Source organism: Pongo pygmaeus, chromosome 13 (assembly GCF_028885625.2).
Source record: "Pongo pygmaeus isolate AG05252 chromosome 13, NHGRI_mPonPyg2-v2.0_pri, whole genome shotgun sequence".
Taxonomy (NCBI): domain Eukaryota; kingdom Metazoa; phylum Chordata; class Mammalia; order Primates; family Hominidae; genus Pongo; species Pongo pygmaeus.
The window spans coordinates 105,405,044-105,477,132 of NC_072386.2; the positions used below are offsets into that span (position 1 = coordinate 105,405,044).

Sequence of the window (72,089 nt, forward strand, 5' to 3'; positions counted from 1 at the left end):
GGAGGTATACCTAATGCTAAATGACAAGTTAATGGGTGCAGCACACCAACATGGCACATGTATACATATGTAACAAACCTGCACATTGTGCACATGTACCCTAAAACTTAAAGTATTAAAAAAAAAAAAGACACAGACTGGCAAATTGGATAAAGAGTCAAGACCCATCAGTGTGCTGTGTTCAGGAGATCCATCTCACATGCAAAGACACACATAGGCTCAAAATAAAGGGATGGAGGAATATTTACCAAGCAAATAGAAAGCAAAAAAAAAAGCAGGAGTTGCAATCCTAATTTCTGATAAAACAGATTTTAAACCAACAAAGATCAAAGAGACAAAGAAGGCCATTACATAATGGTAAGGGGATCAATGCAACAAGAAGACCTAACTATCCTAAGTATATATGCACCCAATACAGGAGCACCCAGATTCATAAAGCAAGTTCTTAGAGACCTACAAAGAGACTTAGACTCCCACACATTAATAATGGGAGACTTTAACACTCCACTGTCAATATTAGATCAACGAGACAGAAAATTAACAAGGATATTCAGGTCTTGAACTCAGCTGTTGACCAAGCAGACCTAATAGACATCTACAGAACTCTCCACCCCAAATCAACAGAGTATACATTCTTCTCAGCACCTCATTGCACTTATACTAAAATTGACCACATAATTGGAAGTAAGGCACTCCTCAGCAAATGCAAAAGAAAGAAAAACATAACAGTCTCTCAGACCACAGTGCAATCAAATTAGAACTGAGGATTAAGAAACTCACTCAAAACTGCACAACTACATGGAAACTGAACAACCTGCTCCTGAATGACTACTGAGTAAATAACAAAATGAAGGCAGAAATACAGATGTTCTTTGAAACCAATGAGAACAAAGACACAATGTATCAGAATTTCTGGGACACATTTAAAGCAATGTGTAGAGAGAAATTTGTGGCACTACATGCCCACAAGAGAAAGCAGAAAAGATGTAAAATTGATTCCCGAACATCAAAATTAAAAGAACTAGAGAACAAGAGCAAACAAAATCAAAACCTAGCAGAAGACAAGAAATAACTAAGATCGGAGCAGAACTGAAGGAGCTAGAGACACAAAAAACACTTCAAAAAATCAGTGAATCCAGGAGCTGTTTTTTTGAAAAGATCAACAGAATAGACCACTAGCCAGACTAATAAAGAAGAAAGGAGAGAAGAATCAAATAGATGCAATAAAAAATGATAAAGGGGATATCACCACTGATCCCACAGAAATACAAACTACCTTCAGAGAATACTATAAGCACCTCTACACAAATTAACTGGAAAATCTAGAAGAAATGGATAAATTCCTGGACACATACACTCTCTCAAGTCTAAACCAGGAAGAAGTCGAATCCCTGAATAGACTAATAACAAGTTCTGAAGTTGAGGGTGTAACTAATAGCCTACCAACCAAAATAAGTCCAGGACCAGACGGATTCACAGCTGAATTCTACCAGAGGTACAAAGAGGAGCTGGTACCATTCCTTCTGAAACTATTCCAAACCATAGAAAAGGAACTCATTTTGTGAGGCCAGCATCATCCTGATACCAAAACCTGGCAGAGACAAAACAAAAAAAAGAAAATTTCAGGCCAATATCCCTGATGAACATTGATGCAAAAATCCTCAATAAAATACTGGCAAACTGAATCCAGCAGCACATCAAAAAGCTTATCCACCACAATCAAGTCAGCTTCATCCTTGGGATGCAAGACTGGTTCAACATATGCAAATCAATAAACATAATCCATTATATAAACAGAACCAATGACAAAAACCACACTATTACCTCAATAGATGCAGAAAATGCCTTTGACAAAATTCAACACTTCTTCATACTAAAAACTCTCTGTTAAACTAGGTATTGATGGAACATATCTCAGAATAACAGAAATAAAGATACTAAACCTAAGTAAACTAAAGTCTACCCAAGAAATCAGAAAAACAAAAAGTATATTATTCTCAGAGGTCTTATAGTCAAGTTTAGGAAAGTAGTCTCCAGTATAAAATGGATTCCCTACTGTCTCAGTACCAAGCATCCACTGTGAGCCAAGCAGCAGGATTACCCTTATTATCATTAATCCTTCAAAATAAAATAAAAAGTTGCACATTATTGCCTACTTACTCCCATTTTGCAGATGGGAAAACAGACACAGCAAGGTTAAGTGACTTGTTCAAGACCTTAAAACAAAATAAAGATGTGTGATTAGAATTTTAGCTCTCATGCTCATGGGGTTTCCAATTCATCACACTGGTGCCATAAAATATTCAGCCATAGGACTGAGAGTCCATGGGTTATAGAATAGGAATGAAAGAATGGAAAAGCCTAAACAATTACATTTGACTTGATTTGATTGGCATCACTTGGCTTAGTTTTAGGAATGCTAGTCCCCTTTTTTATAAGACAAGGGAACAACAATAGGTGATTGTTTAAGACCCTTTTTGGAAAGTAACATTGAGAGGTGCTTTGGACAGGTTAGCTTTCCTGGTGTATGACAGTTGTTACTTGTTTCTGGTAGAAAAGGCTTCCTCCCATCATGGTACGGTTGCACTAATGTGCATAGGGCACTCTGGGCACATGTCCCATTAAGAGATCTCTGGAGTTTGGGTTGTTTATCCAAGTAATACTCTGTATTAGTCCATTCTCATGCTGCTATAAAGAACTACCCAAGACTGGGTAATTTATAAAGGAAAGAGGTTTAATTGACTCATAGTTCTGCAGGGCTGGGGTGGTCTCAGAAAACTTACAATCATGGTGGAAGGGGAAGCAAACATGTCCATATTCACATGGCAGCAGGATAGAAAAGTGAGTGCCCAGTGAAGGGGGAAGTGCCTTATAAAACTATTAGATCTTGTGAGAACTCACTCACTGTCATGAGAACAGAATGGGGGAAACGACCCCAATGATTCAATTATTTCTACCTGGTACCTCCCACGACATGTAGGAATGATGGAAACTATAATTCAAGATGAGATTTGGGTGGGGACACAGCCAAACTATATCATTCTACCTCTGACTCCTCCCAAATCCCATGTCCTCACAATTAAAAACACAATCATGCTCTTCCATCAGTCCCCCAAAGTCTTAACTCATTCTGGCATTAACTGAAAAGTCCAAGTCCAAAGTCTCATCTGAGACAATGCAAGTCCCTTCCACCTATGAGCCTGTAAAATCAAAAGCAAGTTAGTTACTTCCCAGATACAATGGGGATACAGGCATTGAGTAAATACACACATTCCAAATGGGAGAAATTGGCCAAAAATGGGAGCCACAGGCCCTATACAAGTCCAAAATCCAAAAGGGCCATCACTAAACCTTAAAGTTCCAAAATGATCTCCTTTGACTTCATGTCTCACATCAAGGTTACGCTGATGCAAGAGGTAAGCTCCCATGGCCTTGGACAGCTCCACCCCTGTGTCTTTGCAGGGTACAGCCCCCATCTCAGCTGCTTTCATAGGCTAGCATTGAGTGTCTGTGGCTTTTCTAGGTACACGTTGCAAGCTATCAGTGGATCTACCATTCTGGGGTCTTGAGGATGGTGGCCCTCTTCTTATAACTCCACCAAGCAGTGCCCCAGTGGGGACTCTGTGTAGGGGCTCTGACCCCATATTTCCCTTTACACTGCCTAGCAGAAGTTCTCCATGAGGGCTCTGCCCCTGCATCAAACTTCTGTCTGGACATCCAAGTACTTCCATACATCCTCTGAAATCTAGGTGGAGGTTCCAAAAATCTCAATTCTTGACTTCTGTGCACCTGCAGGATCAACACCACATAGAAGCAGCCAAGGCTTGGGGCTTGCACCCTTTGAAGCCATGGTCTGAGCTGTACTGTGGCTCCTTTTGACTATGGCTGTAGCGGCTAGGACACAGGGCACCATGTCCCTAGGCTGCACATAGGAGTGGGGCCCTGGGCCTGGCCCACGGAACCATTTTTTCCTCCTAGACCTCTGGGTCTGTGAATGGTAGGGGTTGCCGTGAAGGCCTCTGACATGGCCAGGAGACATTTTCCCCATTGTCTTGGTGATTAAAATTCGGCTCCTTGTTACTTATGTAAATTTATGCAGCAGGCTTGAATTTATCCCCAGAAAATGGGGTTTACTTTTCTATTGCATTGTCAGGCTGCAAATTTTCCAAACTTTTATGCTCTGCTTCCTCTTGAATGCTTTGCTGCTTAAAACTTTCTTCTGCTAGATACCTGAAGTCATTTATCTCAAGATCAAAGTTTCACAGATTTTTTTAGGGCAGTGGCAAAATGCCAGCAGTCTCTTTGTATAGCAAGAGTGACATTTACTCCAGTTCCCAACAAGTTCCTTATCTCTCTATGAGACCACCTCAGCCTGGACTTTATTGTCTATATCATTATCAGCATTTTGGTCAAAGCCACTCAACAAGTCTCTAGGAAGTCCCAAACTTTCCCACATCTTCCTGTCTTCTGAGCCCTCCAAGTCTCTAGGAAGTTCCAAACTTTCTCACATTTTCCTGTCTTCTTCTGAGCCCTCCAAACTGTTCCACCCTCTGCCTGGTACCCAGTTCCAAAGTCGCTTCCACATTTTTGGGTATCTTTACAGCAGTGCTCCATTACCCAGTACCAATTTACTGTATTAGTTCATTCCTCATGCTGCTATAAGGAGCTACCCAAGACTGGGTAATGTATAAAGGAAAGAGATTTAATTGACTTACAGTTCTACAAGGCTAGGGAGACCTCAGGAAACTTACAATCATTGTGGAAGGGAAAGCAAACCAGTCCTTCTTCACATGGCAGCAGGAGAGAAAAGTGAGTGCCCAGAGAAGGGGGAAGCCCTGTATAAGACCATCAGATCTTTTGAGAAGTAACTATCATGAGAACAGGATGAGGAAAACTGCCCCCATGATTCAGTAATCTCTATCTGGTCTCTCCCAGAGACATGGGGATGATGGGAACTACAATTCAAGATCAGATTTGGGTGGGGACACAGCCAAACCATATCATATTCTAATACTGTCTTCACACCTGGACACATTGCAGCTAAAGCTTCATTAGCCGTGAAATGGACTTCACTAGAATTGATTCTCTTTTTCTGCTAAAAGAAAGGGGAAAGCCATAAAAAGTCCAGAAAAATTTCAATTCATCGGAGAGTTCTGATCTGTTGAATTCATTTCAACACACATTTTTCATGTTCCTAGTGTGTGCCAGCGCCAGAAACAGAGCTATGATGAACAAGACAGAATACCAGCCCTGGGAGGGATCATACAGACTCCTAATCTGTCATTTTTCCAGTTGTAAGAATAGAGACCCTCCCAGTCAACTCAGGAGATAATCAACATTAGAGTGTTGTTTGGGTAGACAACTGATATACCAAGGAACTCAGAAGATCCTTCAGCCTGCTGTAAAGATAAACATAGCAATAAGGAGGAATAGAATCTCAAACAAATATACCTCAAAACACCAGATCATATGGGGGCACTGGAAGCTTCAAGGCCTTTCCAGAACACTACATGAGTACTGCAACTGTCTCAGCTACCAGCAACAATTTCTCTTTAAGGCTCAGATACTATGTCAAACTTTTCAATTCTAATAATTTTCTCTATTTTTCATATTGTGTACTCCTCCTTGGCTGTTATTTTAGCTTTCTTTACTCATGTGCATTGGTTTCTGGCTCTCTTACTGATTTCTTAGCCCTTTGTTTCTGGATTTTAAATGATCATAGGATACCCTAATTTGTCCACTTCATTGATTCATTTAACTAATATTTTAAAGTCCTCCTCTTAAGTGTCAATGTTGAGCTAGGTTCTGGGGATTCCAGATATAGTGAGACAGTTGTGGGTCCTAGAGTATGTAAGAGAGAATAGAGAAGAGAGGAGAAGAGAGAGAGGGAGAGAGAGTGAGACCAACCAATAAACCAACATAATCCAGTTTTTTGTTTTAAGAAGATTCTTCTTGGAGTGTGAAAAATACAACAGGGGTGAGGGAGGAGGCAGCAAGAAAGAGATGAGAACAGGTAGGAGCCTATTCCCGCAATGCAGGTGAGAATGATGGTGTGGATTACAGTGTTAGCAGTAGACATGATTCAAGAGAGGAAAAATGAGAGAGCATATTAGGTAGTACAAGCCACTTAACTGGTTGCTTAGATGCTGGATATTAGTGAAAGAGAGATTTCTGGTTTGATCAACTGAATCGATGGTGATAAAAGTTACTGCAGAAACCCAGAAGAAGTGAGGTAAGTGGGGGAAGATGTTAAAATAATGAGTTTTGGGCATTTAAAATTGGCAATATCAGAAAAAAATGTTAAATAGTTTATTTTTGACAGAGTCTTGCTCTGTTGCCCAGGCTGGAGTGCAGCGGTGCAAACTTGGCTCACTGCAACCTCTGCCTCCTGGGTTCAAGCAATCCTCATGACTTTGCCTCCTGAGTAACTGGGACTACAGGTGCACACCAACATACCTGGCTAATTTTTGTATTTTTAGTAGAGACAGGGTTTCACTATGTTGGCTAGGCTGGTCTCGAACTCCTCACCATAAGTGGTCCTCCCACCTCAGCCTCCCAAAGTGCTGGGATTACAGGCATAAGCCACTGTGCCCTGCCAGAAAGTGTTAAATAGTTGAATTAGGAAGATTGGAGCTCAGAGGAGTTATCTGGACTGGAGATGTAAGTTTGGCAGTTGATATGGTTAGGCTATGTGTCCCTTCCCAAATCTCATCTTGAATTGTAGTTCCCATAGTCCCTACATGTCATGGGAGGGACCTGGTGGGAGCTAATTGAATCATGGGGGTGTTTACCCCCACACTGCTGTTCTCATGATAGTGTGTGAGTTCTCACCAGACTTGGTGATTTTATAAGGGGCTTCCCCCCTTTTGCTCATTCTTCTCTTCCCACCGCCATGTGAAGAAAGATGTGTTTGCTTTCCTTTCCACCATGGTTGTAAGTTTCATGAGGCCTCCCCAGCCATGCTGAACTGCGAGTCAATCAAATGTCTGTCCTTTATAAATCACCCAGTCACAGATATGTCTTTATTAGCAGTGTGATAATGGACTAATGAAGCAGTTATAGCCGATAGATGGCACTGGAAGCCATGATCATAGAAGAGATAATGGAAGAAAAAATCCTCCCAAGAACGCTAAGTTCAGGTAGATGAGGAGGAAATGGCCAGGTGATTGAGAAAGGTGTCCCAGTGAGGTGGTATATGGAAGCCCAGAGAAAAGCATGTGCTAGGCACTGTGACAGACACTGGGAGGCTGAGTAAAACAAAGACCAAGTGATGTCCATTGGATCTGAAAACATGAGGTTTGTTGATGGATGATTGTAATAAGATCAGTTTCCACTGGGTGTGGAGGTGGAAGGCAGAGCAGAGAGCATCATTGAGAATAAAAGGATGATGCTGAAGTTCTCTTCTGTGTCATGCTTCTAGTTTTATTCTGTCATGCTTCTAGTTTTATTCTGCTGTGCCTACCATAGTGGCAACCTCTGTTGTGCATTTTGTGTGTCTTTTTAAAATTTATCAAAAAATACACAAATATCCAATTCCTTCTCTATTTTTTAATTTTCTAGAATAACATAGTAAGTAAAAGAGGAATAAGGTGAAGTGAGAATTTACACATGTTGTGTAGATATATTTCTTGGTGAGTTTGGCTGTGAGTAAGGGATAGAGAGATGGTACAGAAACTGGAGGGGTGAAGATTTGCCTTTTCAAAGAGGTAGGCAGTAGAGCATGTTTGCTTGCTGATGGGAGTGGTTTCATAGGGAGAAAGGAAGGACTGACTCTATTCCAGGAGAGAACATAACTAAGGAGGTACAGTCTTTTAGAAGGCAGGGATGAATTCATGGGATGGAATTCAGAGCCCAAGAGGAGAGTTGGCCTTCATTAGGCCTGGGGACACTTCCTCCACCATAACAGGTTAAAAAGAAGAGAAGGTGAGTACAGATATTGTAAGCTTGAGCATGGGTGGTGAGAAGCTCAGAGTTTGCTTCTGGTGACTTCTGTTTTTTCCTAAGTATGAGGAAAGAAATGATATATGTAGGAGGAGGTGTGGGAGAGAGGTTATTCACTTTGGGGAGTGGGAAGGTGAGCCTGTCAGAGAAAGATGATCAGCTCTCTGGGCAGTGGTAAAGCCCTACTAATTCTTGGGATCACCACATCAACAAGAAACCCATCATCTCAGTTGTGCAATTGTTTCCTCTAGCAACATACAGCTTCTTGGGGACAGCCTCAAGGAGGAAGATGTCTAGTGTTTGCAGGAAAGTATGATGGAGGAGGATATGAGTGAATGAGTTGGTAGGATTTGCCAGGAAGTAACTGAAACGATTATTCATGAAATCTAGGACGGATAAGAGGGAAGGGAAGTCAGGAGAGCCATGAGAAAATTGTGGGGATGGGAGGATAACGTCAAAGACTTGTGGTGGGAGTGGTGGGGCTCTTCTGGAGCATGTGATCTGGACTGATGGAAGGTGGTGGTCAGGGAGTGGGATGTTTAAACTGACATTTCACAGGTGATATTGTTTCTGCTGATGAGAAGATTCAAGGTGTGACTGTCGGAGTGGGCAGATGAGATAGAGTGGAGGAAAAGGTGGAGTGGGAATGGCAACACCAGGGTGTTGGATGTTGAGACCAGTGATGATAATGACAGGAGTTGGGGTGGACAGAAAACTGAGCCAAGAGTTCAGGTTGTCAGGATTAGGGGTTGTGGTCGGGAGGTCAGTAGTTTATAGCAACAAGGAGAGGCTGTGAGTTTGCAAGAGCTTGAGTGTTTTATAAGAGCAAGGGGGAGAGATAGTATATATGGAAGAAGAAATGGAGAGCACAGACAGCTACCCCATCTCAAGACTATGAGGTTGTGAGTTATGAGAGAACAAACCACCTTCCTTTTGAGAGGGCTACAGGAGAAATGCTGTCTCAGAGAACAGCCAGATTTCAACTAAGGCAAAATATGTAAAAAGAACTTACTAAGAAAAGGTTGGAAATTTAGGGTGTTTGCTGATCCCAGAGCAGGCATCCAGAGGGTTACAGTGAAACGATTTGTGGGGCAGGAATTGGGTTAGGTTAGAGTTAGGTTAGAGGATGTTACAAAGCACCATGAAGATGTGAGTCCACTTACTCATTGTTTTCACTGTGGAACCAAGCTTACAAACTAGACTAACTCATGGGTAACTGGCCATTCTGTAGGATTGGTTAGGAGTAATCTGTTTCTGGTCAAATTCTCTAAAAGCCAGGCAGTGATGATGTGAATATAGAGTGTGGTTTTCTATGTTTAGGAAGTTACCCAGAACTATTTCCCTCAGCAAGCGTTGTGGACAGGGCAGGTACTCCTACAGCAAATGAATTCCTGTGCAAAATGTAACCAGTTCCAACCCCTTTTAAAAGCAGAAGTTTTCTCTATAGCATGGTCAGTATCTTGTGTTTAAACATATTTAATTAATGTAACATTTTTAGTAGAGTCTAGTTCATATTGGTGTTGGCAATTATCAGCATAAATGTATTATTATGTTATCTTAAAAAGGCCATATAAAATGTCAATAAAACACCATTTCTCCCTTTAGATTAGCAAAAGTAATAAAGATTGGTAGTATCCATTGCTGGTGAAGGTGTGGGAAATGGATTCCACTATATACTACTGGATGGGTAGTGAATTATTTCAAAATTGTGGAGAATAATTTGTGACATCTGTTACAATTTCAAATGCCCATATCCATTGACACTGAATTCCACTTTCAGAAATCTAATCTACAAAAAATTCTCATTGTATTTTAGGTGCATAAAGCTATATTTTGGGGAATGCTGATTGTAGTACTGTCGAAATAGCAAAAAATTGAGAATAGCCTGCTTGTCTATCAATGGAGGAATGGTTTTAGAATTATGTCTTTACCAAGAAATGCTAGACAGCCAAGAATTTGATGCACAACAATTACGGTAAAAAAACATTTGCTTGTTCTACAGAAGATCATTAATGTTTTGTGACCATATAAGCTGTAACAGTGGATTGTTTTTATGTGTAGGTATTATTGTTAAATACAGGGACTGTTTCCAGGTACAGAATATGAATCATAAGTTTGGATGGGCCAGGCATGGTGGCTCACTCCTGTAATCCCAGCACTTTGGGAGGCCGAGGCGGGTGTATCACGAGGTCAGGAGATCGAGACTATCCTGGCTAAACATGGTGAAACCTCATCTCTATTAAAAATATGAAAAAATTAGCCAGGCATAGTGGTGGGCACCTGTAGTCCCAGCTACTCAGGAGGCTGAGGCAGGAGAATGGCATGAACCTGGGAGATGGAGCTTGCAGTAAGCCGAGATGGCGCCACTGCACTCCAGCCTGGGAGACAGAGCAAGACTCTCTCTCAAAAAAAAAAAAAAAAAAAAAAAAAAAAAATTTAGGATGGACATTAGATGTGATTATGATGAAGGTCTGCAGTCCTAGAGCTACATATGCGTGGTAAGAAATTAGAACAAACTGGAGATGGGCCATGGACTCTGCCTAGGAGTGTTAGGAAAATACTTTGACTCCAAGCCTTAAAATACTCACATGGAGTTGGCGCTCACCTCATTCACACAATCATAGAGCTCCCTGGACACTGAACCTCTAAAGGGAAAAGGTCTACCTTGGAGCAGGAGCATCAGGGTTTGCTTGGGAGCATGAGAGTCGAGCTCAGGGCTAGGCCTGGGCCAGGCCCCGGCAGCATTGCTACTTGGGAGGAGCCACTTCACCTTTGTATTAGTTATTAAAAATAGAATTTAGGCCTGGCGCGGTGGCTCACACGTGTAATCCCCGCACTTTGGGAGTCTGAGGCGGGCGGATCACTTGAGGTCAGGAGTTTGAGACCACCCTGACTTGGCCAATATGGTGAAACCCCATCTCTACTAAAAATACAACAAAATTAGCCGGGCCTGGTGGCAGGTGCCTGTAATCCCAGCTACTTGCGAGGCTGAGGCAGGAGAATAGCTTGAACCTGGGAGGCGGAAGTTGCTGTGAGCCCAGATCACGCCACTGCACCCCAGCCTGGGCAGCAGGATGAGACTCTGTCTCAAAAAAACAAAAACAGAAACAAAAACAAAAAACATAGAATTTGGATCCTTCAGTCAGGTTCTCCGAAATTCTTTTGAGCTGTCCATGGTCAACTGCTTCAGCTTTGTTTTGGTAACTCCCTGTCCGAAGTTGCATATGGGCTGTTCTTCACCTTGTTTCCAAGGCTGAGGAAGAGAAAGTAGCCTCTGTTTTGAGGAGGTGGAAGTTAAGTATACATTTATTTTTTACTGTGACTTGTTCAGGACCACATTTTACAAAATGCCTTGTTTCCTTTATTGTTTTTGCAAAGGAAAGTTCTATTAATATTGTTTTACTTTGAATATAGAATAGTCTTTTAAATTAGGGCTTATTTTGAAAAATTCTGACTTTAATTCAAATATATGCCAATACCTTCCAAAGTAAGGTAATATTCAGAGACAGTTGTTTTGCTCAGAAGCTACAAATATTCTTTTACCCATCTTTTTTGTTGACATGTGACCTCACTTCTACAAATATGCCTTGGAGTAGCATGGTTGGATCATAAGGCAAGCATATGTTTAGCTTTAGTAGGTATTGCCAAACAGGTTTCCAAAATGATTGCAACACTTTCACTTCCTCCAGCAATATATGAGGTTTCCAGTTGCTTCACTTCCTCACCAACATTTGATATTGTCAGTCATCTCAATTTTAGTAACTTGGTGGGTGTGTAGTAGTTTTAATTTGGTGGTTATATGGCTTTAATTTGCATTTCCCTGATGACTAATGATACCATCAGGGAATCATTAGCTACTGCACATATGGATAGTGTGTTTTTTGAAGTCCTATTCAATTGTTTTGCTCATTTTAAAATTAGGTTGATTTGCCTTTTTAATTGATTTATAGGAATTTTTATACATAGTATTGTGAATATGACTCCTTTGTCACAGGGCAAAGTTTTTTCCAATCTGTGGCTTTTCTACTCACTTTCATAATGGTGTCCTTTGATGAGCAGAAGGTCTTAATTGTAGTGAATAGCAATTCATTACTTCTATGGTTTGTGTCTTTCATATTCTGTATAAAATATTTTATTTATTGCAATATTATGAAAGTACTCTCCTATACTTTATCTCAGAAGCTTTATTGTCATGCCATTTGCATTTATGTCTGTAATCTATCTCAAATAAATTTTTATGTATGGTGTAAGGTGGGGGAGTCAAAGTTGATTTGTTTTACAGATACAATTATTCCAGCAGCATTTATTAAAAAGGGCATTGTTTCTACACTGAGACTTTTGTCACAATTCAGATAATAATACCTGTGTTGATTTATTCCATTGACTATATTTTCTATTCTTATGCTAACAACCACAGTACTTTGATTACCTTTGCTATATAGTTAAGTTGACATCTGATAGTAATGTTACTGGCAGTGAACCCATGTAGGTCTATAGCATCCTCAATTCTTGCCTCCTCAGAAGAAAGAATTCAACTGAGGAGCACAAGGCAGGAGAGACTGAGGCAAGTTTTAGAGCAAGAGTAAAAGTTTATTAAGAAACTTCAGAGCAGGAATGAAAGGAAGGAAAGAAAGTACACTTGGAAGGGGACCAAGCGGGCGACTTGAAAGACAAGCGCGCGGTTTGACCTTTTGACGTTGTTTTACTTTGGCATACTTTGGTTTTATGTTTCACTTTGGCTTTATATGTTGACATACTTCCGGGGTCTTGCATCACTTCTCCTTTGATTCTTCCCTTGGGTTGGACTGTCTGCATGCACATGCTTGAGTCCACTTTCCCACCTCCAGGAAGCTGCTGATCACTGGTTTCAGGTGTTTTCTATGTAGCAGGAGATGGCCTTTCCCTGGCACCAGCTGTGACCAATTATTATTTTAGAGAGACAGTTAACAACGGCCTGACCATTACTGACCATTACCTGATTGTCACCTGACATTCCTGATGTGTGTGGCAGGAGGTGGGGGGGAGTGTGAAGTCGGGGAGAGCCCTCTTCTACCCTGCTCATGCCCGATGAGCTACCTACTATAACAGTAAGACTTGCAATTTGCTCATTTTCTTCAAACCTATTTTGGCTATCCTAGGTTCTTTGTATTTCCAAATAGATTTTACAAACATTTTGTCATTTTCCATACAAAAAAACCTGTAGTGGTTTTAACTGTGATAACATTGATTCCATGGATCAATTTGGGGAGGATTTACATTATTTTATATTTAATCTTCCAACTCATGTGTGTGCTATCTCTCTCCACTAGGTCTCTACTTTCTCTCAGCAATATTGTATAATTTTCAATGTAGAGGGTTTTACATTTTTCATCACATATATTCCTAGGTATGTGATATTTTTGAGTGCTATTGTAAATGGTATATTTTTCTAAATTTTATTTTCTAGTTGTTTGTTGATAGTATAAGAAATAGAATTAAGCAAATAACGCAGGAGCAGAAAACCAAATACCACAAATTTTCACTTATAAGTGGGAGCTAAACATTGAATCCACATTGACACAAAAAAGGGAACAACGGGCACTGGGGCCTACTTGAGGGTGGAGGGTGGGAGGAGAGTAAGGATCTGAAAACTACCTTTGCCTATTACCTGGATGATAAAACGATCTTTGCACCAAACCCTCATGACATGCAATTTACCTACATAAAAAACCTGCACATATACCTCTGAAACTAAAATAAAAGTGAAAAAAGAAACAGAATTGATTTTTGTATATTTACTTCATACCTAGCAACTTTGCTAAATTCATTTGTTTATAAATCTTTTGTATTATAATTTTTTAACTATAATATTTGTATCATCTGTTAATATACAAGTGTCACTTCTTTTATCTTTATATAATTTATTTCTTTTTCTTTATTTCTCTGGCTAGGACCTCCAGTTCAATGGTGAATAGGATTGATGCTAACAGACATTTTTGTCTTGTTCCTAACCAGAGGGAAAACGTTCTCTATTTCACCACTCAGTATGATTTTAGTGTAAGTTTTTAACAAATATGGTTCTTTCGTTTCTTAGTATAAAATATTTAAAGAGGGATGGCTGTTGATGAGAAATACTTCTTTTGTTTTCTAGCAGTTTCTTTCACATGAAGGAAACTCAGTTAGTTTAACTCCATGTCTTTCTTTGCTTTTGTTCACTCTGTTACAGGGATGGTGGAATGACTTATCCGCTTCATAAATCTGGGAGGAAAAGAGCAGGCATGTTCCTTTCAACTGCTCTCTTTATCTTCCTCTTAGGAATCCCCTGTACTTGCCCAGGATTCAGTGATGCTATGACAGGCAAGCCTATCTAGATCTGAGATTCAGCTAGCGGAGCTGGTCTTTCTGGCTCTGAAGCTAAGCTGCATCCTCCAACTTAACCTTTCGTAGTCATGAAGTTGATATTTTAATTTCCTATCTGCCTTAATATTTGTTTTACTCTTCAGTTTGTTCAAGAGTCTGAATGCAGAAAGAGGTAGCTGTCACCACTTCTGAAACTTTAATAGCAGTATTAAGAGATAGTTTTACCTTTATTAGTTACATTATATTCAGTATTTTAAAATAAAACAAATTTTAAATAAACTAGCCACAAATAATTTTTAATATCTGTCAAGGAAATATATTTTTAAAGTATGATCTTCATGGGCCATTTAAGCCTCCTTCCTCTTCTGCTTATCCAGCTCTCTTTCCATTACCCTTTCCTTCTCCATGTTCTTCCTGCTGTACCTTAGCCAAGCTTCATCCCTGACAGAAAGCTACACAGTACCCTTCCCTCTTTGAAGTCCTAGACTTTTTTCTCAGCACCATCAGATCTGCACAGCTAATTTCTCCCATACATCTTTCTTCCTTGGCTGGCCAAGGGTGAAGCCCTCCAAAGCCAAACCCCACAGGATTGCTCCCTGGATTTACCACAGGAGTTCTACCACTTCGACATTCCCATAACATTCCTTGAATTAAATTAACCCCTCAGGTCCTCTTTATCTTATCTTTGCATTGGGAATAATAATAGGATCAATCTCATAGAATACCTGTGAATATTGAAAGAGTTATTTGAATGTAAAAGCACTTAGACCAGTGCCTGGATCTCAGTAAACTCCTACTACATGTTAGCTATTCTTATTAGCTTGTATTATTGCATTTATTGGGCTTTTAAATATGTTATTTTATACTTTTATCAGGATGTTTTGTGATAAAATGTGACTTATTTTCCAACTTAGTTTTTAAGCTTCATTAAAAACACATCTGGGTCTTGTGCTTTTCTTGAATTTCCTTTGTGCTAGTTGAATTTGCTATCTGCAATACCACAGCAAAACAATAATATTGAAATTTCAGTGTTTTTTTAACCTGTGTTTCTGAAATACTATTAGTCTGATGCTTTTTGAAGTGCTGATTTTCTAGATATAATAGATCTATCTTTATCATACAGAGATTTTACTTCTTTGAGTATTTGGAGAAAGATAAAGCTTCCCTCAAAAAAATAGAATGTAACAATTTGGTCTCTGAAAATCTGGGTTAGTGTCCTTTTTACTGCATTTATTTATCAAGTGGGTGATTTTCATTTCTGATTCTGTTTCCCTACATCAATGAAATGGAAACAATAATGCCTCATTTTTAATGCAGTATTTAGTTTTCTCCTGCATTTCAATATTCAGATTAAAAATACCAAAACAATTGTATTTACTTAATAAAAATACTATTTAAAAATAGTCAAATCACTATTATACTATAAATTGACTTTGTAATCACTGGTGTGTGTGTGCTTGTATATGTGTGCGTATATGACATTGTTGAGTTAGTAACTGCACAACAGAGTGTGGACCAAAAGAAGGTTCTCTATAGATAGTAATAGGTGCTGCTGGGTGGAATAGGGGTTACAAATAGACAGAAACTTGCAAAACTGGTCAATATTTACAGAGTGGTAATCAGTTGCATCACATGGGACACAACTTGCATATTTACGGACAAGAATTATTTGCATTACTATCAATTTTCTGCAACTTTCAGGGCTGTAAAACAAATCCCAGAGCCAACAAAAGCATAAAATAACCAAAATTAATGAGCTAGTCAGTACTCTCACGAAATTTCAAAGTCTCACAATTTTTCCCTATACTACATGTTTACTCAAATAGAACACTATTCTTATTAATCCTTTATTTAAAAGAGGGCTTGAGTTAATTATTTAAAAATATATGCCTATGTAGCTCATTTAAGGAGTATTTGGGTACAGTATTTTTGCTTGGAAAAGAGCTTGAACCAAGAGGACAAAATTTCAGACAGAAATTTTTTTAAAGCTAATTGCAGCTTCTATTCAAATCAAGGGATGTGGAGCAATATGGCAGAATAGGAGGCTCCACTGATTGTCCTCCCCACAAGGACGCCAATTTAACAACTATCTACACACCAAAAAATACCTTTGTTAGAACCAAAAATCAGGTGAGCACTCACAGTACCTGGTTCTAACTTCAAATTGCTGAAAGAGGCACTCAGGAGATAGAAAAAACAGCTCTGAATTGCTGATGTCACCCCTCCCCCACCCTCCAGCAGCCGTGGTGTGGAGAGTTTCTCTGGGTGCTGGGGGAGGGAGAGCACAGCAATTGTGAGGCAATTGAACTCAGTGCTGTCTTGTTAGAGCAGAAAGGAAAATTGTACAAAACTCAGCTGATGCCCACCCACCAAGGAAGCATTTAAACCAGCCCTAGCCAGAGTGGAATCATGAATCCCAGCAGTCCAAACTTGAGTTCCTGCAAACCTCACCACTGAGGGCTACAGTGCTCTGTGTCTCCAAGTAAACTTGAAAGGCAGTCTAGGCCATAAGGACCGCAACTCTTAGGTGAGTCCTAGTGTCAAACTGGGGCCAGAGACAGCGGACTGGGTGGCATGTGACATAGAGACACCAGCTGCATCAGCCAAGGGAGCGCTGGCATCACCCTTCCCCTAGACCCAGGCTGCAGAGCTCCTGGCTCCAGAAGAGACCCCTTCCTTCTGCTTGAGGAGAGGAGAGGAAAGAATAAGAAGCACTTTGTCTTGCATATTGGATAGCAGCTTAGCCACAGCAGGAGAGGGCACCAGACAGAGTTGTGAGGTCCTTGTCCCAGGCCCTAGCTCTCAGATGACATTTATAGGCATACCCTGGGCCAGAAGGGAACCCAGTGCCTTGAAGGAAAGGACACAGTCCTGGCAGAATTCATCATCTGCTAACTGAAGAGCTCTTGGGCCCTGAATAAACATCAGTGATGTCCAGGTACTACTTTGAGGGCCTAGGGTAAGCCTCTGGGACTTGCTGGGTTCAGGTGAGACTCAGCACATTACCAGCTGAGGCGGATATGGGGCAAAACTCCTTCTGCTTGAGAAAAGCAGAGGGAAAAGTAAAGGGGACTTTGTCTTGCACCTTACATACCAGCAGTTGGGTAGAGCACCAAGTGGGCTCCTGGGGTTCCCGATTCCAGGACTTGATTCTTGGATGGTGTTTATGGACCTGCCCTGGGTCAGAGGAGAGCCCACTGCCCTGATGAGTGAGTCCCAGGCCAGGCAGCATGCACCACAAGCTGACTTAAGAAAACTTTGGCAGTAGTCTGGCAGTACTCCTCGTGGCCTGAGGTGGTGGCGGCTACTGGGTGGGGCTCCCCTATCTTTGGAAAGGGGAGGGAAGCATCGAAAGTACTGTGTCTTGTGGTTTGAGTGTCAGGTCAGCCACAGTACAAGAGAACACCGACAGACATCTATGGTTTTTGACTCTGATTCCTGGATGGCACCTCTGCACTCATCTGGGGCATGGGGGACCTCACCACCCTGAAGGGAAGGATGCAGGCCTGGCTGGCTTTGCCACCAGCTGCTTGTAGAGCTTCAAGGCCTTGAGCAAACGTAGGCAGTAACCAGGGAATGGTTTCAGCAGGCCTTGGGCAAGACGCAGTGCTGTGCTGGCTTCAGGTCTGACCCAGCGTAGTCATAGTGGTGGTGGCCTCAGGGGTGCTTGTGTCACTCCAGACCCAGCTTTAGGTGTCTCAGAACAGAGAGACCCATTTATTTGGGAAAAAGTAAAGGAAGAGAACAAGAGTCTCTGCCTGGTAATCTAGAGAATTCTCCTGGATCTTGTCTAAGACCATCAAGGCAGTACCTTTAGGAGTATGGAAGAACCACAGTGTTACTGGGCTTGGGGTGCCCCCTAAAGCAGATATGGCTTAGATTATAACACCCAAGTCCTTTCAAATATCTGAAAAACCTTCCCAAGAAGATATGTACAAATAAGCACAGACAGTGAAGACTACAATAAATACCTAACTCTTCAGTGCCCAGACACTAAAGAATATCTGCTAGCATCAACACCATCTAGGAAAACATGACCTCACCAAATGAACTAATAAGTCACCAGGGACCAATCCTGGAGAAACAGAGATATGTAACCTTTCAGACAGAGAATTCAAAATAGCTGTGAGGAGGAAATTCAAAGAGATTCAAAATAATGCAAAGAAGGAATTCCGAATTCTATCAGATAAATTTAACAAAAAGATTAAAATAATTAAAAAGAATCAAGCAGAAATTCTGGAGCTGAAAAAATGCAATTGGCATACTGAAGAATGCATCAGAGTCCCTTAATAGCAGATCTTATCAAGAAGAAGAAAGAATTAGCAAGCTTGAAGATAGGCTATTGGAAAATATAATACACAGATGAGACAAAAGAAAAAAGAATAAAAAACAATGACACATGCCTACAAGATCTAGAAAGTAGCCTCAAAAGAGCAAATCTAAGAGTTATTGGCCTTAAAGAGGAGTTAGAGAAAGAGATACGGGTAGAAAGTTTATTAAAAGTGATAATAACAGAGGAAGTCAAACTATTGCTATTTGCTGATGACGTGATTTTGTACCTAGAAAACCATAAAGACTCATCCAAAAAGCTCCTAGAGTTGGTAAATGAATTCAGCAAAGTTTCAGGATACACAATTAATTAATGTACACAAATCAGTAGTCCTGCTATACAACAACAATGACAAAACTGAGAATCAAATCAAGAAATCAACCACTTTTATAATAGCTGCAAAAAACAAAAACAAAAACAAAACGACAACCTAGGAATATACGTCACCAAGGAAGTGAAAGACCTCTACACGGAAAACTACAAAACACTGCAGAAAGAAATCATAGACACAGCACTGTTTACAATATCTAAGATTTGAAAGCAACTTAAGTGTCCATCAACAGATGAATGGATAAAGAAAATGTGGTATATATACACAATGGAGTACTATTCAGCAATAAAAAGAACGAGATTCTGTCATTTGTAACAACATAGATGGAACTGAAGATCATTATGTTAAATGAAATAAGACAGGCACAGAAAGACACACATCACATGTTATCACTTATTTGTGGGGTCTAAAAATCAAGACAATTGAACTCACAGACATAGAGAGTAGAAGGATGGTTACCAGTGGCTGGGAAGGGTAGTGAGGGGCTGAAAGGGAGGTGGGGAATAGTTAATGAGTAAAAAAAAGAAAAAATAGAAAGAATGAATAAGAACTACTATTTGATAGTACAACAGGGTGACTTTAGTCAGTAATAACTTACCTGTACATTTAAAAATAACTTAAATAGTATAATTGAATTGTTTGTAACTCAAAGGGTATACGCTTGAGGGGATGGTTACCCCGTTTCCTATGATAAGCTTATTTCACATTGCATGCCTGTATCAAAACTTCTCATGTACTTCATAAATACATACACCTACTATGTACCCACAACAACTAAAAATTTTAAAAAGAGAAAATAAATATATAAACAAAATCTACTGTTAAAAAGTAAATATTTTATAAGTATCTACCATGTTAGATGAATAATAATGATACCTTGCCTTTATCAGGCACATCCCATACATATCCCACAGTGTTGTGGTTTGGCCCTATGTTTGAGCAGGGAGCAAACTCATAGGATACCTGTGAATATTAAAATTATGTCTGATAGTATATTTTCAGAAGTCTGGGTAATTCAGTCTAGAGAATAGCTGTATATGAGGTTTTGTGATTCATTAGAATCCACTTAATTCCCTTTTTTCATATCCTTCTTTTTTTATTTTTATTTGTTATTTTAGATGGAGTTTCACTCTTGTTGTCTGGGCTGGAGTGCAATGGTGCAATCTTGCCTCACTTCACTGCAACCTCCGCCTCCTGGGTTCAAGTGACTCTCCTGCCTCAGCCTCCCAAGTAGCTGGGATTACAGGCGTGCGCCACCATGCTCTGCTAATTTTGGATTTTTTTTTTTTTTAGTAGAGATGGGGTTTCACCATGTTGGTCAGGCTGGTCTCAAACTTCTGACCTCAAGTGATCCACCTGCCTCGGCCTCCTAAAGTGCTGGGATTACAGATGTGAGCCACCGTGTCCGGCCTCATATCCTTTTAAGGCACCATCTGGTCTCTTCTAAACTCCCTTGAGTGGTTGATTGAAGAAAAACATCTAAGAACAAATAATTTTCTTGGAACAGTACATTCTAAATCTATATTTTAGAAAGAGACATTTTGATTAAAATTATTTTCATTATTATGAAGACATTCAAATCCTCACATGTCTCTGGTTTACTGGTTGTAAAGAAAAAAATCCTCACATCTCTAACCTCCTTATTTTAAAACATGATCTTTTTGGTAGCTATTCCTTTCTCACTGCTTTTGGTGGACTTGCCTCTGAGGCCTTTTCTTTTTTAAGTTTAGTATTCTTCATATTTTTAGGATAGATATTATCAAGTCCATGGTCAAAAATCATGCATTAGCCTATGGAATCTCTTAGCACTCAGAGGCATGTTCTATACATGATTCCAACAAAGTTGGTACTCCCCTCTCACAGCTGACAATATTGAAAAGTTCAGATAGACAGTGATCATATGGTTCTCTTTGTGGGAGAATTTATGATGTATGCGTGTGTGTGTGTGTGTGTGTGTGTGTTGTAAGTGTGTATATCTAAACATACCTGGAGTCACCAGCAATATATAGCAGGTCCATCGGACATTTTCTGTAAACAGCTCCTGGATTCTGGGGCAGCTACTCAACTCTGCCATCACAGCATAAAACCAGTCATAGACTGTACAGAAATGAACAAATGTGGCTGTGTTCCAATAAAACTTTATTTACAAAAGTAGGCAGAGTCCCCTGAGGTTGTAGTTTAGTGATCTCAGAATATATATAGTTCTAGACAAGAAATCAGAATACCAGGGGCTCCCACTCTCAGTTCTGCTTCTTCCCAGTTGAGTACACAGCTTAGTTCTCTCTTATACTATTTGAAAGAATGGTGGTGTAAACTTTAAAGCACTATGCAGACATCTAAGATGGTATTCATTTAATCTTTCATTTAATCAAGAAATATATATCAAATGCCTGCTGTGTCAAAAACTTTCCTAGAACAACAAAGTGATTGTAGATAAGAATGAGTCACCCAAATGTTGGAAAAGGTACCAATAATGGGCTGTTGCATGATTGTCAGGTTGGGGTCATAGGGTAAGATGACAGCCTGAGAGGTGGGAGTGGGGTTTTCCCCTGAAGGGAATTGATGTTCACACAGTCATACATTTTGGGAAGTGATTAATTCTGGGAAGGAAATGAGTTGGCACTTTGAGTAGGGGGTGGTCAGACTTTTTTCTCTCTCTGGGGCCAGGAAGTGTTGGGCCACGATTCCAAATCATGGACAGGACTAGACGATTCTGTTTGTGGGGAGTGAACCGTTTCCTGGCTATGTCGGTTTAGGCCCAGAGTGACTGGTACCATCAAGTTCATGACTTTCCACTTAGCAGTGACAGTGACCCAGGGTAGAAGCAGTTCTTGTCTGCAGCAACCAGCATCAAGGTTCAGGTTCGTAGAGTCTCAAGGCAGCAGTGTCCCTTCCCACAGTCCAGGGTAGAGTGTGAATGGTGGAGGATCATGCCACAATAATCTGGAAGAAAGAATAACTTTACTTTGTAGATACCGGCAGGAGAGATGTGATACATTTTGACATTGTTGTTACTCAGAAGCCCACAGTTTAGCAGGGAGGCAAATGTACAATCATGCTGTCATAGTCAGTGTAGTAAGTTTTTAGACAGAAGTGACAATATCAAGGTCCAGGTTGGATGTCTAATTTAGCTTGGGAATCGTTCTTGAGCAATAATATCTGAGTTGAAATTTTATGAATGAGGTCAAATTAACAAGATGTGAATGAAGGGCAAGGACCTTGTGGACAAAGGAATCAGCAGGCACCGTGTCAAGTAGCCTCAGGGTAGTGCAGTGTAGTGTGGTTAGAAATATAGCTCTGGAGCCAAACTGCAGTGGTTACATCTTAGCTCTTCAGCTCATGAGCTGCTGAAACTTAGACATAGTTAAGCATTTCTTCGAGCCTCTGTTTCCTCATCTGCAACATGGGAATGGTCATCTCTATCTCATAAGAGTGAGATGCAGTAGACTACAGTATTTGAAGGCTTCCATGTGGCGCCTGAAACCTAGCAAGCAAGCATTCAGTAAGTGTTAGTAATTATATCTATTTACGTAACATAAAGTGGTTTAAGTAAACACATCAAAGCAATGAATGAGGAGGATGAAAAGACCAGATGCAATTGAGGACTGTGTGAGTGTATGAATGTAATGGTGGTGGTAGAAATGAAGCCTCCTTCAGTGTTTTCTTGCTGTTTACTCATCCCATTGTATTGATCCTGTGATGGATTGTGACCTTTCTTCCCTTGAGTAGTACTGTGCCATATGCTGACTGCATCAGGCCAGCTGGTAAAATGAGACTCATTGTGAGAACGGAAGGCATAGTCAGAATGTCAAGGAGGTTAGGTCATCTGCGTCCCTAGCAATGGAAAGGAAATGATGAAATACTTCAGCTGGCTTTTGCTTGGAGCCTCCTGGTTGTAAAGGAGGATCAGCCTTCAAATCAGCTTGTTCCTGACTAGTTTAGCTGATATCCCTGCCTGGTAATTCCCTCTTCCTGTTGCAAGTGAAATCTAAACATTTCCTGAGTGCTGACTTTGTGTAGGACACTGATTTGGGTGCTGGGATTTGGAGATGGATTCTTCTTGTCTTCTAAATGCTAATTTCTAAGTGAGAAAAGTGTTCATTTCCAGTGCAATCAGTGCTGCTTCTAGAGAGGCACAGGGAGAGGACCTTGATACTGCATCTCCCAAACAGTCAGTTGGTTATCTAGTCCAGTTTTCCCTGCAGGATGAAACCATCCTTTGAGAGTTGGCCTGACAGAGACCTTTGTTGATCCAATGGCTGGCTTTTCTGAATGCAGATGGGAATAGGCTTCAGTGGATTTGAGGAACTTTCACTTTTCTCAAACTTGCATTGATTCATTTTTTCCTACTCCTCTCCCCAAGGTCTAACTCCTTCACAGATACTGAATATGATAAAATACCCCAAGAGTTGTACACTTTCCAAGCTTATTCTATGTGTTTGTTCTCCCAACAGCTTCCCATTGTACAGCTGAGAAAATTTAAGTTTAGAAAGTCCCTGTGACTTGCCAAGCTCACAGAGTTAGTAATTGCTTCAGCTCAGATTCAGACTGGCTTCCAATTGCCAAGGCCACTGTTCTTTCCCATCTGCCACCCTCAGACTTGTTTTTTTCTCTTTCCTTGGCTATAGGGAAAGTACAGCCCCCATAGAAGTTTCTAAACTGCACCCAAAGCTTTCAACATGTTGTCCAGATTATTCCTAGTGCTTGCCCAATATTCCCAAGGGAGACAGTTGGACCAAAAGCAGTTGTTAAAAATTCAGTGGTGATCATTACAAATGAATACCATCATGCTGACTTGATGGTTTTGTAGTGTTTAGACCCTCACATTTGCATAAGCAGCAGACAAGGAAGACAAAGTCAATTCATGAAAGTCCACTTAGGGGAAACAGAGAAACATAACGGATTACCAGCAATCTTCTCCACTTACCAGAAAAAGTCATCCAACTAGTGTTCTTCAGATTGTAAGGTGCACCTGAGTCTCTTGGATCATATTAAAATGCAGATTCTATTCCAGTTTTTAGGTATGTATGAGATGCCTGCATTTTTAACAAGCTCTCTGGTGATACCAGGCACCAGGACATAACTTGGACAGCAAAGATTTAAACCACTGACTCTTAATACTTGGCTTAAATTTGGGAGCTTAAAATAATCCTGATGCCTGGGTTCTAAATCCAGAGATTCTAATTTAATTGCCCTAGGACGTGGCCTGGGATTTTAGGATTCTAAGGTATACCAAGGTTTGATTTAAACTTTCTAGTGTATTTCAAAATATCTAGAAGAGAGGATTTTGAATGTTCTCACCTCAAAGAAATAACTGTTTAAAGTAAGGGATATGTAAAAAAGTAAGGGATATGTTCACTATTGCACAATGTATACATGTATTGAAATATCACATTGTGCTACCTAAATATGTACACTATTTTTGTGTCAATCAAAAATAAAACTTAAAAAACTTTCTAAGGTTAATCTCACTATTTCTAATCACAAAATGACTAGAATAGCATATAGATATCTCAGAGATAGGAAGGGCGATGGATTCTACAGCAAATATACCACACCTTGCTCAGAAAAGGGGTTCAATAAAGTAAGCAAAGATTTATTTTTTTCCTTCCACGTTCTCAGATGGCACAGGTAGATTCTGCTTTCTAAAAATTTCACCTTTCTCTAATAGGCATTCTTATCTCCTGAGTGCTGAAAATTCTTTTTTTCTTTCTTCTTCTTTTTTTTTTGAGATGGAGTTTCACTCTTATTGCCCAGGCTGGAGTTGCAGTGGTGCAATCTCGGCTCACTGCAACCTCCTCCTCCTGGGTTCAAGCGATTCTCCTGCCTGTAATCTCAGCCTCCCGAGTAGCTGGGATTACAGGCATGTGCTACCACGCCTGGCTAATTTTGATTTTTAGTAGAGGCGGGGTTTCTCCATGTTGGTCAGGCTGGTCTCGAACCCCTGACCTCAAGTGATCCACCCACCTTGCCCTCCCAAAGTGCTGGCATTACAGGGATAAGCCACTGTCCCTGGCCTGAAAATTATTTCTAAGAAAAATAGAGGCTTTCGATTAACATTTCCATATTTTGAAAAGAACTGTTTTTTTTTCTTTTGTTTTGGTATGGCTTATTTGATATCTTTTCCTTAAAATGGACTTATGTTTAAAGTGGTTTTCTTTGATTATTCATTTAAGAAATATGTATTGAATGGCCATCTACTGTGTCCTAGGAATTGGGCTGGGCTGTGAGTACCCAGTGCTAAATAAGGTTGATAGGGTTCCTGCCTTCTGGGAGTTTGAATGTTGGAGAGGAATGATAGAACCAGCGGTGAAGGGTAAAGTGTCATGCAATTAACGATGGGGAAGCATGGAAGGTGACAGCAAGGCATTAAGTGAAGCCGGCAGAGTCAGGAAGACTTCTCTGAGGAGGTGACATTGAAATGGAAATCAGAACAATGATAGGAGTTAATCAGGCAAAAGAGTGTGACAGGAGTATCCTAGGCAGAAGGAAAATTATCTGCAAGCTTCTGGTGGCTAGGCAGAGCATGGAAGACTGGAGGAACTGGAAGGAGTGCAATGTGATTTGATCATAGAGCACAAGGAGGTGGGGCTGAGCACAAAACTAGAGAGACATTCAGGAGATAGATAGGGAGAGACCTGGTGGAAAGAGCTTAGAGTTTAGGAAGGCTATGTTCATAGTGACTGGAGCGTGGAATGTGGAGTTAGGCAAACTTGGTCTTAAATCCCGACTCTACCATCCACTGACTGTGTGACATTGGCCATGCTCCTCAACGTCGCAGACTCTCAATGTCCTTATATGAAGAATGGGGACAACGATGCCTATTTTTTTTTTGAGACGGAGTCTTGTTCTGTTGCCCAGGCTGGAGTGCAGTGACATGATCTCGGCTCACTGCAACCTCTGCCTCCTGGGTTCACCCAATTCTCCTGCCTCAGCCTCCCAAGTAGCTGGGATTACAGGTGCACACCACCACGCCCGGCTAATTATTTGTATTTTTAGTAGAGACGAGGTTTCACCATGTTGGCCAGACTGGTCTCGAACTCCTGACCTCGTGGTCTACCCGCCTCGACCTCCCAAAGTGCTGGGATTACAGGCATGAGCCACCGCGCCTGGCTCAATGATGCCTATTTCGTTGGGTTGCTTTGAAGATTAATTAAGTGAGTGCAGGAAAAGTCATAACCTGTAAGAGCTTGATAAATGGTTATTATCACTATCAATTCCAAGAACAATCGGGAGATGCTATTGCTGTCTGGAGATGGGATTTATAAGGAGTAAGACTGGAGGCAATGCTGTGAGTTAGGAGGTATTGAGAGTGGTGGCTGGAACTAGGAAAACGGAGGAATTAGTTGAGTGTTAATTGAGTAGGAAGTGAGAAGAAGGATATTCAGAGACTGAGACAGTCCTTGAGATTTGGAATGTAGGAATAGTGTTAAGTTCAGGATGAGTATGGTGGGGTTGGTTTGCACATAATGGTGAGGTCAGTTTGTACATGTTGTTATTATATTCATGAGGAATCAGTTGCAGAGAACAGACTTCAAGTTAGCTTGTTTGGCAGGAAGGGGTTTATCACAGGGTATTAAATGGCTTGTAGAATTGTCAGGAGGGCTGAGGAAACAGAATCAAGATTGAGCTTTCAGGAGAAACCTATAATGTAACTCCTAGGAACTGGGCTGCTATAGTAGCTGCTGTCTCTTCAATAATCTTGCAATCAGGAAGCTTGCCCCTCTAGAACCACAAAACTGCTGCCGCGAACAGGAAACCACTACAATCAGGAAGCCTCTACTGCTGCCGGGCTCCAGAACCAGTGCACATTTGCAACAGACTACATCAGCAGAACGGATGCTTCTCCCTCACCACCTAGGCTCACCCCAACTACTAAGCTCATATTTGAACATGAAAACTTCTGCAAACGAAGCTGCAGAAAAACCAAACACCTCCACAGCTGTCCTTGCTAGCTGGATGGACAAACATTCCAAAATTCTGTCCATTTCAGACTAAATAATACTAGAGCCTGAGCTGCAAAAGAATAAGGGAAGTATATTTTAGCATTTCAACATGTGGAGCAGGAGAAGGCACACTAGAATAGTATTTTGGAAATGTGGGTTGTGACTTAAGAGAGCATCATAAAATCAATTCAGGTGGTCACAGTAAGTTTTTTTTTATTTTTCTTAGTCCTTGTTGGCAACATGACATTTCTTCTTTCAGGTACAAAAAAACCTGGAAAGTCATTATACTATACATTGAGTGACAATCTTCCATTGCAGAGTTTCAGGAGAGTTTCAGGAGAGAACTGTGAGAAGTGCCCGTGAGGAATATGGACATTTGATCTTGGGGGAGAAATCTTCTGAAGCTGTGCTTGTCCTTCACGCTTTCTGGTGTTTGTTTACTCTCCAGGAAGAGAGCTAGATCCAGGGAAGCCCCAGAGTGCATTGAAAGGCATGTTTCAAACCCATGCTAATGAGGGCTGATTTTGCAGTGGCTTGGCAGCTGTAGCACACACCATGCTGGATTGTAAACTGACCTGGCACTCACTGGCACTTGGGATATGTGTGTTGAATGAATGTACAGAGCAGAGAAGTACTTAGAAAGTATGGAAGGAGGCATTCAGATTCCAGAGACTAAGCTCCAGGTCATGACCTCTGATCACAGAGGTGTCTAAACCCTCGCTAGCCATGGTTAACTCAGTGTCTTTGTGACACCATTTATAATTTTCCAAGAGTATTTTTGCTGTATAGAAAAATTGCAACTAGGGGTGGGAGGTGTGCAAGAAGAAGACGTGCTTATTGTAGCTTTGTGTGTAACAGCAAAAACCTAAGAGCAAATTAAATGTTCTGGCATAGAAGAATGGACAAACTATGGTATATTCAAACAATTAAATATATAGCAGTTACTCTACAATAACTCTACTATCTAATTCCTTCTCAGAATCTCCAGTCACATAAAGGATGGCTCAGAGAATAGCCTAGTGCCCTAAGAGGTTTTGATGTGGACAAGAACTAAAGGCAGGAAGTGCTGAGGGAAGCTGGCAGAATCTGTCAGACAAGGGAGCCTCCCACAATTCCAGGAATACCACTTATTCTGGGATGGAAGGGACAAACCTTTAAATTAAGAGGAAGGAGAAGCCAGCCTGTATCATCTCTAGAACACTCCTGAGAGATCTGCCAGGCTTGATGGAAGTCCCATTGGTTGGAAGCCCAGCAGGGAGCAGACACTTGCGAAGTCCTCGAGTGTTGTTAGTGAGAGAGCTGGTATTTGAGCCCAGTCTCATATTCCAATCTCCATTATTTCCCACCAGCCTTGGTAGGGCCTCCTGTAGCCTTTCTGCAATTCCTCAGGTCACGTCTTTCCAACCTTACTTTGGACAGTCCCCACATTCAGAGGTTTCCTCTGCTCTTCCTTGCTCTCGCCCCGGTCACTCCAGGATGGTGATTTGAATGTGAGACACAGGTGGTCTCTATCCTCTATAGACTCAGTACATGGTCAATATATTATTCAGAAAAGGGTTAGAGGCCAGGTGTGGTTGCTCATGCCTGTAATCCTAGCTCTTTGAGAGGCCGTGGTGGGCAGATTGCTTGAGGTCAGGAGTTCGAGATCAGCCTGGCCAACATGGTGAAACCCCGTCTCTACTAAAAACGCAAAAATCAGCTGGGTGTGGTGGTGCGTGCCTGTAGTCTCAGCTACTCAGGAGGCTGAGGTAGGAGGATCACTTGAACCCAGGAAGGGGAGGCTGCAGTGAGCCGAGATCGCACCACTCCACTCCAGTTTGGATGACTCTACATTGACTTGTTATGTTTTTATCAGCTCACTTACCATCTTCCTCTACAAGTTCTGCAAGTACACTGAGTGTGTGTGTATGTGTGTGGTGGGGAGGTGGGGTTCAGAGGGTAGGAAGAAGGGAAGGAGCTCAAGTTGAGTTTTTACCAAAGAGGCATATGTTTTAGGTAGCCTGGGTCCCCAGTTAGATAAATTATTTATTTTTCTTGCATAGATATCATTTTACTCGCAGAGTATCATTTGCTCATAACATTCCCAGGGGCTGGTTAACCCTCAAGAGTAACGGAATTTAGTTTTAAACTTCCTGGGTTGCCTACTCCCTACATATCTATCAGTTGAGTTATTAATGATTATTTTCCTTCTTTTTTTTTTGTTTGGTTACATTATTCATTTAAATGATGTACCCCTTGTGTCTTTAGGGGTTGGCTTTCTTAGCATTGCTTGACAGAGACTGAGATTAGAAACCACTCACAGTGCAAAAGTCAGGTACCTCTGCTCAGAGAACAGTTGGTGAAAAATGAAAATGGAATCTTTCTCGAGTTAGAATGTGAGATGGCAAAAAAATTGCTTAGTTAACACACAGTTGGGTTGCATATACCTTTTCAAGAATGCATGAGTTGGTTTAAACAAGATTCATTTGTCCTATGCAGTTAGTGTGTGACTCAAATGCCAGCCATTTCCCTGTTTTTTTAGCCTTGAGTCTCAAAGTCTGTTTTTTACCACAGACCACTTGGCTTGCTGAATTCAACACCTCTTCCAATGCCTGCTTATCCCAAAGAATCTACTCACAGAAAGAGTTAAAGAGAAATGTAGACTTTACTAAATATTTCATAGAGGAGACCTAGGAGGAGGTTGACACAGCACACTGCTCAGCAGATGACTTAAAATTTTCCCTTAGCCATTTTTGTTCTCTCAAGTCCCTCTCATCCATACCACCACTGCTGATTTGTTCTTTCTTTTTTTCTTTTAAATCTTTTCTAGCTTTTCTTCTGACAAACTTTGCTGGAGTCCTACTCCTTTTCTCTCCTTCTTGAGAAAAATGTAAATTTTGCTCCATGTTTTGGGATAGCAGGGAAGCTTCCATCTTTTTTTACTGAAGCATAACCTCAGAGCCTACATTCCATCTCAAACGGCTTGTCAAGGTTCTTCCACAGATAAGATGTTCCTCCAAAGATGATGTACAGGTGCCAAGTTGGATATAGCTAGAGAAATCTCATGGCTACCCTAATCAGGAGAGAGGTTGCTGTTTCTCAGAAGTCCTCCTCCCCACTTCCAGGGTCATCATTGTCTGTCAACAACTTTGTGGGGATTTAAAAACCCTCGTGGAACTGGTTTTCTGAGAAGTGTTTGAAGCAGGAATATATTGTGCACGAGATGGAGCAGCCATTCCCTGGCTAGATGACCACATCACTGTTGCACACTGATTGTTTGCTAAAGGCACAATGCTTTCCTGACCAGAAATGAAAAATGCCTGCTGCTCAATTATTGTCACTCTAACTGGAATAGAGTCAGGCCTCATCAGATGGTTTCCCAAACACCCAGATGGTCTCTTAGATTCTGGATGGTCAGTGTGGTAGTTCTTTCCATTACATCCTTGAGATCCTGCTGTTCACACCATTCAGCAGGGCACCCTGAACCTTGTCCCCATATTCTGGCTCTGCTGAGATGAGATGCAGTCAGGTGCTACTAGTGTCTTCAGTTGTATACTGGGATGGGGGGGCCTTATTTTGGTTGGAGAGCTTCCAAAATTGTGTCTGGAATCTCAGTTCCCAGGGTCTGGTCTTCTGAGATGGAAGAGGTTTTGAAGCAATTCAAACCCAGTCCTTCCATTTTCTAGCTTGGATCCTGAGTTCCAGGGAGGGGAAGGTATAGTGAATTCTTATAATTTTGTGTTGCCTTGGCAACCATTTTGTATACAAGTTTAATTTTCTCATACCAGAAGCCGGGCTTAGTCACCCTTGATATTCCAGTTCTATGCCACACCTTTGGCCAGGGACAAGCACTTAGAGGCATCTCTCCTGCCTAGCAGACTGGATTCCCCACTTCTCTGTTGCTTCCTTCAGACAGACCATTCAGGCATTTGCCAGTGAATTGAGAGTGACCACACCCTATTTATTTACCTACCTTGTTAACTGCCTTGCTGTCTCTGTCTGACTTCTCATTCCTGCCTCATGTAACCTGGAGAAGGAGGACTGCCCTTCAGACTCATTATGCCCTTTCTGTCCAGGATCTGTAAGTAAAAGTCTTCGAACTTGTTTTCCATTGTGGTGGTGTATTAAATTTGTGCTTTCCATCTCAGGAACAGGGGGCTGTCCCAGGCCTGGTTTTCCCTGGGGGTTCCTAGGGGTGGGATCATATGGAGCACAAGATCAGCCTCCCAGCGCCAGAGTGATAGTCAGACAGGCATAAACTGGGCATGGTTCAGTCACAAGTGTATCTGCCAGCATAGGGAAGCTTCCTGTGTGAGAGAGTCCTTGATCGCGACTTGGACAACTAAACATTAGGCCATCTGCAGATAAAAGAAGTATCCCATGAAGGGCACAGTGTAAACACTCACATCCAGCTCCCCTTCATTTCCCATTAGGGCAGAGTTGCTAGCTGCTCTGGTACTGGAGCCCCATTTTATCTGGAGGCTCTCAAAACAGAAGAAATAGATCAAGACCATACAGTGAATTAGTGGTTGGGCTGGGACATCCATTCATCCCTTCTGATTCCCATGTGGGGCTCTGTCCACCATACTACATTGCTTCCCTGCCTGCTATCTGAAAGATACTTCACTAAAAACTCTCTTTTTAACCCTGGAGCTGTATCTTTCCAAGAGGCAGAAGGAGAAGTATACTGTTTAATACCCTGTGTAGTTTGTCTTGGTCTAAAGTTTTCTTTTTGCCCAAGTGTTTGGAGGGATGAAATACTGTATGGTAGAGAGGTGCTTTCTTCCTGAAGGCCAAGAGAAACTGTTCAGTCTGAATTACTGTATAAGAAGATGGACAACACATTCTCAAGAGGAAAGGTGCTTGTATCTATGTACTGGAATGTATCCACATTGACTGATACGGTGGTGTTGACCTGCAGGTAATCCAGCAAGAATTGAGAGAGATTCTGGTATACGTGTTTGGTTTGCATTCCAGATTCACACACTGTCACCAGGGCCTGTTTTTTGATATGCTTGTTGATGAGAAGCTCCAACTTCAGATCGACAGAATTATTTGGGCATTGTACGAGAAACTGCAGTTGGCAAATGATGAAGTACAAACCAGGGAATTGGATCACCAGATTCCCATCCTGATATCTGACTCCATGGAGAATGCCATCTTTGTTCCAAGACAACTTGGTTTTGTTTAGATGCTTTGCCACTAGAAAGAGAAGTATAGAAAACAGAATTATTGAGAAGATTGTAGGTACGCATTGCAAAATTCTAAGTCTTTATTCAAAGTTTCCCATTCAAGACCCATGTTTTCTGTAATGTTCCAATCATCTGAATATCTTCCATGTTACTCCCTCTAGAGTCTACTTATTAGTCAAGGCACAGGTATAAAACCACCTCTCTTCCTTTTCTTCAATGCTCAAAGCTGGAGGGTCAGAACACACATGGTACTTTACTTCTACCTCCTATAGAATGGTTTTCCACTGAATCATTATCATATTATATTATTCTTTGATGACAATGATGATCTTCCCCTTTCCAGACTATAAGCTCTTGGACTCTGTTCTCCACAAGATTGGAACTATTATGTTCATTTATCATGAATGGGCATTGCAAAAGGTATCAGAGACAGGAAATTCAATAATATTGAGTTTGATAGGCATTGCAGAAAGTACAAAGTAGGACATTCAATAATATTATTCAGTTAATATCCAATTTAGGTTTGAAGATGTCCAGGAGAATCGCCATTAATTTTCACATTAAGATGTATCCTCTAACGGTTCATTGTCTGAATTTTTGAATGCCTTTTTCCCTTCAAAGGGCAGCCAAAAATAATTGTGTAGGTCCCCCATGTGCTTATTAAGGGGCTCTTGCCATCTGGGATTTATTGAAAAGCAGAGAATTAGCGGACCCTCTAAACTGACAAGTTTGTGTTGGAAGGTGAGTCTCTAAGTCGTAACGCATGAAAATTAGCACTGACTGGTAAGGGTGACTTTCAGGGCCAGGAAGCTGGCATGCTAGTTTTAATTGCTTCCATGCTTTCCCTTTAAACCTCATTGCAATTCAACTGAAGAGTGAGGACTAATCTAACTGCAAAATTGAATTTTTAAAATGAGCCGGATGGCTATTCAGAGAATTTTGGCCATCTCTCTCTCATTCTGCAGTCTAAAGTGCCTCTTATTGCTTCATTTGTAAGGGACCTCTTACCTGAAGCACACTGCAATATGCAAATCGGCCCTGTGCTGACATGTTCATTAAGCTGTCAATCTGGGGACAAGGCAATTTTATGGTTCCCTTGTGAATAACTTCATAGAGGCAGAGATTAAGTGCCTGCCTCCCTTGCATTAGGAAAAGGACTGTGTACTTTGCTGAAACTGGTAGGTAGCTGAATAAGGAGGGGTGAGGGGTGAGGGTTGGGGTTGGTGGTGGCAGTGGTGGTGGGGACCATGAATGCCCACAGAGGCCAGGTAGGCAACATAAAGGAGTGAATGAGGCTGAGCAAAGAGAAGCCTTGTAGCTTTGGAGAATAACGCTCTCCCCACTAAGACATTCAAATTCAAATTACAAAAAAATATCCTGCAGACTAAACAGTACACATTTGCAGGTCACATTTGGCCATAGGACTCTAATTGTGACTTCTGGCTTAAAAGTTGCTGAAAAGCCACAGAAGCGGTTTTCATATGTTTAGGTTTCCTGGGTTTGGTTACTGACCTTGGAGGTAGGCCCATGACTTCTTGAATGGAGCCCTTTTCAGGATACATAAGAGGTCTTCTGAGCAATTTCCTAAAAATAAGGAGATGACACATTAAAATGTCTTTTGCCGTTCTGGGATCTGGAGATACCTGATCTTTTTCTACAACACTTTGATGGAGACAATTACCATTCTGTTTTCCATTTTGAGAATAAGGAGAAAAGCTCTTTATTTCTTATTTTGCCATCAGGTATTTTAGGATTTTAATTTTTTAAATTTATTTTTATTGATTGTTTCCACTTGGGCTTTTATGGAAGACTGTGGAAATCAGGGAAGGAAACAAATATGACATCCATTCCTATAATGTGTCAGGTGCCATTTTTTGGCACTATACATATTTCATCTCCTTAATCTTTGCAGCAACTCTATGACAGGGGTATTATTAAGCCCCTTTTACAGATGGGAAAAAAATCTGGGGACCACGAAGGTGAAATACATTGTTTCGTGGCACCTTGCCAGGCAGTGGTCGTGAGAATGATAATACTGATAGTAAATACTGTCAACTTACCTACCACACACCAGAACCTAGTCTGGGTAATATATCAGCTAATCTAGTTCTCAGATTAATCCTGTAGGGTTAACTTTGATGCCTAGAGGTGGTCAATACCATCACCTAAGTTCAGACAAGTTTGTGTAAATGCTGGACTTGCCCATGGCTAATTCCAGAGGCCAGGTTTCCTGTTCTAGGCTATTTTGCTAGACAACGAAGATAAAAACATCTTGGTGTTCAATTTTAAGAGGACACAGGGTTAAAGAAATCTTAGCAGAAGTCCTACTATTTGGAGCTTCCTTGGCAGAGGCAAACATAATAATATGTTATTATGGTATTTAAGAAATAAAAATATTTTTCATATATTCACTAGGGATGGTGGCTTAGCTTTTTTTTATTACAGTAACTACTTAATATTTTGTATGCAAAGATTCAAGTTATACATTTCCTGCAATGACACTTGAATTCAACTTATTCAGAGCGAATCTCTTCTTTGATCCTTGGTTTCCCCATGTGTAAAACTGGGCAATCTTTGACCTGACATGGACATCTTTTCAAAGATGTCACCAGAGATGACCATGTAGTCCGTCCATCAGACAGTAGGCAGCCAAAGGCCCATTCAATGGAGCAGCCACACCCTGGGATGTTTGCTCACTGCATCGCAGAGTAGTACCTGCTGGGCTCACAACCTTTCCCATTGCAATCTCTGCCCAGCCCTGAGAAAGTCCCTCCTGGCCATCCTCATAGCTTCATGGGGGCTTTGGAGTGGTCGAAAGTTAAATGAAGAGTTCCCTCTGCTGTCTGAACAAGCTCACTGCGAGGGGCACTCCGGGCAGAGGCAGGGGCAGTTTTCCTCCTTATCTGCTGCATCCACACAGAGCTTCTGGTCCAAAGCTCTCTTGGTGGTGAGGGCCAGTGGGTCAGCTGTCATTCCCTTGGTTTCATCCTCATGCATCCTCTGATTAGTGCTCTGGTCCTGACTGTTGCAGCCCACAGCCCACACTCTTGGGGTTTGTAGTCAGAACCCCAACACTAATGGCTGCTTATGCTCCTAATGGACTGTGACTATGGTTAGAGAGTCCTCCTAGCCTAACCTCCTACTCTAAGCTGTAGAACATCAAGCCAGGGAGACAGACCTGGCTGTCTGTTTGCATGGAAGCCCTTTCTGACTCCTTTCGCCTGCAGGATCAGGCCCAAGCTCCTCAGCATGGCTTTCATGGTCCCCGGTGTTCTGACTCCTACTGAACTCTCTCGTCTCACCCCTCACCTTCCCTCCTCCCCTTTCCCTTTATGTTCCAATAGTAATAATAATGAAGAGGAACAGTGATAATAATATGAATGATCATAACTAATACATGTTGAGTGATAGCCATTTTCCAGGTACTCTGCTAAGTATGCTACATGCATTATTTCATTTAATTCTCACAACCACATGATGAGAGAGGTACCATAATTAAGTCTATCTTGTACATAAGGAAATGTACCCTTTTAAAGGTTAACTGACTTGTTCACATTCACACAGGTAGTCAGGGGTGGAGTAGAGATCCAAACTCAGGCTGCCTGACCGCTGCCCGAATGGATTCCTGACCGCTGTCCTGGAGTTTGGGGCTTTGCAGTCCCCCTAAACATACCATTTAGGAATGTTGATTTATCATTACACCCTGGCACTTGCTGGGCTCTCTACCTGGACTGCCTCCTTCACCAGGCAAGTTTTTCCTCATTTGAAACACAGCCTAGCACCCTTTGCCTATTTGCCCCTTCTATTAGACAGTGAACCCTCAGGGCAGAGACTCCTGTTTATAAACCCCCACTGCCCAGCCTAGCAGATGCTCTGTAAATGTTTGTTGAATTGAATCACCTAGCTCATCTTTCTTGTTTCCCTCTGTGGATACAGAGTAAGTACTTAGGACAACAGTGAGGTGAATCAGGATGCTTGGCTTGCCTTTTGCCTGAGGGCTAGAATAACACAGGGCCTCATTCTTCCACTGGCTTTGCAGGTCAGGCTAGATTAGATGGGAAGATAAGACTCATGCCTTGGGCTGAGGCCAGCACAAAACATCAAGAACAGACTCTGCTCATTGGCCGAAAGCCCCCTCACGCTGTGCTCCTTACCCCTTATGGCAGGTGAGCCTCTGTAACAGGTGGCTGGAGAAGTGCAAGCCCAGGCTTGCCTCTCACACATGCTGGTTCTTTTGTTGTTTTTTCCCCTTTGGGTTGACCTCAGTTGTAATTCTGAGAAACCCGAGGATGGAAAATAAAACCTTATTTTGAAACATTTGCATTTCCTGAAGTCAAATGGCGTGGTATATTTTAGTTTTTCTTTAAAAATCATTTAGATGGTTTCTAGCTAAAGGGAAAAACACAGGCAGCCCTTTTAGGAATGATGTTGCCAGAGCTGGTTTAGAAAGGGGCTAAAAGCAGGACGCTAGAGGAGCTGTTGAGGGAATGGGCTGTTAAACTTGGAGAAGACCCCAGAGGAGGGCACAGCCTCTGTCCTTTAATGCTTGATGAGGCTGTTGGCAGACCGTGGGGCCCAAACACTAAACCTCCAAGTGGAAGAGGAAGGAGATGAAGCCCTCAGCTAAGAGCTAACACTGCTCTAATCCCCATTTCTCAGATGCAGCAATGGAAAGATGTACACTAAAAACACCTATGTCACACTGTGAGTCACAGTGCCGGCAGCTCACAGAGTTGACCAGTCAGTGCTGCTGAAAAAAGAGGTGGGCTGCTTTGGAGGTCATGAGGCTCTTGTCAAGAGCTAGATGAACATTTCATGGGTCATCAGCCATGTGGCCTGAGTCTTCTCATCACCCTGTGAGTCTATGATATAACTTTCTCTTTTGGTTATGAAGACAGAAAAACGTGACTTATAAACAGTGGCATTACATGCAGCTGAAATTGTGCAATGTCCCTGGAATTCTGAAGGCTGGGAGCAGAGGGAGCAAAAAGTGATGCCTGGAGAGGTTTAGTTTGAAGAACAGAGCATCAGAGTGGGGGAAATGAGAACTGTCTGCAAGTCATGGCTGAGTTGATGACCTGGTAGGTAGAATCCTGGGATTTCTCCTCTCTGGGCTCTAGTGTCCCTATTAGGTTTGTGCAAAAGTAATTGTGGTTTTGGCATTAAAAGCAATAACAAAAACTGCAATTACTTCTGCACCAACATAATAGATGAAGAGCAGTGTGGATTTGATGATCTATCTAAAAGGGCCTACCTAGCTTATTTCAGCAGGCTGTATAGACTCAGCCATCCCCTACCAGACCTGCTGGTGGTGGGGGTGGGAAAGTTTGGGATGGGGAGTCAGTCCCAGCTGCACCTGTCTATCTTTATGGGCATGTTGCATGACCCAAGGTAGGAGGCTGTGTCTTCACACATTCAGGTTTTCAGACACCTGCAGTAGTGGAACAGAACATTTTAGCTCTGAGGACAATCTAAGTTATGAATAGTCTGGTTCTGTAAGGATTTTCATAGTTTGGAGAAATGAAAGTTCCCTGAGATCGCCTGGTTCAGGCTTGGTGAACACATAACTCATGTGCTCCTCAATGTTGCCCCTATGGCAGGCTGGTCCTAGGTCATCCAGAGAGTTAGTGAGAGAGACAGGACCAGAGACCAGGGCTCCTTACTCCTTCTGTAGGGCAGTCTATCTTTCAGACAACCCTAGCACTGCATGAACTTCCCTGAGGACCAAAGCCTTCAGATGCATCAGCTTTGTAAATCATCTTTTCAAGATTTAGCCTCTTCTAGAAGGATCATGGGACTTTCTGTGGTTTTGTTTGAGAGGCTGAAGAGAAAGATGTGCCAACAAAACCCTCCTGGCCAGTTTCACACAGAGGAGAGAGATAGAAAGAGGGGTTGCTCGAGGTGGTTGAAAGGACCATATTCTAGAAGGTCAAGATTGTGGCAACCTTAAGACTAGCTTTCACCTTGAGATTTCACAATGTTGGACAGAAAGGGTCATTAAATGCCATGCTAACAGAGATCCTAGTTTTAGGAGTGGCGAGACTGAACCCAGAGAGACTAGGGTCCGGCCCAAGACCCCACAGTAGGTAAATGGTGGAGCTGGGTTCAGAACACAGGGCTTCTGACTCCTGATCCAGGGCTCTTCTCTGACTTTCAGTATTCCTGTGGAATAGGAAGGGTTAAATGCAGGACTAAGTGGGTTTGCAGCCAGTACAGACACTGGAACTGAAAACTGACAAGACAGCTGGAGGTTCTGGGAAAACAAGCACTAATGAGCTCCTGGGTTCCGTCTTGTGGGAGAATGCCAGCAGACGACTTCAGGCCCATGTGGTGAACACTGCCGAGTTACAAGTCATGGGCACATAAAGATGCAAATATGCTCAAGGCGGCTCTACCATGGCAAAACAAACCAAGCCAACCATCCTGGCCAGATGGTATGTGGTTTGAGTGCCAGGTACCTTCCAGATGTACAGCACCTTTGATATAAGAACAAGGAAGACACGATGCATCACAAAAAGAGCACCTGAGTTCTGGTCAGAGCTTTTAGCTCTGGATCTGTCATTTCCCCTTACTGAGCCTCAGCTGCCACATCCATTAAGTGAGAGTTAAAACAATCAACCTAAATGTATGGATGTCATGAAGATGCAATGAGACTGTGGATGTCAAGTGATCAGTGTGGCCTGTGGCTAGAGGAGACAGTCAGTAAAGTAGATTCTTTCTGCCTTACTCCTCTTTTCTTTGTTGTTATAGTGGCACAGTTTAGCAATGCCACTTAGCAGAGTGAATTGGCAGATGAAATGCTTATTAAAATGAAGCTCATGACATTATCTGATGGACGGGAGCTTCTCAATTAAGTACCTAAGTGTTTAAGGCTATCTGATGCTTTCAGGAATGTGTGCCAAATCCTCTTTACATTTGTTGAAAAATGTTTTAATCCTTCCAAGAAGGAAAGGGATTATCCTAATGACTCTGCATCTGCCATGCTCTGGCTTCTTCATTCCAGGCTTCAGGGAGAATATCCAGGAGAGTCCCAACAGTGACATCTAGAGGACAGTCTCTCCTCTCTGGATAAAATTTGGATTCAAAGTGAGTCCTTAACCTGAGCAAGGGTCATTTCAACTATTAGATTGGTGCAAAAGTAATTGAGGCTTCTGACCATTTCCTTGATATCACTAAGCCAGCTGGTAATGGAGAGATAAACTGCAGGATGGACCATTTGTTAAACAAAGGACCACTAGGTGACCCTGATTTCCAAAAGGATTTGGAGAATGCCAAATTATTAGTTAGTGCTGACTGAGCACATAAGAAGTGATCGCTAAATATAAATTAAGATCAAGTTGGAATTCATTTAAATAATTTAAATTCTGCCTCCCCCCGCCGCCTACCCCACCTACTTTCCTTGGGACGTTAAAGTCTTTTCAGTCCTGACTTGTCGCAGTGTATCTGCAACAGTTAGTAAACCTATCTGACACTATGGGCATTTCCTTGGAATTCATTTATACTAAACACAGGTTGAATTGACATTACTGTGGGTAAGTAAGAAGCATCTTTAAAGTCTATAATTTAAAAGGAAAGGTGAGTCTGGAGACATAGGGTAAAATCTGCTAACATTTTAATAACCTTAAAAAAAAACACTCCCTAGCTGTTCAAAATGCAAAAGTACGGCAGCAATTTTAGAAAGTTAGTTTTGGGTTCAAATCAATTTTAGAAAGTTACACAGACTTGGGTTCAAATTCCACCTCTGCCATTACTAGCTGCGTGGCTTTTCAAAAATCATGCAGCCTCTTTGAATTGTCCTTTTTTCTTCTTAAAAGTGAGAATAATAAAATAACTATCATGGAGCGTTGTAGGGAGGATTAAATGAGATAATGCATAAAAATGAGCCTGGTGTCTACCACCCAAACTATACCAAACAGTGGTTGAGTCCTGTGCCCTAGTCCATGGTTTGTGCTGCTTGAAATTGTAGAAACTTAAGCCAACACATGTTGTGTCTAGATAGTTTGAATGAAATACATAACAAAACAATTTCAAGGAATGGGCCTGCTTTCTCTCCGTTACCTTCCCTCCCTCCCTCCCTTCCTTCCTTTCCATCCTTTCCATCCTTTCCTCCTTCCCTCCCTTCCTTTCCTTCTTTTCATTCCTTCCCTCCCTCCCTCCCTCCCTCCCTTCCTTCCTTCCTTCCTTCACTCCCTCCCTCCCTCCCTCCTTCTTTTCTTCCTTTTCTCTCTCCTTCTCCAAAGTGCTGTCTGAATTGTGAGGAACTCTGAGATTTCCTCTGGATTCAAAGACTTGTGATTTATATGTGCTAAATTCAAGTATAAATTTTCACATGTAACTCAGTGATTTGTTTTTTTCCTTTTCTTTTTTCTTGTTCTCTCCCCTCCCCTGCACCTCCTCTCTTCTTCTCTCTCTTCTCTTGGTGGCAGGGGTGTGGGGATTAGGGGCAGATGGCTTTAGAACTCTGATGGCCTCTCCAGGATCCCATTCCACTTTATTTTGAGTGGTTCATTGTCTAGTTTCTTTCTTTCTTTTCTTTTCTTTTCTTTTTCTTTCTTTCTTTCTTTCTTTCTTTCTTTCTTTCTTTCTTTCTTTCTTTCTTTCTTTCTTTTTTTTTGTGAGAGATTTCTGATTCCTGTTAGCTCTGCTTTAAGAAAAAGTGAGTTTAAGAGTAGATTTTGAGTGAGTGTGTTTAAAGTAAATGGAGAAGCAAATAGGCTTTTGAAACTTGTGACTTATCTGAAAAATAATTTTCCCCCTGAGCAGGAGCACTCTCCCTTGCTGTGAAGAGAAAGAAAGAAAAAGAGAGAGAGAGAGAAAGAGAGAGAGAAAGAAAGAAAGAGAAAGAAAGAAAAGGAAGGAAGAAAGCAAGCAAGCAAGCAAGCAAGCAAGAAAGAAAGGAGATGAATTGGGCATTCTAGATCCAGAAATGTTTCTGCTTGCTAGTTTTTGTCTTTCTAGGGGAAGGAGCTGTCAGGAAGAGACGGAGTCTCATTCTATTGCCAGGCTGGAGTGCAGTGGTGCGATCTTGGCTCACTGCAATCTCTGCCTCTGGGGTTCAAGCGATTCTCCTGCCTCAGCCTCTTGAGTAGCTGGGACTACAGGCGTGTGCCACCATGCCCAGCTAATTTTTGTATTTTTTTTTTGAAGACGGGGTTTCATCACGTTGGCCAGAATGGTCTCGATCTCTTGACCTCGTGATCCACCCGCCTCGGCCTCCCAAAGTGCACGTTGCCTCTTGACTACTTCCAGTGTGGTGTTCCGCTGGGGCTGCTGTCGTCTGATTGTGACCATGGGACATGAGGGATAGTTGGGTCTTGGTGAGAACCTAGTCTTGGCTTAATGTCACTGCCTTCAAGGTGCAGCTTTTGTTGTTTCTTTGGGGTGGGTTAATTTGGTAAAATTAGAGAGCCAACCTCACTTCGTCTTCTTTAATGCCATTTTCTTTTTAGCAAGTGGAGGGGCAAGGAGGGTAGCCTGCCACGCCTTATAAAATTGCAAATGTTAGAATGTTAAAGTGGTCAAAGAACCCTAAGATATTTGTTTGATTCATGGAACGCTATAATCAAAGCAAAATCCATCTCAGGGTTAGGACATCTGGCTTGTTCCCCTCACTTCTGATATTTTAGAAAACAGGAAACCCAAGTCCCTGAGAGGGAAAGTGAATTGCTTCAAGTCCCAAGACTTGAATGTCAGCATTCCAAATTCCTGGCCGGTCCTCTGCATTTCATACCCCAACTTCAGCTGGAGACTGAATTCAGGTGAGGGTGGAGTTGTCAGGACCCACACGAGGTCTATCCACTGTTCCAACTTCCTTAGGGCCTCCAGGAACCTTTGGGTGTTGGAGGCTACATTACATTTGTAGGAAAGACAAATCTGTTTTAACTGGTAGGCAGTGGGGAAGGAATTGTCCCAAGGCACATGACCCTTCAGCTGCAAAGCCAGAGCTGAAATTCAGCCTCTAGAACCCTCGCCATGGACCAGGTTTCCCCTCAGCACTTCACCTCATTCAAACCCATGCGTGTGGCCCTCTGTGACCCTGAGCTTGGTAACAGAGAGTGCACTTCTGAGACATGAAAGCCAAGAGCTGGGGGCCGCAGGTGCCGACGAAGTGATAGAACTGATAGAGCCCTGGAAGGGGCTATGTAGATTTGACCAGCAGGTGGGGGCACTGGAAGGATTTGCAGTACTGAGTTTTCCCAGATGGTCTACAATACAATCCCAGCTAAGCATAAGGGCTGCAAGGTGGATACGCTGGATTTGAGGTCTCACCCCTCCTAACCAGCTCTGAAATTTTAGGCAAGGCAACAAGCCTGTTTGTGCTCCAGTTTCCTTACCTATAAAATGGGGCTAATTATGATTCCTGGGGGCTTATTGTGAGAACTGCATGAGTGAATTACTAAGTACTCAGCCAATTCTTGGCACATAGTGATGCCTGTTAACGTTCATTATTCTCACTCTGCCGTGGCCTCATACGGATGCAATGAGGGAGTACAAGAAAGAACACTGTCTACAGAATTCTTCTAGTGCAGGTAAGAGCTATCATTTGGTAGGGTGATTTGTTATAAAAAGGGCCAGGGTATGTTGAGAAGGCCCAGAGGTGAGACCAAAGGACCAGAATCATTCTGCAAATTAAAGTCAGAACAATTTGAATTTCTGCAGAGTTTATGAGGGAAGTGGAAAGCGGAGGGGAAATGGGAGAAGGACATTAAAACAGACAGGAAGGAGAGTGAGTCAGTTCAGGTGTCAGAGGGCTGAACCCCAGGGAGGAGAGCTGTCCCTTGAGAAATTCCCAGTGGCTGGAATAGCTGAGGCCTTGCAAGAACAGAGGGACCTAATATTCAATTCTGTGTCATCTGCTGGGCTGCACTGGGATGTGCTACACTGCCCTACCGGCTTCTCTGCATACCCCAAATCCTTCTGTAGATGTCGCTATTTATAAATGTGGGTTACTATTCAAACTTGGAAATCAAGGCAAAAGTGGCTGTCTTCTCTGATTTGGGCAAATAAGCCAGAAACCATGTGCAGACATGAGATTCAAAATTTGGTGGAAGCAGAAAAGTGAAACAAGGAGTGATAAGGAGAAGGATGAGCTTCACTCTCTTTACACCATTCTCCTTGGTTCCATGCCATTTGTGAAATGAGATGGGAACATTTTATCTGGATATGAAAGAACAGAGTGGATCCTATGCCCAAAGGCTCAATCAGGTATCAGATGAGGGTCACATTTGCTGTCCCATTTCATCCTCATGGTGGCTTCATGCAAAAGTCATTATTAACTCTGTCTTCTGGGTGAGAAAACTAAAACCCAGAAAGGAGAAGGGTGTGGGGGAAAGGTTCTCCTCCCAGGCGCTCTTCCTGGCTTACTGCCTGTGAGGTGTCAGTTGGCTGGGGGCTATCCTGGCTGGGAATGGGAAGCTTGTGATAGGACTCAGAAATCCTTTCATTACCCAAAAGGGTTTGATTTTCAGTGTTTCCTCTGTAGCGAAGTGTATCCTGTGTTTTTTCTTTAGCATGTGCACATAGCTCTACATCCCAGGCTCTGAGCCACTGCTGATTTTCTGCTGATGGTGGAAGATTTTCAACAGCCAGTGACAAAGGGCTCCCTAGAAGGTGTCTGGCTTCTGCCCTTTTCCTTTCTAGTGACAAACAACATGCTGCCCCTGAAGCTTCCTCCCAAGAGTACCTGAAAGATGGTTCCCTTCTGCCTGGAATGTCTTGCAATGGCTTTTTTCAAAAGGGACAATTTACTGCTTCTGTGCCTGTTTAAGCTGGGTTCGTTGGGGAAGGAAGCTGTGACTTCAGATTTCCTTGAGATTTTTGTTAGTTTTTTTTTCTTCTATTTTTACATATTGTACAAGAGAATTATAGTTCATAAAGTGTCAAAGCTGGAGAGACTCCTCCAGGGCATTTAGTACATTGCTGTTATATTACAGACGAGGCTCAGAGAGGAGAAAAGACTTGTTGATGTGGTCAGTTCTGGAGCCCAGGAATATTTTTTCTACCTCACCCTACTACAGTGTCTCTGCAGATTGCTGAGTTAAGGGGATGTCAACTTGCATTAAAAGCAAGAGAAAGTCAGGCACCGCCTCCAGCAGGTTACTGGCATCTCATGGTGGAAGCCGGTCATGCAGGGAGAAGAGGGAGGAGCCCCAGATTCTCACTTGGCCATTAACTCCTTGTATGACCTTGGGCAAATCACCTGGCTTCTTTAGGCCTCAGCTCCTCATCTGCAAAATGGGAAGACTATTCCCCATGTTGCTGTGGCTTGCTCACAGGGTTGAGGTGAGAATGAACCCAAAGGAGGTATGGGAAGGTCTTTAACAAAAGTTTCACAGTCCCAGTGGGGATTATTGAGTTGGTGCAAAAGTAATCACGGTTTTTGCCATTGAACATAATAGCAAAAGCTGCAATGTCTTTTGCACCAACCGAATATTATTAGCATTTAAAAAAATCTGGTTGTGGAAACATTTATTTGTAAACTGAGGTTGGTTTTGATTACTTTGTATTCTGATATTCCCATTCACGGTCCAGATAAGAAGAAATGTGATAAGTGATTTCGTCCATGGTTCTGAAAAGTCTGGACTTTATAGACCCAGGAAATTTCTCCCCAGAATGAAAATTCAGAGACCAATATGAAGTGGACAGCTTTTTATTTTACCTATTGTGATGATTAAAACAAAACAAAATAACTCTGGCAAAAAACAAGCCAACTTAACTCCTGTCTATATCAACATCATGTTGTAAAAAAAAGGACATTTTGACACACAAAAATGAAGGACTGTCTCAGAGGAAGAGTGCCTCTTACATTAGATATAGTTGGCCCTGTGAAAAGAGGGCTACTGTGTCCTTACTTTTCGTATTTCACTTTGGACTGATGAAAACTTTATCAACTTTATTATGGGACCAGAATACTAGTTAGAGCCCCTATGCTTGGCAACTTTGCATTGAAGTGCTCTTCAGGCGAGGAAACTGAGATCCAGAATGGCTAAGGTCCTATTACCTAATCAAAACTATCCTCGTCACTGAGACCATGTTCATGTTAAAAATCCCTTCTCCCTGTCAAAAAATGAAAAGTTTCCATCTTCCTTGGAAAGTCTGGGTGGAGGTGGTGGTGGAACAGTGGGAGTCGGGAGGGGCAAGTTATAGCCACTCAGAGCTTTTTGGTTTTTCCAAAGCTCCGTGTGAACGTGCATTGCGTGTTTAACTGAAACATCTGTCTCCAAAGCCTGCAGAGACTCCTCCAATTCATAAGCCAAATCCAGCCCACCACCTCATTTGATAAATAACGTTTTATGGAAATGCAGCCGCGGTTACTTATTTGCATGTAGTCAGGCTGGCTCAGCACTACAACAGCAGAGCTGACTAATTGCAACAGAGACATAGTGGCCCCCAAAGCCTAAACGTTTACTATCTGGCCCTTTGTAGAAAAAATTTGCTTATCCCTGCGTTCTACCATGCTCCTTTTAATATTAATGTGACTGTTTACATAGACATGGTAGGAATTGAGGTCACATGCTAAGTAATTCCAGCCAAAATGAGATATTGTTGACAAGGCTGTGATTATTAGTCTGCCTTGAAAGATCCAGAATCCTTGTCTTTTGGGGACTTTTGCCCCTATTTTTGAAGTCTCTGGGTGATAAACCACAGGAAAGGCATGGCCAAGGGAAACTTGAAGGACGCTCCAAGTGTGATGCTGTGAGTGTAAGGAGCTGTGTTCAGTCATCTGTGTCCTCTGGTCTCAAGGACACTCTTGTGCCCCTACCCTGGTGCCTACATTAACTCACTTCCTTCCTTTTTGCTCTGGGCTTTCTGGCTATCCAGCTGTGTTTGCCATCTAGGTTCTAAAGGTTATAGGACTGAGATGGGAGTTGGTGTTCTTGGGTGGAAAAGACACTGTATTAGAGATGAGGACATCTTTCTGGGTTCTAGGCTTGGCTTTGTATGACCTTGGACGAGATATTTCACTTTCCCTCTCTGGGTCTTCCTTTTCCTTCTCTGAGCAATAAAAACATTAGTCAGGTCATCTGAAAATTTCTCATCATCGATGTTAACTGAACTCAACATATCATCTCTCTGAGGCTAGTAGAGATGACGTGTTAATTAGTGACTTCAATGATTGGAAATATAGGAGTGAGGAGGAAGTCTGTTTTCACAAGTCCTTGACTTCATTATGCATTTTAGCTATTACTAGTTATTTAATGATTACTATGTGCTGGTTGCCATGCCAAGCAATTTACAGATGAGATCTGAATGGCTTCTCCAATACCTTGATGAGGTGAGTATTATTATTATTCCCATTTAACAGATGAGGAGTTGAGGCTCCCAGGTGGGAAGTCAAGCCAAGATTCATTCCCCCATTTATCTGATTTCAGGTTTCAAGCATTTAACACAACACTGCCTTGCAGTCCTGCCTATGCTGGAGGTAGAATTTTCGTTAGTGAGAGTGTCAAGGGCTGGTGGGAGACTTGTGGGGATGAGTTCAGGAGCTGCTAAGATGAATTCAGGTGCATCAGCTCAGTCCTGAACAGCCCTTGCCTCCACCTCTACCCACTTTACTGTTCGGTTGTGTCATAGAGTCGTTTCTGGTTGATAATCAGGTTTCACACTTTATGGCATTTATCTAGATGACTTACTACACATTTACACCTAATTCCAAGATCTTACCTCCTTTGAGGGGGACGTTGTCAGGTGAGTTAGGAATGGAGTCCTGGAAGAGAAGAAAGAAAAAAGCAGCATGAGGTGTGACATTCAGTTGAAACAACTTTTTTTTTCTTTTTCATTTTGTTGACCTTAAAGTACTGTGCAATTTACAATTCATCCTCCACCTGCTTCTTAAATTTTAAAAATTAATTCACTGATATAGTTTCCAATGGGCTTTCTATCCATTTGTTTGACAATCTATTAGAAATGCAAGATGAGGATTACTGTCCTTGTTCCACAGGCAAGAGACACGGGGTCGAGTGAGATAAAATGACTTGCCTAGGGCCACATAGTTAATTTATAGAAGATCAGGGACCAGAACTGGGACTTTTTTTTTTTCTTTTTTTTTCTTTTTTGGACAAAGTTTTACTCTGTCACCCATACTGGAGTGCAGTGGTATGATCATGGGTCACTGCAGCTTCATCCTCCTGAGTTCAAGTGATCCTCTTGCCTCAGCTTCCTGAGTAGCTGGGAGTACAGGTGCACACCACTACATTCAGCTAATTAAAAAAAGGAGTCTTGCTCTGTTGCCAGGCTGGAGTGCAGTGGCACTATCTTGGCTCACTGCAACCTCCGCTTCCCGGTTCAGGCGATTCTCCTGCCTCAGTCTCCACAGCAGCTGGGACTACAGGCACCCACCACCACGCCCAGCTAAGTTTTGTATTTTCAGTAGACACAGGGTTTCACCATATTGGCCAGGTTGGTCTCGAACTCCTGACCTTGTGATCCACCTGCCTCAGCCTCCCAAAGTGCTGGGATTACAGGTGTGAGCTATCACACTCGGCTAGAGCCAGGACTCAACTCCCAATCTGGTGCTTTTCCCCCCTCCACATGTTTGGGTTTTTTTTTTCTTTTTTTTCCCTTTGGTCAACATGAGAATAATCAAGTATATTATAAAAGTATATGTGGTTTTTTTTCCATGTTTGATTCATCTGTGAACGTATGTTGTAAACATATCTGGGAAGGTACATCTCTATCTCTCCTGTGGTTGGAAATTCTGAATTAATGGTGTGTTTATATGCCAAGCATTGTGAGGACACCATACATAATTAAATTGGGTCCCCACCCTTATGGATTTATTACAAGTTTATATTTAAATATACAAATATGTATACACATGTAGTATAAATACATACATATGCATATTATATATTTAAACATTTACATAATATTATATATTATTTATTCTGTAACAAATATATACATAAATATTTACACAAATAAGAGGTTGATAGAAACAGATTGTCTTTTGAAGGAGGGAATCCTGGGCTGAGGATTGAAGGTGACTAGAGGGAGGTTCTAGTTCAAGGACTCTCAACAAGGAGTTAACAGAAGCAGAGAGGCACAGTTCTTTTCCCCTAATAAATTCTTCAGACACTAAGTTTCACACCCTGATTCTCCCTCCGCTTTCTCTCTAGCCATGGAGACACCCATACAATATTCTGCCAATAAGGAATGAAGTATTTTATTCATCTTGTGACCTGCCCAGGTTGGAATCTCCTGTATTGCATTGAATTAAAATATTAATAAAGACCTAGAGAGGTGTGAGCATGTGTATGCGAAAAAACCAACTTCCTAACCTCTACCAAAGCAAGAAATTAGCAGCTGCCCACAGCTTATTTTCTTAGTGTTCTGTATGAACACTAGGACCATCTGGAGTTCCCCTATTATTGTAACAATTCCCTGGGAGCTCTGTCCTTTGCCTTCTGCTGAAAGCTTGTTTTCTTATGAATGGATCTCTTCTCTAGTGCAAGAGGATGGTAGTGAGTCAAGGAGGTCTCCTGAAGGCAAAGCCCTGGCACAGCACCAATCTGGAGATGGGGGAAGTCAGTTTAAACATTTGGGCCCCACCTTCTCAGGGGAAGGGAGGCCAACTTGTCCTGGAAGGCCCTTCCTACTGTAATAGTCTATGACTTTGTTGCCTTAGTTGAAAGCTTTTAACCTAATAAAGCTGTAAGTTTTTGTAGTCTTTCAGTTATGCATGCAGTTTGCAGGAAAACTTGATATCACAAAATTCCCCTTTATGTTGCCCCTGTGAGACAACACACAACATTTTAAAATTTAATAAACAACTTACAGCTTACTGCCAAGCGTGACCATTGATTAGCGTGATATGCAAATGCACTAAGAAAACTATCTGCATTGAAATGTCTTACCACAATCATCAAATTCATCAGCTGCCCGGGGACATATACAGGGACAGTGAGAGAGGCTAGAATAGCAAACCTGGTAGAGCCATCATTGCAGAGGCTGCTGGCAGTTCGGGAAGTCCTAGAGAATCATTCATGCAGCACACCTTGAATGAGCACCTGGTCTGTGGTAGGAACTACGTTAGTCATTAAAAGACATCCTATGGATTTTATGCTTTAGTCATTAAGGCAGCCATTTAAAAAATATAAATAAATGTGTAATTAGAATTGCAGGTTGTGGCAAGAGCTATGGAGGAAAAGAATAATAGTGCTTTAAGGTAGTGCTGTTAGAACTTCAATGTGCATATGAATCACCTGGGAGTCTCGTTAAAATGCAAATTCTGATTCTGCAGATTTGGGGGGAGTTTGACATTCTGTATTTTTTTCTTTCTTTTTGAGATGGAGCCTCACTCTGTCACCCAGGCTGGAGTGCAGTGGCGCAATCTCGGCTCACTGTAGCCTCCATCTCCTGGGTTCGAGCAATTCCCCTACCTCAGCCTCCCCAGTAGCTGGGACTACAGGGGCCCACCACCACCTCTGGCTAATTTTTGTATTTTTAGTAGAGATGGGATTTCGCCATGTTGACCAGGCTGGTCTTGAACTCTTGACCTCTTGTGATCTGCCCGCCTGGGCCTCCCAAAGTGCTGGGATTACAAGCATGAGCCACTGCACCTGGCCAACATTCTGTATTTCTGGCAGCTTTCGAGTAATACTGATACTCTTGGCCCACAGAACACACTTTGAATAGCACAGCTATGAGAAGTAATATCGGAGAGGAGGACCTAATTTATATGGGGGTCAAGGAAAGCCTCTTTTCTCTCTGTCACTTGAAAGCTTTCTGGTTTCCTAATTTCAGACATGGGATGTCAAAAGCAGAGCATCTCAAACAGGAAAGAAGCCTGTCATTTAAACCTTCACTCAGGGCCCAGGAAATCCACGACAGAAGCGTGACTATTCCTATTTTGAAGAGCTCTTGGGACAAGGTCTTTACAGCTTCTCCTAGCTACCCATGGTAGTCAAGATTAGACAATCAAAGCCAGAGGGAGACTGAGACATCTTTCAGTCCATCAAGTTAATTTTATGGAGGAGGAAACCAAGGCACTCATGAGTCAGAGGCAGATCTTGGACTGAAATTCTCTGGTGTACTTTCCACTGCCCTAGGAGAGATGCTGTTTCCAGAAACCAAGGATAGAAGACCTCATTCCTCCCTCCTCCACTCTCCCATAAGCAGTCCCTGCATTTGGAGGTGGAGAAGCAGTGTCTGAGGAGATGATGGCTGTTGAAATTTAATGAAGACTGTTCATAAACAGGTATTATACTAAGTGTTGTTCACCAACTCCTCTTTGGCAAGATGTCCCCCAGTCCTAGAATTCTCTCCCTAATCTCATCTGGGGATCTGGGTCCTAGCTCAGGAAATGTGAACTATCTTGCTCGATAACTTGGCTTTGAGTAAGGTAGTGCCTAGGCTGAACGCAGGCACAAACAAATGGACTCTCCCAGGTTTTCATTCTCAGCTCCACTGAGTAGCTCAGGAAACTTTGTCTCCATGGTTATCAACCAGTTACACTTCCTTAAGTGTACTTCCTCTTTTTTTGGCCTCTGTAGATGTCTGATGAGTATTCCCAACAGTAACAAAGTTCTTTTCATGTATGGAGGGAGGAATGGTCGTGTTTAACCTATCTGTCTCCAGGTAAAATGACCCCCATCCCAAACATCTTCTCTGCCTAGGAGTGTTTTCCTCTCCTTTGATCAGTGATTAGATGGCTAATAATCCATCTTTCCACTGAGTTATTGTGGACATCATAAGATATTATAAAGTGTTAGCAAGTACTTGAAAAGCATAGCTATTTTGAGCACTGCCTTGGTGTTAATGATGTGCTTAATTTGCCTCAATACCTTGAAAGTCTTGTTTCTTTTCACAGAGGAATGATCAGCAGATGCAATCAGCTCCCGAATTTGCTTTGGACACAAAATGCCCTCTTGGACCAAAAATGATCAAAGGCAGCTGTGTTTGGAATATGCCAGGGGAAGTCCACATTCCTTTCCTTGTTGCCCTCACATAGTCTTGTAAGGTGGGCTCTGGCTCATGGCCCAAAGAGACTTTTGCTAAGAATACCTCTTATTTTCAAGCTAATTCATTGGGCACTTAATGAGGGTTACTCTACATGCACTATTTCATTTGGCCTTTAACTTGACCCCAAGAGTTAGGGATTCATCAAGACTTAGAGAAGTGATTTCATAATGTGATAATGTTTATAGACGGTCCCACAGGTGGCGAATAGCACAGAAGGGATTCAAACTTAGGTGAGTTTGACTTTGAAGGCACTGCTTTTCAATGTCCTGCTACATTGCCTCTCTAGATGAGGGCAGGATAAAGCTGAGCAGAAAAGTCTCCTGAAATTTCATGGAAAAGCGAATAGAAGTCATAGAAAATCCTCAGGGGAAGACTATTTTTACAGGGAGCACATGGTCTGCCAAAGTGAGACTTGGACCACAGTGGCTTAAGTGGCTTAAAGCAGTGCTTCTCCCACTTTAAAAGACTGACCAGCATCTAGGGATTTTGGTAAAAGCAGATTCTGACTCAGTAGGGAGGGGCCCTTAGGTTTTGCATTTTTGATGAGCTTCCAGGTGATGCCAATGTTGCCAGGCCATGGACCACACCTTGAATAGCAAGGTCTTAAATACACTACTCAGGAGGCAGTCAGAACACCTGAGGTCTTGAGAGATGGCTGTAGGAGGCTGAGTGTAGATTTGGGCTCAGATATGGGCTTAGGAAATCTTCCTAGTTTGAAGATGGCAGTGGCATCCTGTCCTCTCAGTCTCTTCTGTCAAATCTTTTTGTCATCTAGTTCCGTTTCTTCTCTTCTGTACAATCTGGACTGACTTCTGGCCCTACCACTCCTCTCCTCACACCTGGGCTTGCCTTCCTGTGGGCTGTGCCACTGCTTTCTCTTTTGCCTCACCTGGAATATCCTGCTCCTCCTCCTCCTGCCACCATCTTCCCAATGGGGAGCTCTTTTCTACAGAAGAATGACAGCTAATAAATTTGGAAGGAGTGACAGACTTAGGCATTCCCTCTTTTTCAACCCTCGGTGCATTAGCTGATTCAGACAAGGATCACTAAGAAATGGCAAAACCACCAAGTGAAGGATATTTAGGTCTTCAGAGTATTATCCCATACATAGATTACTTTCCTTTCTTTCTTTCTTTTTTTTTTTTTTTTGAGATGAAATCTCACTCTGTCACTCAGGCTGGAGTGCAGTGGTGCCATCTCTGTTCACTGCAACCTTGGCCTCCTGGGTTCAAGTGATTCTCCTGCCTCAGCCTCCCCAGTAGCTGGGACTACAGGTGTGTGCCACCACATCAGCTAATTTTAGTATTTTTTGTAGAGACAGGATTTCGCCATGTTGGCCAGGCTGGTCTTGAACTCCTGGCCTCAGGTGATCCACCCGCCTTTGCCTCCCAAAGTGTTGGGATTACAGGCATGAGCCACTGCTCCTGGCCAGATTATTTATTAATGAGAAAGAAAAAATGTTTTACCAAGGCGATAGTTGGTGGTCACCGCTTTAATCAAGTGACTAAACCTATAGTCATCAAAAATGGGACAACCTGACATATGTCTCTAGGTGTGCTACAATAAGAAGTATTCAGAATTACCTATATACTATTCTTACCAAAAATGTTTCATCTAAGTATAACCATGAGTTAATACTAAGACAAATCCATGCTATGAATGGATTTCTACAACAGAATTGGCCTGGACCCTTAAAAAAAGGTCAGTGTTATTTAAAACAAACACCAAAGGGCAAAGGAGATTTTAGCTCAGTGCTTCTCAAACTTTAATGTGCATACAGATCACCTGGGGAGCTTGTTAAAATGCAGATTCTGATTCAGGAGATCTGGGGTGAGCCCTGAGATTTTGAATTTCTAACAAGGCCCAGGACCACACTTTAAAAAGCAAAGTTCTAGATTAAAACAGATATTATCATAACACAGTATGTGACCCTAGATTGGTTCAAACAAACAAAAACACAACAGCCATACATATAAGACATTTTTGAACAAGTAAAGAAAATATGGACCATATATTATTATTAGATGATATTATTGAATTAATATTAACTCTCTTGGCTATGATAATGGCATTGCAGTTAGTTAAGAGATGTGTACTGAAGTACATGTGAGTGAAAGGTCATGCTGCCTACAGCTTACTTTCATATCCTTATATAGAGAGAGCAAAAATACAGCAAGATATTGACACAGCAATCTAGGTGCCAAGGTTATCTGACATTTGCCATCCCACTTTTCTGTACGTTTGAACATTTTCAAAATAAGACTTTGGGAATAAGCCATGACTGTTGTAATTCTTGGAAACCTGGCTTTTGTTCTAGCTCTTCTGCAAACCCCTCCTTCATCCTAAGCAGAAATGAGCATTCTGTGCCATTCTGCCGAGAACCCAAGAACTTGGTGTTTGGGCTTCATCTGCTCAACTTAACAGAGTTCCCAGAAGACAGGGTCTTGCCCCTTCCACTTGGGACCTCCCCACATAACCTCACACAGGGCTCGCTCCTGGGAAGATTTACAGTGGATTTTTCTGGATTGCTAAATGGAATGAATGTCAGGTGGAGGGAGTACCTTGGGTAGTGGGAAGTGTCATGGGGCATTCCAAATAACTTCTTCTTGTGCCGAACTCCTATTAGCCTCAACAGGGAAGGCACCATGTTCAAGAGGCTAAAGAAGAGGTATAGAGTCAGCAAACAAGATATGGGGTTTTATTGGGTCTTACATACAGGGGCAGTGAGCTGAACAGGAAAACTGCTTTATGGACAGAAATGATCTCATGGCAGCAGGCTGGACAACATATTCACCTTATATACAGTCCAGTGGTGGTGGGCTGGGCAGGAAAACCACAACCACTTGCAAATAGCATGCGGTTTCTATAGCAGGCTCACTTAACAGCCTCCCCTTAATGGCCTCCACCTGGCAGCCTTCATGTAACCAAAAACTCAGGCCTCAATCTCCTGTATGGCCCATGTTCCACGGGATGGGCTGGGGGCTCAGATGTTCCTCATAGACAAGGAATGAGTCTCCAGGTTGACCACTCCTGGACTCTCTAGCTTGAAACACCCACTCAGACGTGTCTGCCATACGTGGTTATTCTAAGGGTATGCTTCAGTTATTGCTATATCAGGTGTGTTTACCCTACACTTCTATTTTGTATCAGAGCTTAAAAATAAACCCAAAATACCACAGCACCATCACCACCACCAATAATTACTACCCTTAAACAGATGCTCAGCTCCACTGTTGGTGTGGAGATAATTAAAAAAGAGTATTATTATTATTATTTTAAAAAAAGAATTTTCTTTGCTTATAAAGGGAAAAGAGGCAGCTTCTTTCTTGAAAGCCTACCAATTGTGAACCCTATACTCTAACCTTTTGGAATGTAACCCTTCACATTCTCACCTGGGGCTAGAGAAGCCCAGTCTCCTGGTTTATAAAACAAAGATGTCTCTAAGGTTGAGGGCTTCAGAGCCTTTTTGAAATGCAAACACCTACCTCTGGTGTTAACCTAGGAGTCTATCTCATTGTCTATCTCATTATGTATTCCCCTGTCTCTTGAGGAGATAAGAGAAGTTTTATTTTTTGTTCTTTTGCTTTGCTAGATTAATTGTGTGAAATTTCATCCTGACTTTGTAGTCTGTTGCAGGCTGCCTATTTGCATGTACTGTTGTGCTTGCTCAACAGTAAATCATTTTTTTCTTTCCATATTGATGTAAAGAGGTGTCTGTTGGTAGGACTTTTACTTCCTCAGGGGTACACTAGTACAATCTCTTTGGAGACAGACTGACATTTATTGAAGTGAAAATGCACATTCCTACTGGCTAACACAGTGAAACCCCGTCTCCACTAAAAATACAAAAAAATTAGCCAGGCGTGGTGGCAGGCGCCTGTAGTTCCAGTTACTTGGGAGGCTGAGGCAGGAGAAGGGCGGGAACCCGGGAGGCAGAGCTTGCAGTGAGCAGAGATCGCGCCACTGCATTCCAGCCTGGGCGACAGACCGAGACTGTCTCCAAAAAAAGAAAAAAAGAAGATGCATATTCCATTCCTATCACTAAAAATTTATTCCCCAGATATACTTGCAGACACGCACAGAGGGCACAAATTCTAGAGAAAACATTGATGTCTCTCACCAGGCACAGATAAATTATGAAGCATTTACACTTTGTACTATGTGACTCTTTAAAAGAATGAAATCAACTTCCATGTACTGACATGGAAGGATCTCTAAGATATACAGTGTGTTGTCAAGTGACTAAAGCACGATGCAAAATTATGGGTTTATTATAATGACCCATGGGTTTATTATATATTATAATGTGTACTGTGTAGATGCACAGATTTTTGGAAGGACACACAAGAATCTGTCAATGGTGGTTACCTCGGCGAAGATGGATTAGTGGTTGGTGGGGAAGGTGTGAAGATTTTTACTTTCTTTTCTTTTATTTGCTAGTTACTTTTCTTAAACCATGTAAGTATAGTATTTCCTAATATAAATATTATAAAATATATCAATATATTATAAATATTAAATAACAAAATAAATATTATTTTATAATATATTTATAATATAAAATGTTTATTTTAGAATATAAAATAGAAATGTTTATTTTATAATATAAAGTAATATTATTATATAAAATAATATTTATTTTATAAATATGCTGGCTTAAATGTAAATAAAACAAAATACAACCATCACTGAGACTTTAAAAATATCACGGGAAAGAAGTTCCATAGTAACTCAAAGACAGGGATTTTGTTGTTTTTTTTCAAGGCTTTAGAGCAATGTCCTGCACACAGTAGATATTTAATAAATATTTGAGATAGAAACCTAAGTTCCTCCTTTGTCTCTCCCAAGGAGTTTAAGCTTGGAGTTATCTGATCTTCAAGTCAAACCTCAAGGCAAGCTTTGTTGATTTCCCTACACTTTCTATGTCTTCTCTCCTCTGTCTCTTTGCTCATGCTGTTCTATTGGCTAGGAGTGCCTCTCCTCTGCTTTCCCTTCCCTGCCTGTTTGGAATTGTTCACATTTCTCAAGCCAACCTGAAACTAATCCCCAGGAGTTTTTCTTAAACGTGTCTGGAAAAATATATTCTCTCCTTAACTTGTGGTCTCATGGTATCCCTTTAATCACTCATTATATGTTATGACTTAGCTGTTTTAAATTTTGTCTATACATGTGCCTTGGGATAAGAATTGTGGGACTTCTTATGCCAGTAAAACCATTCTTATGGTTCTCCACCCCTGTTCCCATCACATACAGAGTGCTAATTGACTATTAACTCATTCCATTTTTAATAATGGGGATGTGAGTCTAAGCTCCTTGGCTTTCTCCCATTGATTTCTTTCCTGGAGTTTCTTTTAGAGTCTCTTCATTTGTCTAAGTTCTTCCTGTTTTCAAGTCAGTCTACATTCCATCTTCCTATAGGAAACCCTTCCTGATAACTCAAGTTAATGGGAAAATGATGCTTTTTTTTTTTCTTGTTAGGTCTTACAACAGTTAAGGTCTGAGGAATTTATTGAAAATGATCTGTGCAATGCATTTGACACTTTATATACCACGGCTACTATTAACACGGCAAGCCTTAGTTTTAAGGAAGCAACTGATATTTCCTGGGCTAAGAAATCACAGCACACCGAACTGTACAATCAGATTGCACAGTGAATCTTTTCATATCCAAACATGAGGAGTAAGTCAAGGAAGTGGATGCACAAGAAGATAAAGCTCCCAAGAGAAGAATGGGTGCAATGTTTCTTAGTGCTTCTGTGGCTGTCTGTGTTGGCAAAGGGGATGCTGCTTGCATCAAACAATCAAGCAGTATTAGCTCTACCACTTTCTCAGGGTGACGTAGTTCAAGCCCTGTTCCCTTTCTGCTCCTCATTTTCCACATTTACAAAAATGAGGCAGAAAGATTTGCTCTGGTTCTTTTATAGAAGAAATCAATTCAACCAAAAGTTGGATATGAATGATCTCTGAAGCTCTCTCTAGCTTTATATATCACCATCGCCACCCATTTTTCCACCATCTCTTTCTCTCTCTCAGCAGTTCTAGCTGGATCCTTTAACTAAACAACTTCTTAAAGGACACTTCAATTTCTTTTCTTTGGCCATTGCTATAAAATGACATACCCTTGGTTTACTCCAAATTAGAATTACAGAAATTGCAGAGCCCCTACAGAAGAAAAGATGCCCTAAAGTGTTTTCAAGATTATTATACTTAGTAGATGTAGATAAGCCATTAAATTATGAGTTTTAAGAATTCCACTATCTAAATCAAATATTTGCAACTCCTTCTTTTCACTTTTGTAGAGATATGAGCTTCAAAGCTTCCATTTAATTTCAAAGCTTGATGACACTTGAGAAATAGATATCAAAGCCTTTTAAAGCCTAGTTCTTTCCAGCAATTGATAAGCTATAGAGTCTTTGGCCTAAGAAAACTGAAGAAAAACCAGAATAAATTCTGCAGGATTATAATACCACGAAAAGTAGGCGCTATGAATTAAGAAACAGAAATATTCTCACTTTGGCAGGTCATGTGGGTGGGTGCAGTTCTTAAATTACCCAAATTAACAACTTCATCAAAAAAATTCATGAGCAATATATGCTATTGCTACAGCATTTTCTATATAATATATACTGGTGGATTCTCTGTAAACACCAATTTTCTAAAATATGAAGAAGCTTCCTCTTTCTCCTCTTCTGTTTTCAGAAACAAATCTTACCATTTACTTCAAAGTAAATCTCCGAAGACAGTCTGACCCCGTACAGTGTGTACCCAACAATTGCTTAGTATTGTGAGGAACCTCAGAGAGAACAGGTGCTAAAAACCTTTCAACTTTCTGCTTCTATGTGCTGTTTTTTTTTTTTGTGACGCCCTAACTTCTTCAAAGTTGTGGCTTAAGAGGAAGCTTTCGATTTGTCTTGCTGGCTTTAACACCAAAATGTCCAAAGCTCTAAGAAGCCATGGTCTTCTCTTTTGCCTCCTTTCCTTCTAGACCTTGGCCTCTGAAACTTAGCTCTTTGTATAAAACAAAAGCAAAAACAAAACTCTTGGCAATGGATGAGGCCTCAGAAACCTCCAGGACACTCGGACTTAGGATATAGAACCTCAGAATCCAGTCTGAAGTCCTTGAAGACACGATAACAACTTGTGCAAATGTGTTATCAGGTTTCTCTATTGCCACCTTCCTTGATACGGGTCTCTGGCTCATTAAGATTTAAATCTTAACTTTAAAAGGCCAATAGCTCCTCTCCACTGTTTTGCTCAGACAGGTCTGCAAAGTTTTAAGATGATGATGGTCTAACAGTATTTCTCTCAACAAGCCAAATTATTTTAGAGAGTTAAGTTCCTCTTTCTTTTCTCCCTTTCTCATATATATATATATATATATAGTATAACATAATATATATTATGTAACATAAGTGTATTATGTTATGCAGTATATACTATAGTATATTATATATATATATAGAGAGAGAGAGAGAGAGAGAGAGAGAGAGAGTTTATTTATTTAATTTTATTTTTTGCTCTTAACCAACAAACGAATATCATTTGTTCCCAGGGCTCTTTCTCTAGGGAAAACAACAAGAAAAGGAAAGGGAGGAAGAGGAGTCCACTTACCGTCCTCTGAACTACCAACACCATAATAGTGGCCACCGTGAAGACGAGGCACAGAGCCAGCGTGGCTGTGGTGAAATAGAAATAGCTGCGGCTCGTGGTCCCCAGGTGGCTGGCCACGGAGCCCGCCGGCACATGCATGGCTGTGTCTCCAGGAGGGGCCATTCCGTTGAGTGCTTGCTGCAGCCCTGGGTCCATTCTTTATATAGTCTTCCCCACATCACACCTTATCTCTCTTCATCTGATTCAGTTCTGGGCCCATCTCTGTTCCAAGAAGGATTCTCCCCCTGAATCCTGAATCATGTGACTTGGAAAAAAACCTTCACCTGCTGCCTGGCGGAGAAACTCTTCTCTGGGGGCGTGAGGCGAGAGGCGGCAGCAAGGGTGGGGGAGAGGTTCATTTTTCATTGCCAGGGATTAAGTTGTGTGCAGAGAAACTAGCTACAGAGAAGGTGGCTGATGTCAGAGGGCGCGTAGGAAAATGACGGTTCCCCGACTCTGGGTGGGGGTGTGTGTGTGTGTGTGTGTGTGTGTGTGTGTGTGTGTGCATGCGTGCGCACACACAAAGCAACTTCTGTTTCGTTTAGACTCTGCCACGAAACGCCTTCCTGTTCAAGAAGCTGCACCTTCTTTCAGCGAGGCCTGTGGCTCAGAAGACCTCCCCGGATAATGAGTCCTTGCTGGGTCTCAGGCAGGCCGGATCCCTCGGACTGCAGTGGAATAACACCAAAGGGTTCGGTTTGATTGGCTACTGCTGAAAAAGGGACATGCTGCAGGCTCCCTGGGGGAAAAAGGGCGCACAAATGAAGATATTTCTCCAAAGGGAGACTGGCTTATGGCAGTATGAAATTTGGGATTCAAAGATACTGTCAGAGAGCAGGAATCTGGAAATATCAATCTTTTGAACAAACACTCCTACAGAAGTTTTGGGATCTGTTAAACTGGCAGATGAACCTGGACCTGCCATAAAACTCATGAAGAGGGGAAGGAATTGGCAGTGAGGTGGCATGGTGTGGAATGTGGGGGCTGTGTGTGTTCTGCGTGGTGTACTATGTAGTGTGTGTGTATTTGTGCTATGGGGGTATGTGTATGTGTTGTGTATTCTGTATGGTGTATGTATGCAGTGTGTGTGTGGTGTGCATTTGTGATCTGCAATGCATGCCGTGTGTGGTGTGTATGTATGTGTTGTGTGTGGTGTGTATGTACGCGTTGTGTGTGGTGTGTTGTGTCTTGTGTATGTATGTGTTGTGTGTGTATATGACTACTATAATTGAACCCCTACTATGTCAGGCACAGCGCTAGGAGTTACATGTGGCTTCAATCCACTTCCACCTCCACCCTCCGAGGCAGGCAATATTTATTTTTTACAGATGGGAAAACTGAGGCTCAGGGAGGATGAAAACTATCTCAACCCAAGTTGCAAGTGTCGATCACTGAAAGAACTTGGGTGCACTTTGCAGTCTGCCTGGCTGAAAGCTCATGCTATGTCATTCAATCTTCACCGCACCTGAAAGCTAAAACCTGAAGTGTGGTCTCAGCCCTTTCCCTTCTTAACCTTGGGCCATCATACAAGTCTTTATGGCTTTCTCTGTTCCCAATATGCATTACAGTCATCAGGAAGACTGATGATGTCAGATGTACTCCATGAATAAAAATAGATTTGGGGATGGTGTTGGACAATTCCTGTTAAACATCCCAAGCGGTCTACTGGGCCAAGTCTGGAATTTAGATACAATAGACAGATTACCTGGGGGACAGAGTTAGATCACATCTGTGGTTACTAATGATCTCCATTTCAAAATATCATTTAAAATGTTAATCACTGCATAGCTGCTGCCTCCAGATGTGGGCCTTTGAAAGCTCCATTTGGTATCACCCTGGAAGAAATTCATTCTGTGTAGCACCTCCTTTCCTTTCTGCTCACTTTTTGTCTGCAGCGCATCACTTTGAGCCAGCAGAGATCCCAGATGCCCCTAAGGAAATGTCCTATGTCTAAAGCCAAGCTTGGATTATTACCACTGCTGTTCTTGCATAGAACCAAAATTTCTGAGCATCTCCCAAATTAGGACAGGCTTTAGGAGTTGGTCTGGATATTTCCTCCCAGTGAGTCTGTAAAAGCATAGATCCTGGAGACAAAAGAGACATCAAGAGATAAATTGTTTTCTTGGGCTAAATAGAGTGGGGGGGCGATATACCCATTTTACAATCAAGGAAACCGAGGCCCCCGTGATCCCAAGTTGAGTTTGGTTTTGAAAACAGTGTGTTCACATTGGTTTGGTCCGGTAATTAAGGTGGGAACGAGGCAAGCCAGTGTTTTCTGGGGCATGGACCTGGCTGATTTGGAGAGAAGGCTGTGTCCTCTGGTGGGCACGGACAGCGAGTGGGTAGCAGGGGCTCTGTGGTCTGCCCAGAGCTGCTGAGAACCAGCTGCTCCCTTGGCCCTCTTGTTCAGCCTCTTTGATCAAAGTGGAAAACTTCTGATTGTTGAATGGAAGCTGTGGGTGTTGAAAAATAAAAAGGCTTTGCTTGAAGTTCGGGTCTTCCTGAAGGCCCGTGAGGCTGAGAAGGGCAGTGGAAAAAAATGTTTGTCTTACAGTTACCCGTTTTGCATACAATACAATGTCCTGGGAGGGAAGGCTGACAAGGGGGAAAAAATCACCCTTTGTTTTTACTCAACTTTCTGAACAGTTGAGATTTTCAGATCAGTTCCTAGTACAGTAGTTTGCGGGCTCAATTCATTCTTTTGCTGTGACACTCCTCTACTCACAAACCTTCAGTGGCTCCCTATTTCCCACCCCCATTGCTCTAAGCCCCTCTCTGCTTTCCAGCTGTTCTAGAATCTAGCCTGGCCAACATAGAAATCCATGACCTGTGCTAACTGGCTTCTTTCAGTCTTCTACTCAAGCCATACGATGTGCAGATGGAAGGAGCCTTTATAGAATTTCTTGTTGAGTAAGTTTTAAATCCTTTCTGGAAGCAAAGCTGTACAAGGAGTATAAAAACATAAGAAAACAGGGCTGCTTTGGCTGAAGCACAGGTGGGACAGAGAGAAGGGCTAAGCTTCACCTGTTCATTCGCCCTTTTCTGGCATGGGGTCTCTCCAAGGTGAACAAAATTCAGAAACGTCAGAAAATTTGGCTTGAATCCTTCATTCCACAAAAGGAGGAAACTGAGACACAGAAATGGGAACAACTAAAGGGAGTACATACCAGCAGGGAGAGAGACAGGTGTAAGAGTCCCCTCTGCTCATTCTCTCTCCTTTCTTTTGACTGAGTCTCGCCCTGTCACCCAGGCTGGAGTGCAATGGCGCAATCTCGGCTCACTGCAACCTCTGCCTCCTAGGTTCAAGTGATTCTCCTGCCTCAACCTCCTGAGTTGCTGGGATTACAGGCACACACCACCACGCCTGGCTAATTTTTTTTTTTTTTATTTTATCTTTTGTAGAGATGGGGTTTCACCGTGTTGGCCAGGCTGGTCTTGAACTCCTGACCTCGTGATCTGCCTGTCTCGGCCTCCCAAAGTGCTGGGATTATAGGCATGAACTACCGCACCCAGCCCCCTCTGCTTGCCCGGCCCCCTCTGCTCATTCTTATGCCGGCTCTGCTAATATTCCAGGTGCATCCAGGCTTCCTCTCACGTTTTACTTGGCTTTCCACTGCTCCTGTTCTTCCTCTCCCTTCCAGCCTTTGCCAACCCGCCTCACCGTCTCCAGGAATGCTTGCCCAGATCTCTCAAGTCCACCAACACCCTCTCTGGAATGTCTCTATTTTCATGCCACATAACCTAATTGTCTAATTATCTACTTCCCTTGACGTGGAACCCAAGTGTGTAAACACATGTAAATGTTGCCTTGCTCATAAGATGAAAGTTCCTGAGGGCGGTCTGCACTTTCCTAGTCTTCTAAGTCCTTGCATCCCACCTTGAGTTTCTTGCTGCTGGTCATATATGTAGGGTTGACCTTCAATCTATGCTTCGTGTTTATGGAAAGAGAAAGTTCTAGAAGAGTGGCTTATGTAAAGGAATTGGGCGGTGGCATTCTTGCCTCTCTCTTCTCAACTGTACTCCGTGTCTCTATCTTTCTCCAGAGAATGGCCCCAGGAGAGTGACCACCCCAGCCTCCTTTCGGCCTGGAACTGGCTGCTGAGGTGTGGCTGCACTGCCTGAGACTCAGTAGGCAAATAGAACTAACCCCTCATCCCTTCAAGAAGGAACGCCATTTTGAAAAATAAAGGGAAGCCAGCAGTAGCCATTCCTCCAACATTGCTTTCCTGTATAAGGGACTGGGAGATCTCTGTTGTAGAGACTAGAGGCTCTCAGGTGTAAGCCCACACCAGCAGTGGCAGCAGTAGCACCTGGGAACAAGATGCCACTTTAAGACCCTCTAGACCTACTCTAATTCAGAAACTCAGGCTGGGGTCTGGTAGTCTGTTTTAACAAAGCACCCCAGGGAATACAGATGCCTGAGACCATTTGAAAAACACTCATTTAGGGAAACAATCTCCAAGAGATCATCTGGTCCAAAATTTAGCCTTTGGGCAGGTAAATTACCACCTCCATTGTGTAGGTAGGGAAACTGAGGCATAATAAGTTATTGTCTGGGGTCATGTAGCTGGGTCATGTTGGTTTACAGACTAGTTTTCTGCTTCCTCGATTGAGCCCTCTTTCTAACCTTGACTATGGCTGCAGGCTCTAGAAATACTTTCAGAACCTTTCTGGAATGCAGATATATTTGGAATAGAATGGAGACATTTTACTCCATTTAAAATCATTAGGTTGGTGCAAAAGTATTGCAGTTTTTGCTATTAAAAGTAATTTAATAATTTTATTCATTTAAGGTTCTCTTTTGGTGACCATTGTACATGGTAGAAATATATATTTTTTTAACTATGGGTATATGTGAGACAAGGACAGATTCACCCAGGGTATGTTCAAGCTATAACACATGTAACTAAATGGCCTTTTGAGGAGGGAGGGTCCTGTACCTTTAACTTTAGAGCTCTTTGTCTTGCTGGGGCTAACTTGAAGAGATTGGACGTTGGAGTTGAGCCACAGTGACACTTCATTGAGAGGGCCCAGTGAGGACAGGGACAGTGGGAGGAAGATTTGGAACAGGGCTAGCAAACTGAACCACAGGCCAAATCTGGCAGACACCTATCTTTGTAATTGAGGTTGTATTGAAATGTAATCATATCCATTTGTGTATACATCTATGGCTTCAATTCCACTACAACAGCAAATCTGAGTGGTTTCAACAGAGACCTCACAGCTGGCGAAGTCTAAAATATTTGCTATTTAGACCATTACAGAGAAAGCTTGCTGACCCTTGGTTTAGAGTATTAAAATAGACCCAAGGCAGGATAACCGAAAGAGATTTGGGGAAAAGAACAGAAATGCATTTCCTAATACACTTCCATGCGGAGAAAAGGGAACTCAATTCCCTATTGGTGGGCATGCAAACCAGTACAGCCACCATGAAAAATCGTACGAAGAGTCCTCAGAAAGGTGAAAATAGAACTACCATTTGATCCAGCAATCCCACTACTGGGTCTCTACCCAAAGGAAAACAATCAGTATATCAAAGAGATACCTGCACTCATATGTTTACTGCAGCACTATTCACAATAGCAAAGATGTGGAATCAACTTAAGTGTTCATAAACAGATGAATGGATACAGAAAATGTGGTATATATGCACAGTGAAATACTATTTGGCCATAAAAAAGAATAAAATCGTCATTTGCAGCAACATGGATGAAACTGGAGATCATTATCTTAAGTGAAATAAGCAGGCACAAAAAGACAAATATTACATGTTCTCATTTACAAGTGGCAGCTAAAAAATTGGGTCACGTGGAGGTAGAGAGTAGAAAGATGGAGAATATAAACTGGGAAGGATGAGTGCAGGGGGAGTGGGAAGACAAAGAGAAGTGGGTTAAAAGGTATGAATATACAGAGGATAGAAAAAATAAATTCACTGATTGATAGTAGAGTAGTATGACTACATTTAAACAAAAATGTACTTTACTCAGGAGATGGACACCCTAAATACCCTGATTTGATCACTATGCATTATATACATGTAACAAGATTTCACATGTGGCCCATAAATTGGTACAAATAAAAAAATGACACCTCTATAAATTCTTCCCTAATGTCTAAATTGTTAACTCATGCTTCATGTGAGAAGATTCTTTTTGGAATTCACTAATTGTAGAGAAGCTATGTGTTCTGGTTGGTGGGTGACAAAAATAGATTATTGAAGAAGACAGAGCTGATAGAAAGGTGGGACAGAAGCCATCTGGGAGTTAGATAGATATACTTCCAGTATTGGTGATATATATATGTGTGTATTTGAATCATATCATATCTATCTATCTATTGATCTATCATCTATCTATCTAACTATCTATCTATCTGTCTATCTAATCTATCTATCTATCTATCTATCTATCTGTCATCTTCCTGTCAACCTTAAAAAGGTTTTGAGACAATGTAAAATAAATGCACAGGTATATACTGAAGCCATTAACACAAGGTAAAAGGTAGGAGTCACGATATAAAAGTAGAGAGTAAAGTGAATGTATTAAGAAATCCTGTCTGATAACAGTTTCAATAGTTAAGCATAACATGTATACTTAGGAGCTTCCTGGTAACCAGGGAAAAGAAGCAGATACATTGGATTGTGTAACTCTCTTTGGTCATAAAAAGCAGATGAGCTTGAAAGGAGAAATGGATACATTGCTGGTTGTATAAGTGCTTTGAGATATGCAACATATTCCAAAATACCAGATGAATGTAATTATGAATTTAAAGCATGCCATTGCAATGAATTAGGATAATGGCAGATTTTACCAAGTGGAAATACTGAAACTTTTTTTAATGTAGTTTTATGATTTTCAGTGATGCAGAACTAATGATAAACTATTACTAGGGAAGTAGGAGATTCAAGGAAAGAAAAAATAAAAAAGAACATCACTTTTCTGGCTTCTGGGGGCTTCCAGTATAGCTGAATGGCTAGAAAACTCTATTAGTTACATGGTCCTTAATAACTCTATTGTCATTCAAAGAAGAGAGATGAGTCTGCATTCTTTGCAAAGCTGGGGAAAGTCCTTCTATATCGATTAATAATGGATAAAGGAATAGACATCCATTGGGTATTTGAGAGCTTAATATGTGCTAGGCACTGCCCATATAACAATGAGCAAGTCAAACATTATCTCTGCTTTCATGAAACTTACAGTAAGGTGGGTAAGACAAGAAGTTAAATAAGTAATTATTATATAACATAATTTATATTAATAACAGACAATTCATGGTGTTATGTGTACACAGTAGGGAAATCTTAAGCTGATCTGTCATTCTCTAGGGGACTTCATTGAGGTTAACTCTTCTACCTCTACACTAGCTTGACGAGTAAGACTCCAACCCAAACTCTTTCTAGTTCATTTCACTCCCTTCCTCTTCCAGTTTAAAATCTTTCAACATCTCCCCGTGCCTGCAAAATCCTGGTCATGTTTCCTTGGAAGGCCTCCCTGGCCTTAGCTTTGTTTTCAGCCTCTGATTCCACTCCCTTGACTCCAGGCACACTTCTTTATTCCAACCCCAGTGCCTGACTCCATTTTTGTGCAGGCGGCATCCTCATCGCGACATTGAATACCCTTTCATACATCTTTCATTAAGAAAAAAAAAAAGTTACTGCTCATATATTGCCTCATTTCTGTGCTTCCTCCCTCAACTTCTAGTAAGAAAGAAATCCCTCTTTCCTCTGTAGGGTTTCATATCATGCTTCTACCTGCAATCAATAATGATGAGAGTACTAATTATTATTTTACGGTCACAACAACTGCCTACCTTTAGTGAGCTCATATTACGAGCTCATGTGCTAAGCACATGATGCTTATAATTTCACTTAGTTTTACAATAATCCCACTAATACTATTATTCGCATTTGGCAGATAAAGAAATTGAGACTTGGAGTGGCAAAATGGCTTTTCCAAGTTTTTACTGCTACTAATTGATGGAGTTGGCATTGTTGCACAGGTCTGCCTGATTCCAGAGAAAGTTGCTGTAACCACTATGTAATTATATTACCTGTATTCTAGGTAGCTATGTAGGGCTCTCCCCAAATGCAGTGTAAGCACCTTGAGAATACAGCATGTGGTTTGTACATGTTCATGCCTAGCAGGCTCCTAGTAAATGTTTAAACTGTACATTTACCTAGTAATTTTAAATACAAAATATCAGGAAAAACACGATTTGTTTTAAGGCTTTTCTTTTTTTTTTCATTTTACAGAGATCCAAAAACATAGGACCATCCCAGAAAAAAGATCTCAGCTCAGGCCTGGCTTTTTCTCTGGTTCCCTCTTGCTGACTTCCATCCTCCAAATATCTGTCTCTCCTCACTCTGCCTTTTGCCTCTAAGTGCGTGTACTCACACATGTTTTCGAAACAGAAGTAGACAGAAAATGTTGCACATAGATGTCTCAGGGGACTGGTGCCTTCTTGGAATGGTTCCTGGAACATAATTGGTGTGCAAAAAGTTTGGATGAACAAATGCTATTTCAAGAAAGAAAGAAAGAGATCTGAATCTGAGTACATTTTAGAAGTTCAAGATCTGAAGTTTTTTTAAAAGAAGAATGGCTAATTTCCGAGTTACTCAAACTTTTCACATGTACAATCAATCAAGCATCTGTCCTCTGGTTATGCTAGATTTATGGGCTTTGTTGGGGGTGGAGGCAGGTACTGAAAGATCTAAAGCTTTGTTTCCTGATGTTAGCAAAATCAGGAAGTGACCTTTTCTCTTTAAAGTGGGCTAACTTTTTCTTTTTTTTTCAATTTCTATGAAATAGGAAGCTTGGTGGTGTTCGTTTTGAAGTAAAAATCAATATATCTCTGCATGGATAGGGCAATTGAGTAAGCTATATCAGATTGGACAGGTACATTAGCTGTGCAGTGGTGCATATATTCAGTTGTGAAAAGACAAGCAAAGGAGAAACAGGTGAACCACAGCATAGAGCACCAATTCATTTTTCAGTGATTTTTTTTCTTTTTATACTTTTAATTACTTTGCCTTCTTAACATTGAACTTTCAGCTGTGCAAAGAAAGGGAGGACTGGAAGACAGTAATTGCCCAAGTGTGGGTGTTTGCTTGATGCCTATGGGCAGAGGGGCCAGAGAGCGGATAGTCAATGTGGGGGATGCAAAAGGTGTTGAAAATGGAAAGACTGAGTGGAGCAAATTTCTCTGGGAAATTTGTCCTCAGTGAAGCTATAGAAGACTGAATATTTGAAGAATAGTTCAAAGAGGTGTCCAGGAAATGCAGATCTGACTTCAACTCCCCTTCCGCTTTCTTCTACTCCAAAACAAACATTTATGAAGCCCTGCAATAAGGTAGGTGCTTGTAGCCTTTAGGGGGGCCACTTAGTCACCCCAAGTCTCAGTTGTTTTCACTGGTAGCATGATAATAATCATTTTCACTTTTAGAGTGGTTAAAGGGTGGATATTGTGTGTCTAAAACACCTAAATCTCCTTGTATAATACATAGCGGGCACTTAATTTACATTTGTTGAAAGGATCTGAGCCTTTTCTTTCTGTTTTTCTTTTCTTTTTTTTTTCTGAGGTAGGGTCTTGCTCTGTTGCCCAGACTGGAGTACAGTGGCATGATCACTGCATGCTGCTCACTGCAGCCTTGACCTCCGGGGCTCAAGCCATCCTCCCACCTCAGTTTATCAATCAGATGTCGTTTTCCTCATTAACAATGCCATTCCACCTTTATCGGGGAATAGCTTCCGGGAATAGCTTCCAGGGAATAGTGCTATAAGGTTACTCCACAGTCATTTTCCTAAAGAGAAAGCAACAGCATTTTATTAAAACTTGATGTATACTTACGTCTTTATAGCAAGAAAATAAAATATAATAATAATAACAAAACAAAACAAAAGCTTTACATATACCAACTCAGTCCCCTAAGTAGCTAGGATTGCAGGCATGTGCCACTATGCCTGGCTAATTAAAAATAAATTTTTGTAGAGAGGAGGTCTCGCTATATTGCCCAGTCTGGTCTTGAACTCCTGGGCTTAAGCAATCCTCCTGCCTTGGCCTCCAAAGTGCTAGTATTACAGATGTAATTCTCCACACCTGGCCAGGTATGAGCCTTTCTTATGTTGACTTGAAGTGTGAGACTCCAAGCTAGCCAAATAAACCATTGGGCTACATCTCCAGACAAGAACAACTCTCCCTTCTTTCTTCTCAAATCACCCAAGACAATCTTTTCACTTTTCTCCCATCTTCCACACTCCCAATTATCCATTTGTAAGCTGTTGATTTCTTTGGGGGCATTGTCCCCATAAACTTTTTGTAGAGCATCATTGATTTCACCATTCTTCCACTCAAGCTTCACCAAAAATTTGATGTTTGTTCTTGCTTCAATTCTAGCAGAATTCACTTCATTCTGATATGGGAGCTTTTCAAACTATATTTCCTTTTTAGTGCCTCAAACTAAATCTGTTTCAGACATGTTATAACAAGTTAGTATGAGTTTATTTTGGTGCAAAACATTTTTGAACTTCATGGAGTTTGTTCACAATATGCATTTTTCATAAAGTTTTTTGAAGACCTCTTGTGTTTATCTCTTTTATTTTCACATTTTATATATTTTCATTTCAAATGAAAAATGTATGATTGTATTTTTTTATAATACAATGCATTATATTGTATTATGTGTTATTTTTTATAAAGAAGGTACTGGAAATAACTCGTAATCCTTACCCATAGAGAAGACTATAAGTAATATCTTGGGACCATACGGAATATATGTTATATGGTTGTTTTCATTTTTAATACATGTGGTTTCCTATTTCTCATAGGAAAATCTAGTATTTCCTTATCTAAACACCAGGCATGACTTCTCACTACCTCTTTCCAGGGAATGTGGAATATATAAAAATAAAATTAAATTTCTCCCTCTGAAGCCAGCCCATGGAGTAGTTGACCCAGCCTTGTGTGCCCTTTTCTTTGTTCTCCAAAAAGTTGCTTTCTGGAGTAGCCCATTCTGTTCTACACTTCAAAAGATGTTAGTGTAGCTGATGAAGAGGTGGACAGAATGGGAACTGGGAGAGAATAAGGTATCGGTCTAAGGGGCTCACTGTGCCAATTTGGCAACACTATAGAAGACAATTCCTCTGCTCTCAGAGAGCTGGAACCCATGCATGGCTGGAAAAGCAGGAAGGACTCTCTTGGCCTTGAGCTTCTCCCATGAAGTCCTGCCTTTAATTTCCCTGTAGATGTTTTTTGGAGGGCCCAGGCTGAGCGAAACTGGCCCTGTTCTCCTGGACTTCATGGGACCAGGGGAGCCCTGTGTTCTAGTCTACATGGATTTTCTCTTATTGTCTTTTTCTCTTGCTTTCACGTGATGGAGCTTGGTAAACATTTTTGAGGGAAGGTAATAAAGCCTAACTGTTAATACACTTAAAACATTGAGGGAAATTGTTGTCTAGGCTGTGTTGGGACTGGAGGCTATTTGATTAGCCATAGTCCTGGGTCATTCATACTGCTGCCTGTCAAACTTTAACTGTGCGTAAGAGTCATGTGGAGACCTTGTTAAACTGTAGATTCTAATTTAGTAGGTCTGTAGGGGAGGAGGTTGACTGCATTTCTTACAAGTCCTGGGAGAATGCTGATGCTGCTTTTCCAAGATGCATACTTTGAATAGCAAGGAAAGGTAATCAAAGTCACATGACCACAGTGGTCAATTTCACTTAGAAGAGTGTTCCAGAGGAAACACAGCAGGCCAAAAGGGCAGCATCAAGCATATCATGTTTTTGGTGTGAGTCTTCATGGCAGTCCAAGGGCCAGGCTCCTCCTCCCACCAACAACACAGGTGTTGTTGTTGTTGTAGAGACTACAGGATTAAGTATGGGAACCATCCTAGCTTAAAAACTCAAAGCTCCATAGGAACCAATAACTGTTATAACAGCATCCGGGTCTTGCACTGTGGGAAGCCCAAATCTATGCCTTCCCTCCAGGTATTCATATTCATTCACAGTTTGCCCAGTGTAGAATCAGTTTATCAATCAGATGTCATTTTCCTCATTAACAATGCCATTCCACCTTTATCAGGGAATAGCTTCCAGGGAATAGTGCTATAAGGTTACTCCATAGTCATTTTCCTACAGAGAAAGCAAAGGCATTTTATTAAAACTTGACATATACCTATGTCTTTATAGCAAGAAAATAAAATATAATAATAATAACAAAACAAAACAAAAACTTTACATATACCAATTTAAGTTTATGAGCATACAAGGCCACCAGGAAGTCTACAATAACCTGTCTCCCTTGCAATTAGAGTGAGGCCATGTGGCCAGTTTGAGGCCATGGAATATGATTGTGAGTTAAGTATTTCTCTGAGCAATTTCTCAGCTAGCTAGATGGCTGCAGGCAGATGATCCAGTAAACTTTACTTAGTAAAGGACTCCAGGGAAGACTTTTGGGGATGATGAAGCCTCAAGGTGGAGGGAGAACAATAGAATGGGCAGAGAGGTGTCTGGTAAGAATTGTGTATGGTATAACTAGCTTAACCCTATAATTTATTGTTTAAACCAAGATGCCTAAGAGGCAAATGGGGGGCTCTTTTATTAATAACCATAATGAATTACACTGAGACAACAGGCATAAATGGAGATTTTCCTAGCCAAACCATGACATATAAGGTCATTCTAGCTATAATCCCTGTTGTTATCATCCAAGAAATTCGTCAGTGAAAAACAATGTGATTTATCACTGCGTTTAGGACTGTGTGTACGTGTGGGAGGAAGGGATATAATGAAGCATTGAATCTGGCTTCCAGGTAGATATGGGGCAAAATCAGAGACCGTTCATGGTGATCTATTCACATTTGAGTAGCATGAATGAGAAAATTCAGGGCTACAGAAGAGATGATGTTCCAGTGTCACATCACAAGCTGATGGTTGAACCAGGCCTCAAACCCTTGATCTCTTTCTTTCTTTTTCCACTGTTCCACTCTGCCTCTTTGCATTAGTCAGGAAAATACTAGGATATGCAGCAGTGACAGATAAGCCCTGAAATATCAGGGACTTAATAAAATAAAAATGTATTTCTCACTTGTTTGAAGTATAATAGGTGACCAGTAGCCCTGGTAACCTACAAGGTGGTAATGGAGGGGAAGACTGTGGAATATTGCACATGGGATATTTTTTGGGTCAGGCATGGGAATCACATATATATATAAAATCTTTCTCTCTCTAGCACTGCTGTCTGCATTCAATTAGCCAGGACTCAGTCATGTGACCTGCATCCCAGTACAAGTAAGGGAAATGTGCTCCTTCTGTGTGTCCAGGAAGAGGAAATAATGTGGTAGACATAAAACATTTTCTTTGCACACTTTTTCAGAACTATGCTTTAACAATTGTGTAAGAAACTATATAAGTAAGATTGAAGTA

At 41.6% G+C, this 72,089-nt stretch overlaps 1 protein-coding gene across 2 annotated transcripts; it reads right to left on the reverse strand.

Annotated features, from left to right (window-relative positions):
- Nucleotides 1-21,063: 21,063 nt before the first annotated feature.
- Nucleotides 21,064-59,268, reverse strand: TNFSF8 (TNF superfamily member 8). Of its 2 annotated transcripts, XM_054501542.1 has the most exons (5): nucleotides 58,633-59,119; nucleotides 46,723-46,765; nucleotides 33,571-33,642; nucleotides 31,970-32,068; nucleotides 21,064-21,884 (listed from the first exon to the last, which is right to left on the reverse strand). In XM_054501542.1, exons 1-5 carry the CDS (start codon nucleotides 58,825-58,827, stop codon nucleotides 21,799-21,801), a joined length of 495 nt encoding a protein of 164 aa, XP_054357517.1. In that variant the 5' UTR covers nucleotides 58,828-59,119; the 3' UTR covers nucleotides 21,064-21,798. The 2 variants fall into 2 exon arrangements, with proteins under 2 accessions (XP_054357517.1, XP_054357516.1); XM_054501541.2 differs by lacking the exon at nucleotides 21,064-21,884 and having other exon boundaries at nucleotides 27,000-32,068; nucleotides 58,633-59,268.
- Nucleotides 59,269-72,089: the final 12,821 nt, after the last annotated feature.

Coding starts and splice junctions, on each gene's coding strand:
- TNFSF8 (XM_054501541.2), bottom strand. CDS start 58,827: ATGGACCCAGGGCTGCAGCAAGCACTCAACGGAATGGCCCCTCCTGGA. Junction 46,766..58,632: donor TGTTGGTAGTTCAGAGGACG/GTAAGTGGACTC, acceptor CTTCTCTTCCAG/GACTCCATTCCTAACTCACC. Junction 33,643..46,722: donor CAACGTCCCCCTCAAAGGAG/GTAAGATCTTGG, acceptor CCTTATTTTTAG/GAAATTGCTCAGAAGACCTC.